General features: G+C 40.1%; 2 protein-coding genes across 4 annotated transcripts; one reads left to right on the top strand and one right to left on the bottom strand.

The window, feature by feature from the left end:
* The first annotated feature begins 28,600 nt into the window (after positions 1 to 28,600).
* LOC110620829 (mitochondrial Rho GTPase 1) lies at positions 28,601 to 35,946 on the top strand. Of its 3 annotated transcripts, none has more exons than XM_021764733.2 (15): positions 28,601 to 28,750; positions 29,054 to 29,294; positions 29,669 to 29,801; positions 30,122 to 30,271; positions 30,480 to 30,656; positions 31,014 to 31,280; positions 31,662 to 31,730; positions 31,820 to 31,875; positions 32,443 to 32,524; positions 32,941 to 33,152; positions 33,276 to 33,345; positions 33,610 to 33,722; positions 34,384 to 34,534; positions 34,862 to 35,048; positions 35,595 to 35,946. In XM_021764733.2, exons 2-15 carry the CDS (start codon positions 29,077 to 29,079, stop codon positions 35,666 to 35,668), a joined length of 1,959 nt encoding a protein of 652 aa, XP_021620425.1. In that variant the 5' UTR covers positions 28,601 to 28,750; positions 29,054 to 29,076; the 3' UTR covers positions 35,669 to 35,946. The 3 variants fall into 3 exon arrangements, with proteins under 3 accessions (XP_021620425.1, XP_043815011.1, XP_021620427.1); XM_043959076.1 differs by lacking the exon at positions 28,601 to 28,750 and adding an exon at positions 28,937 to 28,955; XM_021764735.2 differs by lacking the exons at positions 28,601 to 28,750; positions 29,669 to 29,801 and having other exon boundaries at positions 29,158 to 29,294.
* A 16,238-nt stretch (positions 35,947 to 52,184) lies between these two features.
* On the bottom strand, positions 52,185 to 53,704 carry LOC110620489 (cyclin-P3-1). The gene is made up of 2 exons (XM_021764249.2): positions 53,235 to 53,704; positions 52,185 to 52,780 (listed from the first exon to the last, which is right to left on the bottom strand). Exons 1-2 carry the CDS (start codon positions 53,606 to 53,608, stop codon positions 52,507 to 52,509), a joined length of 648 nt encoding a protein of 215 aa, XP_021619941.1. The 5' UTR covers positions 53,609 to 53,704; the 3' UTR covers positions 52,185 to 52,506.
* Positions 53,705 to 72,089: the final 18,385 nt, after the last annotated feature.

Below are 72,089 nucleotides of genomic sequence, written 5' to 3'. Positions count from 1 at the left end.
TACCTGTTAAGCCTGGTTTTCACATACAGGAAAACATATATACATATACAGATCATGTACAACACATACATCACTAGGTCAAGCAACAACTATTACATCTCTTTAAATACATGTCCACTCTAAGCTATTACAGATCTCTTTACTTTTCCTGTACTCTGCTGGACTGTCCCTGTACACTGTACACTGAACCTGCAAAACTGGGGTTAAGGGAGTGGGATGAGCTCTATAGCCCAGTGAGTAGAACAGTAAAACATCTCAGTAAAATATGATCTCATGAAATGCACCATATCACAGACAAGCCACATCAAGAGTAAACCTGTCACCACATAGTCCCAGTAACTCTGTGCCAGGGCGTAGAATCGAGCACCTGGTCTTCCTGTCATATATGTATACGTGTATATAACACCTGTAAACTTACCATTGCCAGGGCGTAGTCAAAGGCTCCTGGACTTTGCTATATACCTGCCAGGGCGTAGTCAAAGGCTCCTGGTCTTTGCTATACGTGCCAGGGCGTAGTCAAAGGCTCCTGGTCTTCCTGTCTGTGACTATTGGATCATTCAGCATTTACTCACATCATCAAATAACAATGCAATGCAACATATTCGTGACTACTAATGCAATCAACCTATGGCATAAACATGATGCATGAGATATGCTAAAAGCAGTTTATGGTTCAATTAAAAGTCATAAGTTTAGTTCCACTCACCTCTGGCTATCTGGACTGACTGACTCTGCAGGTTCTGAATCTCTGGAGCAGTACTCACTGCTGCTCTCTCTGGTTCCTCTGGTCTGTACCTATACAGATAGACTCAAATGAGGGACCAAACTAACGTCTCAATACCTCTATTAACCTCTCCAAGAATCCCCTGAAACTCACTTAACTAGCCATGCAAAGCATGCAAAAGAAAGCTGGACAGAACACTTTCGGCGGCAGGTTCGGCGGCCGAATGTCCTCTCCAGAGACGAAACTCAAGCACCTTCGGCGGCACCTTCGGCGGCCGAATCCCCCAAACAGAGCCGAACATGCAAAACACTCGGGGGCAAGCTGTGGCAGCCTAAGCTACCATGCAAGAGGTTCGGCGGCCGAATGAACCTTCGGCTGCCGAACCTGAGTTCATCCAGAACTCAGTTTCAACGGCAAACCACCTTCTTCTTTCCTTCAACTTCTCAAACCATGCAAACTTTACCTCCTCCTCACCATACATATACTCATGTATATGATCACAGGGGTCCAAAACTAGCTAATAACCCCAAACAACAAAATAAACATAACACATAAATATATATACATGCATAATTCTTTAAAACTACCCTTAATACCCTAAACATGCATCTCCTTCCTTTATCCCCATAAACTCAGAAACATATACACATGTTCAAAAGCATCACTTACCTCCTGTAGCAAGAAGCTAAACACGCTGAACAAGGGAAAACGGATCACCTCTTCTCACACTCTCAAGCTCTCTCGTTTTGCTTCAACCCCTTCAGCACTTGGTGAATGAGCAAACTCCTGCATGAGCTGCTCAAAACACTTGCAGATGAGTCATTGAAGACGTGGCTAATTCATGGCAAGAATCTGAGGCCAACATCTGTCAAAAGCCATGACTCAGCTTGGCTGGCCAACTCATCGTCGGCTGCCCAATGACATGCAAGACCATGCAACATTCGGGGGCCGAACTTCCCTTCGGAAGCCATACACTTTCGGCGGCCGAACTTACTTTCGGCGGCCGAACTTGGCTCAACTGCCTTTGGTCAATTCGACTCAAAACTCACTTCCCTTAACCGTAAAACATGTAAACACATCATAACCCTTAGTAACACAGAACTCCTACCCTTAGATCGAATCCCAACACCCCGGATTCCGCCAGATAATAGGAATTCCGGTGCCGGATTTTAGCCGGGTATTACACACATTGCCCCCCTCAGACGAGCTCTCTTTACCTTTTCCTTTACTCGCTTTGTCTAAGAAAGGCTTTCTCAGAGGAAAGAAAGACGAAGTTCCCTTTTGAGAGGGGACCAACTCAGATTCCTTTATCAGCCTCCTCTTTTTGTTAGTCATCCTTATAGCAATGGTGGCCTTCTCCTGATTCAACTGAGAGTTTTTTTCATTTCAAGCTCTCACCGACCTCCTCAACTAAAGAAAACCAGTCTGGGCTGACCACTGCTCTTACTATATCAACTTCCATGCTACCTCCAAAAGCAGGAGCACCCCTAGCTATGGCAGACACGACCTCAGTCTGGTAGGAGCTAACTAAGGCCAACTCCATGTTAGTCTCAGTAGAAGATGAAGGAGGTATGGCTTGGGCTGAAGCAAGCTCCACCCCCAGCATCTCCACCACCACATCCATGGTCTTCCTAGTCTTAAAAGCTTTGACAGCATCCCGAATAGCATCCCAATTGAGGGAGAAGTTATAAGGTGTTGAGATTTTCTCCATAGGAACTATGGAAGCTGCAAAAAGCACAAAAAACAAATAAAAACATAGAATGACAAAGCTAATGAAGAAGCAACAATAAAAAGAATGATCAATACCAGCGGAATAACAATCCTCCTCCAGGTGGATATCTAAACACTTGAAAACATCATATTTGAAAGGTAGAGAAGAGATTTGAGTAAAATATAACTGCTCTCACTCAGAGAGAAAAGGGAAAGAGTTACAGAAAGGGCAGCCGAAGGCTGCCTCCACAAGCACGTTCGGCCGCCGAAGGTGCCGCCGTACATGCATGAGTTTCGCCTCTGTCTGGGAGTTTCGGCCGCCGAAGGTGCCGCCGAACCTGCCTGACTTTCGGCTCTGGAGGGACTTTCGGCCGCCGAACCTGCCACCGAAAGTGCCCTGTTCAGCCATTTCTTGCATGTTTTTCTATGATTGTTTCATGATGTTTTAGGGGGGTTTTTGGAGAATAGTTTAGAGTTATGTTCATGTATGTTTGGTCCCTCATTTGAGTTCACCTGTGTAGGTTCGGACCCGAGGAACCGAGGACCCCAGCAGTGAGTCTGTTGCCCTAGTGTCTGGTCAGAGCTATCCAGAGGTGAGTGGAATAACCCTTTATGTTTTTAAGCAAATCAATTGCAAGGATTGAGCATGATCATGCATCATGAATGCCATGTGATGAATTAGGTTGCTTGCATTAGAATTCACGAATATGTTGCATTGCATATTTTAAATGTTGATGCGGATGAATGTTGGATGATCCATAGCCCTTGATCTATGATATGACGATGTGATATGTACGGTACGGAATGTAAGACCAGTGGGACCCATTCTACGTTCGCTGGCACTATGTAAGGGAAAGACCAGGACCCATTCTACGTTCTGGCACAGTTGGACATTGTTATGTTATGATATGTAAGGGAAAGACCAGGACCCATTCTACGTTCTGGCACAGTTGGACCATGTAGAGGGCTATTGGTGACAGGTTCATCCTTGATGTGATTAGTTGTGATGTGATGCATTCCATGTTATCATATGTTTTTAAATGTTTTATTATTCTGCTCACTGGGCTCTAGTAGCTCACCCCTCTCCCAATTTCCCCAGGATTGCAGGTACAGGGTAGACCAGGAGGTTTACAAGAGTAATGAAGTCACGTGTATGTAATAGTTAGGGTGGACATGATAAATGTATTAATGTTATGTAAAGATACAGTTTCAGTCATGTGATGACATTGAGGATTAGATATTGTGCTTGACATTGTGTATGAGGTATCCCTTTTATTACATGATCAAAAATGTTTTATTATCTTCACGAAAGCCAACTCATCTTATGATGTATTGCCCATTGGGGCATTGATGAGATCCCACAGAGGGATCATGATTATGATTATGGCTATGTGCAGTGCATGTTCAGGTTGAGTTGGATGTATGAAAGTAAAGTTTTAAATTTTTATGTATGTTGTTGATCATGTATGGGATTAAACAGGTTTTCAGGTTGCAAGTCAGGCTTGCTACGGGTCTTGGCGGCCTTAAGCCGACCCGGGTCCTAGCGCCGGTAGCGGTCCGATTTTCGGGTCGTTACAGAAAGTGTCAACAACTCCCCATCCTAGCTCTAAGCCACAATCGAAGCTTCCCTTTGCTCCAACTATAGCAAAATGCTCCACCCAGTGCTCGATAGAGTCTTTGTGACCGGTGAAAATAGCCAAGCCATTCCTACCGCAGAAGCTCAAGAAATCATTGTTGGCCTTTAAAATCTTAAAGAAAGCCCGGAATAGAAGTAAGGAAGGAGCAAAATCCCAACCCTGGCACATTGCCTCTAAAGCGCTCATGAATAGAATTGAATTTGGGGTCAGCATTCAAGGCGTGACTTAGAAAAACCTAAAGATGGAATGATTGAACTTAGGAAAGGGGAAAGAAAATTCATAGTCAATCTATTTCAAATAGAAGACAAGCCTTCTCTCGGACTGAGCGTCCACTAGGTCAAGAGGAGGAGGGAAGGAGAATAAGGCAATTTGCTCATTGGGATTTGAAGCCCGAATGTAATGGGTCTCCGTAGAAAGGAAAGATAGGAGAAAAGTTTCCAAAAGAGAGGTAGATGTGACCCTAGAAACCACTTTCTCAACTCGAGGGTACGGCAAAGGAGCCATTAGAGGAGGAATGCATACCTTTAAATCGAAAAGCTTAGAGGAAGAGAAAGAAATGAGAGTGACTCAAGAATGGTTAGCAAGTGCGATAGTGTAACGACCCGGAAACCGGACCGCTACCGGCGCTAGGATCTAGATCGGCTTAAGGCCGCCGGGACCCGTAGCAAGCCTAACATACATCCTGTACAACTGGTATAATCCCATACATAATCAAACATAAACATAAAAACTTTAAAACCTTTCATATACCAAGCTTGATTCGTATGCTACATAACTGTAAACATAAAAACCCCCATGCTAGAGCCCTCATCAAATGCTCTAGCTGGGTCAACATTACATATATCAAGCCTGGTTCACATCTCAACAATAAAAACATAACATACATCATGTACAAAAAGGGATTAACCAGACCTTAGGGCCAAGCACAATACTAAACCATAAAACCTTACTCTACTTTACATTCCATTACATTACACTACATTATCTTACAATGCATTATATCAATTTACATTACATGTCCACGCTAACATGCTAATCTATTACAAAGCCATAACCTTTACCCTTGACGTCTTCCTGGACTATCTCTGACCTGCAAACCTGGGGGTTAGGGAAAAGAGGTGAGCTAAAAAGCCCAGTGAGCATAACAGGGAAAACAATAATAATAAAACATGCTTTCATGGAATGCGTCACAGCACAAACATTTCACATCACGGATGGACATGACCTCCAAAACTCCCTCTGTCTGTACCCGGCCCTCGAAGGAGCTCCTCAGGAATTCTATAACATAACATGGTGCCCAGCCCTCGAAGGGGCTCCTCAGGACTTCATTAGTGCCCGGCCCTCGGTGGGGCTCCTCAGGACTTCATTAGCATATCATATCTAGGGCTATTGGGGTCGCCTTGGTCCATCCATATCAACAGCAAATTATACAATGCAACATCTTCGTGAATCTAATGCAACAGCCTAATACATATACATGGTAATCATGATGCGTGAACATGCTTAAAACATTTAAGTTAGTTCTACTCACCTCTGGCAGATGCTGGACTGACTCTGCAACAGCTAACACTGCTGACCTCCTCGGTTTCTCGGGTCCGATCCTACACAGGTGGACTCGAATGAGGTGCCAAACACACTCTAAACAACTCATAAACAACTCCCCAAAAATCTCCTAAAACATCATAGAAATCATGCAAAGGAAGACTGGACAGGGCACTTTCGGTGGCAGGTTCGGCGGCCGAAAGTCCCTCAAGAGCCGAAACTCAGCCACTTTCGGCGGCACCTTCGGCGGCCGAAAGTCCCTTCTAGAGACGAAACTCATGCATGTTCGGCGGCCGAAACTCCCCTCCAGAGTCGAAAGTCCAACTTTCGGGGGCAGGGTTCGACAGCCAAAAGCTTGTCTCCATAGGCAGGTTCGGCAGCCGAAAGTCCGTTCGGCGGCCGAAAGTCCCTTCGGCTGCCGAACCTGAGTTCTTCCAGAATGGCAGAACTCAGCTTCCACATGCACAAACAGCCTCCCAAACCTTCCAAAGCAACCCAAAACCTCACATGCTCTCTCCCAAACATCCATACACCCTCCCACATGCATATAGGGCATAAACTAGCTTAAACTCCCAACATAACATCGCATAAACAAACATTGGGCATAAAATCCACATAAACCTTAACATGCACATCTACCCTCACACAAGCATCAAAACTTCTTAAAACTTCATTAAAACATAAAGGAAGGCAAAGATACACACTTACCTCTTGAAGATCGAAGGTTGGTGCGATCCCTAACTTGGAGATAGGAGGAAACAACTCATTGGGTCTCCAAGCTCTAAAACTTGATCTTAAACTCACAACTTCAAAACCCAAGCTAAAACTTGTTAAAACTTGAAAGATTTGAAGAAAGAACATAAAAGCAACCAAAGGAGGACATGAACTCACCTTAGCTCGAGAATGGAGAGAAAACTCACCCATTTTCGGTCTGAGGGCCTTTTATAGATGGCCAGTCAACCACCTTCGGCGGCCTAAGCTGTCTCCACAGCTCCACCACCTTCGGCAGCCTAACGTGCTCCCTAAACTATCCCATGTTCGGCAGCCGAACTTGAGGTTCGGCGGCCCAACTTGAGGTTCGGCGGCCCAACTTGAGGTTCGGCGGCCGAACCTGGGTTCTATCTCCATGGTCTTTTCTTTTCAAAACTCAATTTCTTTTGCATTAAAATAATAAAATCATGTGAAAACATTTTAGAAAACACATTTTACCCTTCTAGAAGGCTCCGGCATCCTTGAATTCCAGATTCCGACAGAGATTCCGCCAAAAAGTCGGGATTCCGATGCCAGGATCTAGCCGGGTATTACAAATAGAAGCAGTGAAAGTGGAAAAGTAAAGGCAAAGCCCTATTTTTATACTAGAAATCAAGCATTAGTGAGCATTTAAGGCACCACACTTTGGTAACCCAAACGACGATAGCCGTCAAAACACATCTGGGACGTCGTGCATACGTGTCATGCATACATATAATGACTTATCATAACTCGAAGAGGATTAATGGGCTCATAGTTGGCACGATTCGCTCCTCCAACCATCATAAATAACCCTCAGAGAAGTGAATGGGCATCCGATAACATATGAAAAATAGAGCCTGTAACAGCCCGGAAACCGGTACCCTCTTTGTAACGGCCCAAACTGCTCGGCGCTAGGACTCAGGTCGGCTTAAGGCCGCCAGAACCCGTAGCAAGCCTAAACTAAACTCCAAATATCCCATACATGATCCGACTGGACTACCAGCTGTCAAAACTTTTCCGAAAAACTACCAGACTTAACCTTAAAACCACTCAGATATACCGATCTGAAATAGCCCCCAGGGCTACTACACCAGTAATCCTGTCCGTTGAGTCACAGGAATCAAACCTGGTCTTCCCTCACGGTCTGATCTTGGGTCACAGGAATCAAACCTGATCTTCCCTCACAGTCTGATCTTGGGTCACGGGAATCAAACCCGGTCTTCCCTCACAGTTATACATTATACTGGAGTTTTCGAAACACAACATGTATTAAGCCTGGTTTGACTCATTTCGCATCAAGAAATGGAAAACAGGATACATGCAGATACAAGGGATGAAACATACTATAGGCAAAGCACATACTAAACCATAAGCACATTAACGGACTATCTATACATTTGTAACAAACATCTCTTTAATTTACATCATGTCCACACTAATCTATTACACAAGCATATTGGCGCCAACACTCTGATGCTTCTGACTTCCCAGCTCACCCTGTACCTGCAAAACTGGGATTAAGGGAAAGGGATGAACTTCTAAAGCCCAGTGAGTAGAAACACTGAAAAACAGTTCATTAAATACACTCTGTCATGAAATGCGTCACAACACAACTAGTCCATATCTTGGATTAGACATGACCTCAAAACTCCCTCGACGGGCTATTGATGTCGCCTTGGTCCAATCCCTATTAACAGTGATAATGCAATGCACCATATTCGTGATTCTAATGCAATCACCCTATTACAAACCATGGCATCCATGATGCATGAACCATATGAAAAGCATTCTATTTTCTCAGTCGAAAAGATTAAGTTTAGTTCTACTCACCTCTGCTCCTCAAGCAGAAACCTGACTGACTCTGCAACTGCTAATCCTGACTACCTCCCTGAACTGTCGGGTCCAATCCTACACAAATGGACTCAAATGAGGTGTCAAACATACTCTTATTAACTTACAAACAACTTCCCAAAAGCCCTCTAAAAGCTCCTGAAACAAGCACCTCAAGCATGCAAAAGAAAAGCTAGACAGAACACATTCGGCGGCAGGTTCGGCGGCCGAATGCCCTGTCCAGAGACGAAACTCAAGCACCTTCGGCGGCCGAATCTCCACTTTCGGTGGCCGAACCCTTTCGGGGGCAAGGTTTGGGGGCCAAAATACACTCCAGAGACGAAAGTCTCTAACCTTCGGCGGCACCTTCGGCGGCCGAACCTTCCCTCCAGAGACGAAAGTCCAATCCTTCGGGGGCAAGTTTAGGCAGCCGAAACCACCTCCTCAACACGTTCGGCGGCCGAACCCTCTTTCGGCGGCCGAAGCTGGGTTCTCCAGTTAGGCAGAACCTCGCTCACCTCATACTCAACTTCCCCCAAACCTCACTCAACATGCATCTCAACACTCATAACAAGCATATACTCAACTATATGCACAAAGGGGTCCAAAACTACCTAAAAACCCCAACAAACAACACCCATAACACATAAACATACTCATGCATAAAAACCCTCAAAAACCTCCTTTTACACCTCACCATACAACTCTTCCCTTTCCCTCCATAAAACTTGCTGAAAACACTATAAAACATAAGGATCAACACTTACCTCTTGGCTGGTGTGATCCTAGCTTCAAAACATGGAGAAACCAAGCTCCTCAAGCTTCAAGCTCCTCAAGCTTCAAGCTCCACAACTTCCTCTTTTTACTCAAAACCTTCAAACCCAAGGGAAAACTCATGAAAACCTTACAAGATTTGAGGAAAATACCATGAAAACCTCCCAAGGAGAGCATAACCTCACCTTTGACTACCAAGAGAGCTTCCAACACCCTCCATGGCCGGTCAAAGGGGCTTAAATAGGTGGCCAACCGCCTTTCCTTTGGATGCCGAAACTGCATGCAAAACCATGCAACATTCGGCGGCCTAACGTGACGTTTCGAAAGCCGAACCTATAGCACTTTCGGCTGCCGAACATTACCTTCGACGGCCGAACCTGCATTCTGCCTCCTTGGTCTTTTCTCTTCAAAACTCATTCCCTTTCCTTTCAAAACCATAAATCACTTAAAACATGGTAGAAAACCTTGCTAAAACCTTGTAAAAACTTCAGTGTCCCGTGCAATGCCCCGCAAAACGAATTCGACATCCGAGATTCCACCGGACGGGAGGAATTTCGATGCCTGAACGAGCCGGGTATTACAATCTACCCCCCTTATAACAACATTCGTCCCCGAATGTTCAAAACAAATAAACAAGCAAGATCTTAACTTGATCCTAAACTCCACAGCTTATGCTGCGCTCCTCTGATCCTTACTCCTCTTTCTCTTTATCTTTTTCTACCTTTTACTTTCTACGTCTCACCTCAACAGGTGATACTCAAAATCTTGCTCACACCAAAACCATAAGCAACTCTTTCACTGTTCTATTAGATCAATCCTAACTAGGAATACCTACTAACCACGTAGCATCAAAATACACTCTTACGGATCTATCCTTCGTTTTCCACACTAACACTGGAACCAGTCCAGGGTGAGGTACTAAGTCGGATCAAACCTTATCTACCAAACTTCTCCACTACTCTGCCTACTCTCTCAGCTCTGCAGGTGCCATCCTGTAGGGTAAAGGGAAAGAACTGGTTCCGCGTCCAGATACCATTCTCCAACTTTAACTTCCTGACAGATGGTAACCTGACAACTTGCCTGGGAAAAAGCTAGTCCTTCCTAGGAAAGGGCACTGAGGTTGATTTCCTCTCCTGACAAACTTGCTCACAAGAGCTAAAACAACCCTCTGATAACCTTTCCCAAATAACTATGAGCCTATAGGGCTGACATCAACTTCTAGGCATCTCTATACTCTGTCCTTCTACAGGATTACCACTGATCCATCCTATACTCTTAAACTCTCCTACCTTGTCGCTACTGACACAGGTAGTACTGTGAGTAGCGAGTCAATCCGCCCTAGAATGACATCACACAGTCAAATCTAGAACCATAAGGTCAGCTGGATTGCGCCTACTCACCACAAACTCTGAACTGAACTGACTGACTCTGCTTCAGATGGATCACACTCAGGTCCACTGACCCAGAGAAAACACTCTAAGCCTAGAAGTCATCAAACCCATCCTATCAACAGCTCACAACAATAGGGAAAGCGAAACACTAGGGTCCAACACAAACAGCATACACATCCGAATACTTACAAACGAACGTACCTAACGTCGCCGTATTCGATGTGTTCGCCTCCTATTACGTCAGGGTAAAGATCCAGGCTAAAGCTAATGATACTTGCCTCGGAAATCATCAAGAAAAGGCTAACCCTTTTCTCTTCCTCAACTACCACCCAAACCCAGACTGACTCTACCCTCTTTCTGAGCTCACTTTTACTCATATCGTACTATGGTTCACACAAACACATCTCAGATCATGCAAACATGAGCATACCTGGCACAGAGGTGTCAGATGTGTCCGCCTCTCCTCCTTGCCTAGCAGCCTGTGCTGCTCTACCTGTATCTGCCCCCTGAGACTGAACCAACTGGGGTGCAAAAGGACACTCACGCATCATATGTCCCTCCTGTCCACACCTATAACATCCTGTCGTGCCAACAAGACAAACTCCCTTATGCGACCTTCCACACCTCAAACATTTTGTTCTGCCTCTACCAGAACTTACACCACCCTCATAACCTAGCCTCGCCTTTTTCCTATGCCAGCACTCTCGCTTCTTTGACCCCTTAAGGCCTCTCACTTTTTTCTTGCTAGTGTTCCCCCATTTCACTCCTTTCCAGGTAGCTGTACTCCAAGTGGAGGGTTCAGTCTCTCCTATCCTAGAATCCTTGGTCTGAGCATCCTCTAAAACCTCTTCATTCCAATTCACCTGTATACCTACATCCTTTCTTTGCACATCTCCTCCTGTCTCTCTCCTATTTCCTGACATTGTTCCTAGCTCTATTCCTTCTCTCTTTTCCTCGAACGACTCTTCAGACGGATCTGATTCCACAAGGTAACCAGCATCACTCATCTTAGCTCTCCTGAAGAACAATACACCAGAAACAAGCATTAGCACATATATAGTTCATATGAAAACACATGAACCTACAAAATGTATACATGCATACACAGTACAACACTTATGCACATGCATATATTCATGGCATATCACATCATCCTCAAAATAAAACGTAACCTCCTTAGCCTAGTGGACATGAGTTTACTTATTGTGCTTGCCTTCCTATGACTGACTCAACCTCTTTCCGATGTGGGATCTCAAATCCTTGAACAAAAATGCTCACACATCGTACTTTGAGGAAACCTATGCTCTGATACCATCTGTAACAGCCCAGAAACCGGTACCCTCTTTGTAACGGCCCAAACTGCTCGGCGCTAGGACTCAGGTCGGCTTAAGGCCGCCAGAACCCGTAGCAAGCCTAAACTAAACTCCAAATATCCCATACATGATCCGACTGGACTACCAGCTGTCAAAACTTTTTCAAAAAACTACCAGACTTAACCTTAAAACCACTCAGATATACCGATCTGAAATAGCCCCCAGGGCTACTACACCAGTAATCCTGTCCGTTGAGTCACAGGAATCAAACCTGGTCTTCCCTCACGGTCTGATCTTGGGTCACAGGAATCAAACCTGATCTTCCCTCACAGTCTGATCTTGGGTCACGGGAATCAAACCCGGTCTTCCCTCACAGTTATACATTATACTGGAGTTTTCGAAACACAACATGTATTAAGCCTGGTTTGACTCATTTCGCATCAAGAAATGGAAAACAGGATACATGCAGATACAAGGGATGAAACATACTATAGGCAAAGCACATACTAAACCATAAGCACATTAACAGACTATCTATACATTTGTAACAAACATCTCTTTAATTTACATCATGTCCACACTAATCTATTACACAAGCATATTGGCGCCAACACTCTGATGCTTCTGACTTCCCAGCTCACCCTGTACCTGCAAAACTGGGATTAAGGGAAAGGGATGAACTTCTAAAGCCCAGTGAGTAGAAACACTGAAAAACAGTTCATTAAATACACTCTGTCATGAAATGCGTCACAACACAACTAGTCCATATCTTGGATTAGACATGACCTCAAAACTCCCTCGACGGGCTATTGATGTCGCCTTGGTCCAATCCCTATTAACAGTGATAATGCAATGCACCATATTCGTGATTCTAATGCAATCACCCTATTACAAACCATGGCATCCATGATGCATGAACCATATGAAAAGCATTCCATTTTCTCAGTCGAAAAGATTAAGTTTAGTTCTACTCACCTCTGCTCCTCAAGCAGAAACCTGACTGACTCTGCAACTGCTAATCCTGACTACCTCCCTGAACTGTCGGGTCCAATCCTACACAAATGGACTCGAATGAGGTGTCAAACATACTCTTATTAACTTACAAACAACTTCCCAAAAGCCCTCTAAAAGCTCCTGAAACAAGCACCTCAAGCATGCAAAAGAAAAGCTAGACAGAACACATTCGGCGGCAGGTTCGGCGGCCGAATGCCCTGTCCAAAGACGAAACTCAAGCACCTTCGGCGGCCGAATCTCCACTTTCGGCGGCCGAACCCTTTCGGGGGCAAGGTTCGGGGGCCAAAATACACTCCAGAGACGAAAGTCTCTAACCTTCGGCGGCACCTTCGGCGGCCGAACCTTCCCTCCAGAGACGAAAGTCCAATCCTTCGGGGGCAGGTTTAGGCAGCCGAAACCACCTCCTCAACACGTTCGGCGGCCGAACCCTCTTTCGGCGGCCGAAGCTGGGTTCTCCAGTTAGGCAGAACCTCGCTCACCTCATACTCAACTTCCCCCAAACCTCACTCAACATGCATCTCAACACTCATAACAAGCATATACTCAACTATATGCACAAAGGGGTCCAAAACTACCTAAAAACCCCAACAAACAACACCCATAACACATAAACATACTCATGCATAAAAACCCTCAAAAACCTCCTTTTACACCTCACCATGCAACTCTTCCCTTTCCCTCCATAAAACTTGCTGAAAACACTATAAAACATAAGGATCAACACTTACCTCTTGGCTGGTGTGATCCTAGCTTCAAAACATGGAGAAACCAAGCTCCTCAAGCTTCAAGCTCCACAACTTCCTCTTTTTACTCAAAACCTTCAAACCCAAGGGAAAACTCATGAAAACCTTACAAGATTTGAGGAAAACACCATGAAAACCTCCCAAGGAGAGCATAACCTCACCTTTGACTACCAAGAGAGCTTCCAACACCCTCCATGGCCGGTCAAAGGGGCTTAAATAGGTGGCCAACCGCCTTTCCTTCGGCTGCCGAAACTGCATGCAAAACCATGCAACATTCGGCGGCCTAACGTGACGTTTCGGAAGCCGAACCTATAGCACTTTCGGCGGCCGAACATTACCTTCGGCGGCCGAACCTGCATTCTGCCTCCTTGGTCTTTTCTCTTCAAAACTCATTCCCTTTCCTTTCAAAACCGTAAATCACTTAAAACATGGTAGAAAACCTTACTAAAACCTTGTAAAAACTTCAGTGTCCCGTGCAATGCCCCGCAAAACGAATCCGACATCCGAGATTCCACCGGACGGGAGGAATTCCGATGCCTGAACGAGCCGGGTATTACAGAGCCCCTTAAGATCATGATACGTGTATACGAGATTTGGAAGGGATGTGTGAACTTTTTCATCCGGTCCGATCGAACAACAGAATGCCTGGGTCTCAGGAGTATGAAGATTAGACCAACAACACCCCTAACTTCACCAATGCCCAGAACGAACAAGCCAACCACTTCAAGACCTGTGCCAAAAATAAAAATTAAATATGGAGACTATCGACCTCAGCAAAGGCCGAGCACGACTTGATACAGTTTGAAAACAAATACAAACCTTGACCAACCTCTTCAAAGCCCGGAGCAGACAGGCAGATCTCTTCAAAGCTCATACTATAATGAGGCATTGAATACAAGCGTGCCGACCTCGATGACCAGAAGGAACTGACCTTTATATAGGTCGGTTGAGCCGGGATGACCTAGTGAAACTAGGGTAAGGCGTCGACCTCCAACACGATGGTCGACTCCTCTAGTCCCCTTCAAAGTATTAAATATGCGTGTGGAGAAACTTACTAACGTTATGTATACGATAGATAAGGTATGGGCTAAATCTGCCAGTCATTTATGAGCTACCTAACACACTTGCCAAAGACTGTCTGTGTTCGATTTGATGGGACTTGACGCTGGATACCATCAGAATGACTATCCGATATATATATCACTGATCTAGCAGCAAAAAGGGGATTCTCTCTTAAGTAATCTCTCTCTCTCACACATACATTCACGGGAGAGCCACTCTCTTAGAGGCTCTCCCTCCTCTCACTCTAGGAACTTTCACTTTTCTTTTCAATGCTTTATTATTATTTACTTTCTCTCCATATTAATGAATCTCATATAATTTTAGATTTAATTTGAGTGTCGGAGAATTTCTATTGGAAGCCTCTCTAATAGACCCCTGACCATTTTATCATATTTTGTAAATCCCCTTTCTTAATATCAAGTATGGAGATGTAATACCCGGCTAGATTCCGGCATCGAAATCCCTACCTTCCGGTGGAATCTCCGTTGGAATATGGAATTTTGATGATGCCAGAGTCTTCTAGAGGGGAAAAATGTGGTTTCTAAAATGGTTTTTATTGATTTCATGGTTTTAAGTGGAAAAGCATTTGAGTTTTGAAAAAGAAAGAACCAAGGAGGCGTTTGCTAGGTTCGGCCGCCGAAAGTGAAGTTCGGCCGCCGAACATGGAAAGGCTTCGGGAGCGCCTTTGGCCTCCGAAGGCCTTGTTTGAACAAACCAGGTTCGGCCGCCGAACCTCAAGTTCGGCCGCCGAACATGGGGGTGTTTTGCATGCACGTTAGGCTGCCGAAGGAGGTTTGGCTGGCCACCTATAAAAGCCCCTCAGACCGAAAATGGGTGAGTTTTCTCCCCATTCTCGAGCTCAGGTGATTTTTGGTCCTCCTTTGGTCGTTTTCATATTTTTCTCTACCCATCCTCCAAGTTTTCATGAGATCTACCATTTGTTTTGAAGTTTTGAAGTTTTGATCAAGGTTGTGAGAGCTTGGAGACTTGTAGAGCTTGGGTCCTCCATATCTCAAGCTTTGGGTCACACCAACCCTCGATCTTCAAGAGGTGAGTGTAGATCCTTGCTTCTCTACTGTTTTAATGAAGTTTTAAGTGAGTTTATGGGAGTTTTATGGGTAGATATGCATGTTAGGGTTTATGTGGGTTTTATGCCCAATGTATGATAATGTATGTTCTTGTGATGTTTGTGTTGGGGTTTAAGTTAGTTTCCAAGCCCCTTGATCATGGGGGAGAGACTATGCATGATTGGGAGAGAGTATGTGAGGTTTGGTTTGTTTTGATGGTTTTGGCCCATGTGGGTCATAAACTATCTATGTATGCTTTAGATGTTGTTTTTGGGAGTTTAAGTTTGTTTGAGCTCCTTTGTGCATGGTTAAGGATGTATGCATGTGTTTGAGAAGTTAGGTGCTTGTTTTGGGGTGTATGGAAGGTTTGGGAGGCTTGAAATGCACAAAGGCTGAGTTCTGGATGAACTCAGGTTCGGCCGCCGAAGGTGGTTTCGGCCGCCGATGTAATACCCGGCTCGAGTCCGGCATCGGCATTCCTGTAGTCCGGTGGAATCTCGGGTGTCGGAACCCTCGAGAAGGGTAATACATATGTTTTCCAAGGTATTTTCACTTGTTTTCATGTTTTGAAGTGTTAAAAGACTTGAGTTTTGAAAGAAAAGCAACAAGGGAGAAATGCAAAGGTTCGGCCGCCGAACATTGCATGGTTGCGGCTTCACGTTCGGCTGCCGAAGGTGGTCTGGCCAGCCACCTATAAAAGGGCCAAGGGTCGGTGGAAGGAGGTTATTTCTCCTCCACTTGCAGCCAGAGGTGAGTTCCAGCCTCTCCTACGTTGACTTTCATGTTTTCCATGATTTTCATCAAATCTTTCAAGAGTTTTAAGAGTTTTGGTGATTTATGAAGGTTTTGAGCAAAAGAACCAAGTTTTGAAGCTTGGAGCTTTGGAAGAGCTTTTCTTCATATCTCCACGTTAGGATCCTTCATCCTCAAGTTGTGTACGAGGTACGGACCAGAGGAATCAGGGAAGTCAGCAGTGAGTCCAGTGTCAGAACCTGCAGAGTCAGTTCAGAGATAACTAAAGGTGAGTGGAATTTAACTTAATGTTTTAATATGAGAACTAACTATTTTATCATGCTTCATGCATCATGAATATGCTATAGGGTGAGTGCATTAGTGTACACAAAGATGCTGCATTGCATTTATCCTTGTACTTGGCACTGCTCCTTGTACATTGTTTATGTGAGACGGCACGGACTTCGTGAGGATTCATTAGCCCTCAGAGGAAAGACCTGGAACAGCCTTACGAGGACCAGGCATAAAGACCTGGAACAGCCCTACGGGGACCAGGCACATGGTACTTCGGTACCCCAGATGAGATAGAGGGAGTTTTGATCCGTCCGGCCGAGGTGATGTGATTATGTGTTGCATTCCATGAGAGCATGTTTTATCACCTGTTATTTTATTACGATTCTACTCACTGGGCTATCGTAGCTCATCCCTCTCCCCTAACTCCAGTTGTGCAGGTTCAGAGGTCAGAGAGAACTCAGCAGGGTACAGGAAGAGTACAGAGTGGTGTAATAGCTAGTGTGGACATGTAAATGTATAGAGATAGTGTATATGTATAGTGTATAGACTGGTGCTTGATTTATAAGACTTGTAATCCCTTTGTGGAGTCACATGATCAGTTTATATATGTTTCTTTAATGTTGTATGTTTATGAGCAAAACCAGGCTTAACATTATGAGATTGATCCGCCTAGAGCCATGAGGAGCTCTAGTAGGGATTGGTAGAGCACAGAGAGAGTGCATGCACAGATTAAGCCTTGGAATAAAGAAAAGTTTTATGTTTTTACAGAAAATGTATGATCATGTATGGGATTTCACAGGTAGACAGACAGGATAGCAGGCTTACTACGGGTCCCGGCGACCTTAAGTCGATCTGGATCCTAGTGCCGGTGGCAGTTCGGTTTCCGGGCTGTTACAGATTGGTATCAGAGCCCTAGGTTCACATGGTCGGACCTATAGAGAGAGAGTTGGGCTCATAGAGAGGTTTATCAGGTCAAGCACTATAGGAAAAACATGTCCACTAGGATAGGATGTCAGTCCTGTCGCTATATGCTGATGTGCAATGTCATGAGTTCTGCATGTGCATGTGTTTGATGTGTTGCTGATGTGTTATGTGATGTTGTTTTCCAGAGAGTGACGATGCGAGGAACTCGTCGATCCGCGAGATTGACTGGAGTCCCACCTGTAAGTGAGGGTACAGCTGCTCGTCCACCTGCCTTGCCAAGGGCAAGATCTCACAGGTCAAGCAGGGAAGGAACGTCACGAGATCCTAGAAGATCTTCTGACGAGAGCAGGAGAGGAGTAAGCAGAGGGGGAAGGTCAGTAGAAGAAAGAGGTGTGATGGAAGAGGATCAGAGTAGAGATGTAAATATGGGTGTAGGAAGGTCAGAAGAAGGTATGGGGGAGTCCCAGGGAGGCGTGCAGGCCTCGGGGTTTGGCTATCCACCCTTTCCTCAGGGCCCAGAGTATCCGATGGGAGGCACGTCGGATTACTCCAGCTTTGCCCCATATCCACCCTACATGCCATATATGCCCTATCCTTCCTTTTATCCACCATATCACATGTATCCACCCCCACCTGTTCATTCAAGTCCAGTACAGCCTGAAGTGAGGGAACCAGTTCCTCCACCACCACCACCTGAACCAGTAGCCCCTGTTGTGGAAGCACAGCAACCCAGTTCTTCAGGGGGAAGTAAGGTGAAGATGACCGAGTACTTAAAGTTGGATGCTCCGAAATTCAATACAGGAGATGATCCCTTTGAGTATCTCAGTGCAGTTAGAATGATAACAAGTGAGTTGGGAGCTGATGACGGTAGAGCCATTGAGATGGCAGGGTTCACTTTAAAGTGTAAGAAAGCTAGAGAATGGTTCAAGAACTATGTGGACCCGAGACTTGAGAGTATGACATGGGAAGAGTTCACCAACGAATTTGCTGGATGGGCTTTTCCTGACAGTTCCAGGGAACTAAAGGTTGTGGAGTTTGAGCAGTTGCGACAGACGGAGGAGATGAGCGTTGATGCATATACAGATAAGTTCCTGGAATTGTTGCCATATGTCGGTCAGGCATATGATACAGATCAGAAGAAGGCAAAGAGATATGCCACAAGGCTTCATCCCAGGTATTTCTCTTTGATTCTTCATGCGGAGAAGGAAAGTTTCCACTCTATTGTGGATGCTGCTAGAAAGATGGAGGCCAGTGCTATAAGTCAAGGTGTAGTCAAGGCACAGTCTTCTGGTGTTAAACCAGGTTCCTCCTCACAGAGTACAGCAAGTGCAAGTAAGAAGAGATGGGAGAAATTCAGAGGAAAGAAAGGCAAGTTCTGGAACAGGCTTAAGTCGGGTCTGGGAATGAGTAGTGGCTCCAGTACTGGCGCAGAGTTTCCAGTGTGCAAGAGGTGTGGCAAACAGCATAGAGGAGCTTGTCAGTTGGGATCCACAGCCTGCTATAGATGTGGGCAGGAGGGACATTATGCACGAGAATGTCCTCAGGCGACTTTAGTTGCACCATCCCAGCAGATGAGTACGGGCAGTGTAGTACAGCCAGTAGCTTCAGCCATTCCACCAAGTAGTGGCAGAGGAAGAGGAAGAGGGGCAGCCTCTTCATCAGGGATGGGTTCCCGAGGTGCAGGTCCGTCAGCCCCAGCACGGATTTTCACCCTGACTCAGCAGGAGGCAGACACGTCGAACACGGTGGTGTCAGGTAATCTCATCATTGGGTGTTCAGAGGTGTATGCTTTAATGGACCCCGGTGCTTCTCACTCTTTCATTTCTTCTAGAGCTGCAGAGAGGTTGGGTCTGATGGTGTCTGAGTTAGAGTGTCCTCTATGGGTCAGTGGACCCAAATGTGATCCATCTTTGGCAGAGTCAGTCTGTCGGTTCAGTCCAGTGTGCATAGAGGGTAGATACCTTCCAGCTGACCTGGTGGTTCTAGAGTTGACAGATTTTGATGTCATTCTAGGGATGGACTGGTTATCTACGTATGATGCTACCCTGAACTGTAGAGACAAGGTAGTCAGTGTCAGAGACCAGGATGGGTCAGAGTGTGTCTTCAGAGGAGACAGGAGAGGGACACCTAGGGGTTTGATATCAGCCCTCCAAGCTCGTAGGATGTTAAGGAAGGGGTGTCAGGGGTTCCTAGCTTATGTGAGAGAGCTAGACAGTCAGGTTAGGGAACCATCCTCAGTACCAGTTGTTAGAGACTTCCCAGATTTGTTTCCTGAAGAGCTTCCAGGACTGCCACCGGATAGGGAAATAGAGTTCGAGATTGAGTTGATGCCCAATGCCAGACCGATCTCTATTCCTCCCTACAGGATGGCACCAGCAGAGTTGCGAGAGTTGAAAGAGCAGTTACAGGATTTGGTAGCTAAGGGTTTCATCCGCCCGAGTACCTCACCCTGGGGTGCTCCAGTATTATTTGTCAGAAAGAAGGATGGACCTCTTAGACTTTGTGTCGACTACAGACAGTTGAACAAAGTCACTATCAAAAACAAGTATCCGTTACCCAGGATCGAGGATCTCTTCGACCAGCTGGCAGGAGCAGGTTGTTTTTCTAAAATAGATCTGAGATCCGGATACCACCAGTTGAAAATCAGGGAAGGAGATGTATCCAAGACTGCTTTCAGAACCAGATATGGGCATTATGAGTTCCTTGTGATGCCGTTCGGGTTGACTAACGCCCCTGCAGCATTCATGGATCTCATGAACAGGGTTTTCAGGGAGTACTTGGATCGTTTTGTGATCGTCTTTATTGATGATATCTTGGTGTACTCCAGGAATGCAGAGGACCATGCCCAGCATCTGCGGATAGTGCTGCAAACCTTGAGAGAGCATGGCTTGTATGCCAAGTTCTCTAAGTGCGAGTTCTGGCTAAGGAGCATTTCCTTTTTGGGACATGTTGTATCAGAGGACGGTATAGCAGTAGATCCCAAAAAGGTAGAGGCAGTAGCCAACTGGCCTACACCCACTACAGTGACAGAGATCAAAAGTTTTCTGGGTTTGGCAGGCTACTATCGGAGGTTTGTTCAGGATTTCTCGAAGATAGCTGCTCCTATGACCAGACTGACCAGAAAGAGTCAGAAGTTTGTGTGGTCAGAGGAATGTGAGGAAAGTTTTGCAGAGTTGAAGAGACGGTTAACTTCAGCACCGGTGTTAGCTCTGCCGATCAGTGATGAAGATTTCACAGTGTTCTGTGATGCATCCCGAGTGGGATTAGGTTGTGTGTTGATGCAGAATGACAGAGTGATAGCTTATGCTTCTAGACAGCTGAAGAAGCACGAGCTAAATTACCCGACACACGATCTGGAGATGGCAGCTGTTATCTTTGCACTTAAGATGTGGAGGCATTACCTCTATGGGGTAAAATGTGAGATCTATACGGATCATAAGAGCCTGCAGCACATCTTAAGTCAGAGAGAGTTAAACTTGAGGCAGAGACGGTGGGTAGAATTGCTCAGTGATTACGATTGTAAGATCCAGTATCATCCAGGCAAGGCTAATGTTGTAGCTGATGCCTTAAGCCGAAAGTCACTTGGCAGTTTATCCCACATTGCAGTAGAGAGAAGACCGGTGGTGAAGGATTTCTACAAGCTTGTGGAAGAAGGGTTACAGTTGCAGTTATCTGGTACAGGTGCTTTGCTCGCACAGATGAGAGTGACACCAGTGTTTCTAGAGCAAGTGGCTCTGAAACAGCACGAAGATCCCGAGTTAGTGAAGATTGCCAGGACTGTTCAGTCTGGCAACAGTGCAGCGTTCAGATTTGACGGTGAGGGGATTCTTCGGCACGGTAAGAGGTTATGTGTACCAGATGATAGCAGTTTGAAGGCAGACATTATGAGGGAAGCTCATAATACGCGGTATAACATTCACCCGGGAGCCACCAAGATGTATCAAGATCTGAGAAGGGTGTATTGGTGGCCAGCAATGAAGAGAGAAGTGGCACAGTTCGTGTCAGCCTGCGAGACATGTCAAAGGGTGAAGCTAGAGCACCAGAAGCCGGCTGGAATGCTTAACCCACTTCCGATTCCAGAGTGGAAATGGGAGAACATAGCTATGGATTTTGTAGTGGGGTTACCGGCGACGTCTAACAGACTAGACTCCATATGGGTGATTGTGGATAGACTCACTAAATCTGCTCACTTCATTCCAGTCAGGAGTAACTACTCTGTGGACAAGTTGGCGCAGGTGTATGTAGATGAGATCGTAAGGTTGCATGGAGTTCCAGTGTCGATCGTATCAGATCGAGGACCTCAGTTCACCTCCAGGTTTTGGTGGAGTCTGCAAACGGAAATGGGCACAAGGTTGGATTTCAGCACTGCTTTCCATCCACAGACAGACGGTCAGTCCGAGAGGACCATCCAGACCATTGAAGATATGCTGAGAATGTGTGTGTTAGACTTTGGCGGTTCTTGGAGGCAGCATCTACCTCTGGTGGAGTTTGCCTACAACAACAGCCATCATGCTAGCATAGGGATGGCCCCTTATGAAGCTTTGTATGGGAGGAAGTGCCGAACACCTGTTTGCTGGGAAGAGGTAGGAGAGAAAACTCTTGCAGGGCCAGAGTTAGTTGAGATAACCAGCAAGTTAGTGCCTATCATCAGAGAGAGGATCAGAACAGCTGTAAGCAGACAGAAAAGCTATGCAGACATCCGTAGGAAGCAGATAGAGTTCCAGGAGGGGGATATGGTATTGCTCAAGGTGTCTCCGATGAAGGGAGTGGTTCGGTTTGGAAAGAAGGGTAAACTGGCCCCACGGTACATTGGTCCCTTTGAGATCTTGCAGAAGATCGGGCTTGTATCGTATAAGCTAGATTTACCGGCTTCTATGGAAAGAATTCACCCGGTATTCCATGTTTCTCTGTTGAGAAAGTTTGTGTCAGATCCAGAGAAGGTTCTTAGTGAACCTGAGGTGGAAATCTTAAGTGATCTCACCTATGTAGAGCAGCAGTGCGGATCCTTGACACCCAGATCAGAAAGCTGAGAAACAAGGAGATACCAATGGTGAAAGTTCTGTGGAACCACCACAACCTAGAAGAGTGCACTTGGGAGACTCGGGAGTCCATGCTCCAGCAATACCCATATCTGTTTTAGGTTAGTTTTTCCCCTTTCTATGTGTTTATGTTGTGTTAGGGACATTCGGGGACGAATGTTCTTAAGGGGGGGAGAATGTAATACCCGGCTCGAGTCCGGCATCGACATTCCTGTAGTCCGGTGGAATCTCGGGTGTCGGAACCCTCGAGAAGGGTAATACATATGTTTTCCAAGGTATTTTCACTTGTTTTCATGTTTTGAAGTGTTAAAAGACTTGAGTTTTGAAAGAAAAGCAACAAGGGAGAAATGCAAAGGTTCGGCCGCCGAAGGTTACTTTCGGCCGCCGAACATTGCATGGTTGCGGCTTCACGTTCGGCTGCCGAAGGTGGTCTGGCCAGCCACCTATAAAAGGGCCAAGGGTCGGTGGAAGGAGGTTATTTCTCCTCCACTTGCAGCCAGAGGTGAGTTCCAGCCTCTCCTACGTTGACTTTCATGTTTTCCATGATTTTCATCAAATCTTTCAAGAGTTTTAAGAGTTTTGGTGATTTATGAAGGTTTTGAGCAAAAGAACCAAGTTTTGAAGCTTGGAGCTTTGGAAGAGCTTTTCTTCATATCTCCACGTTAGGATCCTTCATCCTCAAGTTGTGTACGAGGTACGGACCAGAGGAATCAGGGAAGTCAGCAGTGAGTCCAGTGTCAGAACCTGCAGAGTCAGTTCAGAGATAACTAAAGGTGAGTGGAATTTAACTTAATGTTTTAATATGAGAACTAACTATTTTATCATGCTTCATGCATCATGAATATGCTATAGGGTGAGTGCATTAGTGTACACAAAGATGCTGCATTGCATTTATCCTTGTACTTGGCACTGCTCCTTGTACATTGTTTATGTGAGACGGCACGGACTTCGTGAGGATTCATTAGCCCTCAGAGGAAAGACCTGGAACAGCCTTACGAGGACCAGGCATAAAGACCTGGAACAGCCCTACGGGGACCAGGCACATGGTACTTCGGTACCCCAGATGAGATAGAGGGAGTTTTGATCCGTCCGGCCGAGGTGATGTGATTATGTGTTGCATTCCATGAGAGCATGTTTTATCACCTGTTATTTTATTACGATTCTACTCACTGGGCTATCGTAGCTCATCCCTCTCCCCTAACTCCAGTTGTGCAGGTTCAGAGGTCAGAGAGAACTCAGCAGGGTACAGGAAGAGTACAGAGTGGTGTAATAGCTAGTGTGGACATGTAAATGTATAGAGATAGTGTATATGTATAGTGTATAGACTGGTGCTTGATTTATAAGACTTGTAATCCCTTTGTGGAGTCACATGATCAGTTTATATATGTTTCTTTAATGTTGTATGTTTATGAGCAAAACCAGGCTTAACATTATGAGATTGATCCGCCTAGAGCCATGAGGAGCTCTAGTAGGGATTGGTAGAGCACAGAGAGAGTGCATGCACAGATTAAGCCTTGGAATAAAGAAAAGTTTTATGTTTTTACAGAAAATGTATGATCATGTATGGGATTTCACAGGTAGACAGACAGGATAGCAGGCTTACTACGGGTCCCGGCGACCTTAAGTCGATCTGGATCCTAGTGCCGGTGGCAGTTCGGTTTCCGGGCTGTTACAGCCGAACCTGCCTGATGATGCAGAGATTGGCCGCCTAACCTTGCCCCCGAAAGTCGAGTTTTGGCTTGAAAGCAGACTTTCGGCCGCCGAAGGAAATGTTCGGCCGCCGAAAGTGCCTGACTTTCGTCTCTGGAGAGAGGATTCGGCCGCCGAAGGTGCCGCCGAACCTGCCTGACTTTCGTCTCTGTCTGGGACTTTCGGTCGCCAAAGGTGCCGCCGAAAGTGCCCTGCCCAGCCTTTTCTTGAGTGTTTTCTATGCATGTTTAAGTGATGTTTTAGGGGGTTTTTGGGGAGTTGTTTATGAGTTGTTTAGAGTGTGTTTGACACCTCACTAGAGTCCACCTGTGTAGGATCGAACCCGAGGAACCAAGGTGTTTAGCAGTGTCAGCCGTTTCAGAGTCGGCCCAGAGCTAGTCAGAGGTGAGTGGAACTAAACCTTATGTTTTAAAATAAATCAAATGTTAAGCATGTTCATGCATCATAAAATGCCATGATATGTAATAGGTTGTATTGCACTAGTATTCACGAATATGATGCATTGCATAATATGTTGTTAATGTGGATGGATGTTGGATGATCCTTAGCCCTCAGTACGATATGAAATGATATGTTATGCCATGGTATGATATGAGATAGAAAGACCAGGTCGCCCCTGGTACTATGTTATATGTAAGCGAACACTAGGTGAGGCCTAATCGCCCCTGGTGTAGTTGGACATGTTATGATATGAGTTATGTAAGCGAATACTAGGTGTGGCCTCATCGCCCCTGGTATAGTTGGACATATTTCGATATGTAGAGGGCTAATGGTGACAAGTTCATCCTTGATGTGATATGTTTGTGTTGTGATGCACTCCATGATAGCATACTTTAAAATGAACTGTCTTTCTTGTATGTTTTTCCGCTCACTGGGCTTTATAGCTCACCCCTCTCCCCTAACCCCAGGTATGCAGGGCCAGAGATAGTTCAGGAAGTCGTCAAGATATGGCTATGGTTATGGTCTTGATATGTAATAGAATAGTAGTGGACATGATGTAATGTAAAGTTATGTAAGGATGTAAACGAGTTATGTTGTAAAATGATATTATGTAATATGTTCAGAGTTATAGTATTGTGCTTGGCCCGAGTTGGATAATCCCTTGAACATGAGTTTTAATTTTTATGTTGATGTATATGTTGGACCGGGTTTGACATATAGTATGCTGACCCTAGGGGTTCTATGAATTCAGTCATAGTGCATACACAGATCAAACTGGTTAAAGGTAAAGTATTAAATGTTTTATGGATATGTTTGATCATGTTTGGGATTATTCCAGCTGTACAGGATGCATAGTAGGCTTGCTACGGGTCCCGGCGGCCTTATGCCGATCTGGATCTTAGCGCCGGTAGCGGTCCGATTTTCGGGTCGTTACAGGAGAGATCTACATGAAACCAATTACTGATCAATGATTAACCTATTGAATCGAATCTTTGTCTAAGTATACGCATACACTTTATTTGAATATGTGAAAAATAAAAGAGAAAAGAAAATAAGTATAAAAAATAAATAAATAAAAGATTTCAATCTATCACTTCTTTGGATAGAAAGAAAATAAGAATGAGAGGAAAATAAATTGAAAAGGTAAGTTGTGGGATCCATGAAAATTAGAGGAAGTGAATAGTGAATAATTAATTTATTCTTGTAATAATTAATTTTAATTGTTAAAATAAATAGCAAAATAGGTATTTAAAAGGTAACTTTCTACTTTTATTTTCATTTCTATCATCTAAACAAAAGATGAAAAATAAATTTTTATTTTTCCTCCTTATTTTCGTATCTTTATTTTACTTTTCCCTTAAAAAATCTTTCCAAACATAAGCCTAAAGCTCACATTCGATTAGTTTGCTGCAAAATAAAACTAAATTGAAAGTTGAAATGTTAGTATTTTTAAAAATCAAATCGATTTTGAATAGAAATCAATTTGAATTAAATCGATCTGATCTAATTTGATTCGATTCGATTTGATCAGTTAAACTTTTTAATAATTTTTTTTATTTTTTACACCTTATTTTAATATTCTAAAATTTAATTAAAATATTTCAATTTTGATTATGATCTAATATCTCTATATTATCAAAATAATATATTATTGTCACTAATCGATTCGATTCAATTTTATCGATTTTTTTATGATCAAAATTGAATCAAACCAAAATAATTAAAATTTTTAAAAATAAAAATCAAACCAAATTAAAATAATCAAAATTTTTAAAAATAAAAATCGAACCAAAAAATAAAAAACGAATTGAAAAAATAAAAAATCAAATTAAAATTTTGAATTAATTCGGTTCAGTCAATTTTTTCAATTTGAACTGAATAATGCTCACTTCTAAATTCAACAATAAAAATAGAAGAGCTCATTGCCCTCGTTGGGCAACTAGTATCTACTAAAGTGATTGGTTTTTAAGGCTGCGACATTGTTGAGGATGGGCAGATTTTTTATTGGGGTTGTTTATCATTAGAGTTTCAATTTAAAGACTCCCTTTCCAGTTTCAAAAGAAACTATATGGTCTTCTTGCTTGACCATGGCAATCAAAGCTTCTCAATCAATCAACCGATCCCTCTTAATTTTTTTTTAACTGTAATTATATTGCATTGTAAATTTACCTATAAAAGAAAACAACGGATAAAGCAAATAGTGCTAATGAAGTATGTGTATACCAGTCTAGACAAAACAAATCCTAAATGTATAATTCGATGACAATATTAGCAAAAACATTAGCTACACAAAGCACTTGATACACTCGGGATACAAGACTTAATTGCTTGTGTATCTGCTAAAGTCGTACAAAGGTACCAAGATGATGAGATGTAGCATATTGAAGAGTTTACTAAAGAAAAATATAATTCATGTTTCAGTGAAAACCAAAATTTATTACTAGTTAAAGATAGCACTGTCGAAATGAATTGTCTACTAGTTAAAGATACTATCTCCATCTCCATTTCCATTCCCTGGAATCTATCACCTCACTTCATTATTGTTATTCTGTCGAAAGATATGAATATTGAAAAAATTTAAAGATCAAGTATCTCCCTCGCTCAAAGTTTGGTAATTTGCACCATGTATGCGTGTTGTTGGTCAATCTTCACTTTCTATGGTTTTTCCCTTCTTCCTTCCTAAAAGTGGCAAGTGACTCCCTCTCTGACACTTCTTGGTATTGGTTGAAAAGAAGAAGAATTTGTATTAGAGTCTTATGGAAGTCTAATCGTTTATATTCCTAGAATTTTATTGCAATTTTTTTATAATATGTAGTATTGAAATTTGCATATAATTTTATGATGAGATTTGCTTGATGTTAATCTGTATACCTTGAGTTTTGCAATGATTATAAGATGAATCTGCACGAGTGTTAAAATTTTTTTGAAAATTAATATAAATTATAATGAGATTTAGTAATTATCAAAATTTATATGTTTTTTGATGAGATTTGCATTAATCTCAAAAACTTTGAGTTTGAGGGCTGAACTTTTACTTTGAAATTGAGAATTGAGGAGGAAAACACTGTCTTTTTATGCTCTGTTATTGATTTTTAAAAAATAATCAAACTCAATTAATTTAGTTTAATTCGATTTTTATTAAAATCAATTTCAATTTAATTTTATATTTTAAAAAGTTTGATTTATTCGGTTTGATCAAATTAATTATATTTTAAATTAAACCAATTGAATGCTCACTTTACTTGTAAATAACAATACATGTTAGTGACATTAAAATTTCATTACTGATTTAGTGATACTATCATTAGTGACAAACACAAATTTGGTCATAAAAAATTTACAACGAGAATATAAACACATGATTAATCGCAAATTTATCACATAATTTTTTTTCGATGGAATACAGTCTTTCATTCATCACAAGAATTCAAAATTTTAATTGTTTGATCACAATTCTATTTAAATAATAATAATAAAAGTGTAAAGAAAGATATATAGTTTTTTGCATCGATTAATTCATAAAACACCAATAATTTTATTCACATTATAATTATTTAAAAATGGACTCTGAAAATTAAAGAAAACATTAAGTGAATTGCTCAAACGAAAACACCGAATGAATTATTTTGGTAATCATCAAAATATACTATGACTAAAAATATAGTGTATCTGATTATACAGATAGTAAGCTCTTACAGTATTATAATATAATATGAAATTCTAAATAAAAATCATATCATATTAATATTCTAATAAAATAATATACTACTGTAATTAGGATACTGTACTGCTGTAGTAGAATTCTAACACAAGAGTTGATATTTGAATTATTGAAATTTATATTTAATATTTTTTAATATTTTTATCTATTATTATATATATATATTTTTTTAGAGGGAAAAAAAAAAGAAAGGAGGGAAAAAACCATCTGTGTACCTGCATTTTTAACTTTCTCCTGAGCCTTCATAGCTGCTTGGGTTCTTCTTGTTGAAGGCGCCATAGCCACCCCATAAACTAGGGTTTCTGGTGGCCTCTCTAAATCCTTATCAACAACTACTATCTGAATTCAAGGTACAAATCTCCACATTCACAATTTATTTTTTTCTTCTTCCCTCTTGAGTTTATTTTCTCATTGCCTCAATGGCCACAATCTAGAAACTTCTACTGGAGACATGTAACCAATAATTTACACTTTTGCCACTGTAATAATCCCTAATGTCAACCTACCTCATCATCTAATTAGGACCTTTTTCCCAATTCTGACCCCTCTCCCCAGGTTATTTACGCTTTTTGCCACTCTTATCAGCAACTATTCGTGTGTTTTTGTTTATATATTGGTTTCGATCGGTAAAGTTTGCTGATTTCGTTTTGCAGTGTTCTATTTTGTCTACATATATATGGCGAAAGCTGCAAGTGGAACTACTAATCCCGGCGGTAAGAGTGGAGTCCGTATCGTGGTAGCTGGAGACCGTGGCACTGGAAAGTCGAGCTTGATAGTCACCGCCGCAGCTGACACTTTCCCCGCGAATGTCCCGCCGGTTCTGCCGCCCACGAGGTTGCCTGAGGATTTCTACCCTGACCGTGTACCCGTTACTATCATCGATACTTCCTCTAGGTATTTAGTCTCTCTCTCTCTCTCTCTCTCTCTCCCCCCCCTCCGCACAACAGAAAACTGAGATGGAAAAGTATATATATATGTACAGTGGACCGGCAAAGCTCAAAGTCTACTATTTATGATCGATTTTTGTGTTTGAACACATCGTGATTCTGGGATATAGAAGAAAAAGTAATAAAAAATGTTTGTTGCGCGGTAAAAGAAGTATGCTCAATGTAATTTAGCATATCTATTTCGATTGGATGAATTGAGGTGTGAAATTCATTTTGAAGTGAAAAGTTGTTTCTTATAAGATTTGACATGCAGTTTGCCTCTTTTTTGATCGAGTAATTATCTCAAGTAATGAAGTTTTCATTAATTTGTACGTGATTTAGGGTGGAGGATTCTGGTAAAGTAGCTGAAGAGCTAAAGCGAGCTGATGCGGTTGTTCTTACTTATGCATGTGATAAGCCAGAGACTCTTGATCGATTGAGTACCTTCTGGCTTCCAGAGCTTCGTCGATTAGAGGTTTTTTAAATGAACATATCCACTAGAAATATATGAATGATTAGTGCAGGAAGAAATTATCCAAATGTATGATAGTGAATCGACACATGTTGTTAAACTGACTAAAGTAGTCTATGACTCTAAATTTCTCTCTGATAAGCATTCACTAATAACCAAAAAAAAAATGTGGCAAATGGAATTTTCTGGACTTTTCTCCTGGAATTGTTTCTTGAAACTGCATCCTATCTTGTCAGAACACATGGAGTCCCAAAATATGCATGTGCGCACACACGCATAGGGGTGCTATTTCTATGTATTTCTAATGTGTAAACTTTGAGCAGGTAAAGGTGCCAGTCATAGTGGTGGGTTGCAAGCTGGATTTAAGGGATGAGAACCAGCAGATGAGTTTGGAGCAAGTGATGTCACCAATAATGCAACAGTTTCGAGAAATTGAGACTTGCATTGAGTGTTCAGCATTTAAACATATTCAGGTACTTGTTGATGTGTTCTTGTGGCTTCTGTTTATCTTGAATTTCTTTGTAGGATACTGATGCTTGAATCTTTAGAGTAATTTAAGCTTGCATATGGTGTGATATGCTGTAGCAGCCCCTTTCCAATGCACTCTTCTTTGGGGCTCTTTACAGTGCTTTGGGTTCTGTGACTAATGATCTAATTGCCAGTTGGCTTCCATCTTTGCAGATCCCTGAGGTTTTCTACTATGCACAAAAAGCAGTGCTTCATCCAACTGGTCCACTGTTTGATCAAGAATCACAAACTTTGAAGCCTAGGTGCGTGAGAGCCTTGAAGCGTATTTTTATTCTGTGTGATCATGATAGAGATGGTGCCCTCAGTGATGCAGAATTAAATGATTTTCAGGTAGGTGCATCTATTTTTCCTTTGATCATTTTTTCCCGGTTGGCCATCTTTTTTATGGTTGGGGGATTAATGTGAATTCATTATGTATGATGTTTATCAACTGCCCCCATGTTATTGTTGGGCATAGCAAAATCAAACTTCATATGCCTGAAAACAGTCTTCAGAGTTTTGTGAGGTTAAATTTTTTCCACTGGTCTTGTGGACTAATGATATCCTCCTTGCATTGGCAGGGAGTAAAATAAAGCCTTGGCTTGGGCACCTAGCAATGGATTATGGTTGAATATTCATACAGTTAACACTCTTAAAGTGTTTTGTTTCTGAAGTTTGTCAAGAATCTAATGTTATACTTGTCGTCAGGTCAAATGTTTCAATGCTCCATTACAACCTTCTGAAATCATAGATGTTAAGAGGGTTGTAGAAGAAAAGTTACCTGGCGGAGGCGGCACTGATAGAGGAGTCAATGAAAGAGGCCTTACTCTCACAGGATTCTTGTTTCTCCATGCATTGTTCATAGAAAAAGGACGACTTGAGACAACCTGGACTGTACTCAGGAAATTTGGATACAACAATGATATCAAACTTGCTGATGAGCTAATTCCAACATTCAAACGAGCTCCTGATCAGGTAACATTTCACTAAGGTAAACTGTGATTGTTGTATTCGCCATGTTTTAACTCAGAGTTCACATCCATCCAAATGACACATGCTAATGATTTTCCTTCTAACCTTGATCATACTTGTGCTTCAATACATTAGATTGTCTGAATTCTTGAATTGAATGGGAGCAGGAGAAGTCCTTCATGGCAGAATTTCCAACTTTGACAAACTAAAGTAGTTGGGATCATGGTTCATTCGCATGGGATTGTGTGTGTATCTTTCTGCTTGCTCTTGTTTGGAGACTTTGGACATGCTCTGTGCTTTCATACAGTTGTCTTTCTTTCTTTTCTTATTTCCTCCATGATGTGCTTGTTTAAATTGCTTACATTTACTTTTCATTTTTTGTAGAGTGTGGAGCTCACAAATGAAACTATTGAGTTTTTGAAGGGTATCTACGAGTTGTTCGATAGTGATTATGTATGTATCTATCTGTTCTTTGATTAGTAGTAACTACTTAAACAGTTAAACTGCTTTGTTAATTTTGTGCCTGTGCTTTGTTTTAACAGGATAATAACCTGCGACCTGTAGAGCTTGAGGATATCTTTTCTACTGCACCAGAAAGGTAAACTGGCTTTCTGTCAAGTCCGATTCATTATTATTTTAATTCTTTTTATTAGGTTGAAATGTGAATTTTTTTTATTTTATTTTTTATTTTGTGGAATTCTGTCATTCTAGTGTGATGGTTTTGCATGTTTTCTTTCTTTGTTGTTGGACTTCTTTGATTATGGTGGTGATCTCCTTGAGTTATTTCATGAAAATCTTTCATCCACATTGATTTTTGTGGACATGGTGAAGCTGCCTCTATATGTAATCATTGATTTATGTTATTGAATCTCTAATGTCTACTATGATAAGATGGCTTAGTCAAGGGTTTTGCCACCTAAGTGCCTGATATATCTCCTGATAAGAACATATATGTTTGGGTGCATCTATATGTCCACATTTATGTATAACTAATTAAAGTATATGTAATAAAAGCAGAAATGCAGATGCATATGTTTAATCTAGTGGTTGTCCAACGCATAATCATATGAGCTTGAGCTCTCCCTGGCTTTACCCTTTATGTTCTGATTTATTTTAAGTGGCATTGTTGGTGTGTTATCTTTGACACTTGTCTTTTCAACCTCAGCCCCTGGGATGAAGCTCCGTATAAGGATGCTGCAGAGAAAACTGCATTGGGTGGACTATCAGTTAATGCATTTTTGTCAGAGGTATTAATATAATTTACAATCGCTCTGTCTCCCCGCCTGTTCCATGGTGCTTGCTTGTGCTAATTTACTGACTTGCCTTCCCTTTTGTCTGGTACAATATTCCCTTTCTAATGTCTTTTTTTTTTTAACAAAAAAAAAGATTTTCTTTATATGTACAGTCAGTACACTTGTTATGAAGTTTTATTTTGAACATAAGATGCTTGTGTTCCAATTTAAATATACATTAGGCTGCATCAGTACATCCTGATTTGTTAAAACACCTGCTTGATTTGTTGCTTTTTTTTTCCTGGGAGGAAGCATTGATGGTTAGCTGATCAGTTCAACATTTTGTGAAGAATAGCATCATTACAGCTGTTAGAAATTAGAATACTTTCATGCTATGACTTTGTATGTTTAACAAAATAAATGCATGCCAGTGGGCCCTTATGACACTTCTAGATCCATCACGTGCTGTGGAGAATTTGATCTACATTGGATATCCTGGTGACCCTTCTGCTGCTGTCTGCATAACAAGGAGACGGCGTCTGGATCGCAAGAAACAACAATCAGACAGAAATGTTTTACAGTGTTTTGTCCTTGGACCTAAGAATGCTGGGAAGTCTGCATTATTAAATTCTTTTATTGGAAGGTTTGTTTTCCGAATTCATATCTCAAAACTCAGAAAAGAGGGTCAATCAGTGAACATTCTTTCTGATAATTTGCATTCATTAATAAAATTTGATACCTTTGTAGTTCATTATTGTGGATACAGGCCATTTTCTGATGCAGCTTCTTCAACCACTGAGGATCGTTATGCAGTGAATGTTGTTGACCTACCTGGTGTAAGTTCTTTTGCATTCTGCATTATGCTTTGTAACTTATTCTCCCTCTCCCTAGTTTGGGGTTTCATCTAGGGGTTGAATGTGGGACAAATACTATACTTTGTGGGTGTGGCTGTGGCTGGATGCTATGCAAGTCACCAGAGATTAGAACATCTTTAAGTGTTATGGTTCTCGACTGAGTCCTCGGCATAACATGCCATCCAAGTTTTACCATGATAATCATTTTGTGGTTGTACTGAAGTTTTATGATTTTTGGGTCTGTAGGGAATTAAGAAAACCCTTGTTTTGAGAGAAATTCCTGAGGACGAAGTTAAGAAACTGCTATCTAATAAGGAGTCTCTGGCATCATGCGACGTAGCAGTTTTTGTTCATGACAGGTAAATATTAGGCACCGGTTGAATTTAGCCATCTAATCAGTAGTGGTTGTAGTCAGAACATTTACTTATTACCTTACAACTCTCTGGATTCATGTGATTTAACCTTGTGTTTTAAGAGAGGCCTTGAGGTTCACCCTGAGGTACCCACAAGGTGAAGCATAGTGATTTCTCTGTGAAGAGGCAATAATTGAATGGCTTTTTCTCTGTAAGCATGTGAGCACATGTTGTGACATGGACACCACAAGGGGTGTTTAGGTAATGAGGGATGGGGAGAAAGTGAGAGAGATAAGGAAAGAGATGGAAAGATAACAGAAACAGAGGATGGAAGATTGAGAGATCAGAAGAAAGAGGGAAGTTTCCAATTCTGTTATATGATAAATATCTCTCCTTGTACATGTTTGCTACTTATATCAACCAGAATAGAACTGGTAACCTACTTCGCCTAGCCCATTAACATCTCATTGCCTGTTAACTATAGCACTCTAAATGTGCTTACATAGAAGAGGAGAGAGATGCCTATAGCTGGATGTGTGATCGTTTTTTACCGTAGCCTTAGAACTATTATTACTCTTAAATGTTGATACTAATTTTGCTGCTGCAGCCTTAGCAGTGTTTTTAAGTATAACTTCAACCTGTGTTAAAGATAAGAGTACTGTTGCAGCTCTGATGAGTTCTCATGGAGGAGAGCAACTGAATTGCTTGTTGAAGTTGCTGGTCATGGTGAAGATACTGGCTATGAGGTGCCTTGCCTAGTTGTTGCAGCTAAAGATGATCTGAATTCTTTTCCAATGGCAATTCAAGAATCTGCAAGGGTATACTTTCCAAACCGACTAGTATTGCATGTCTCAAGTTGACTAATTTGGTTTCTGTTACCTATGTTTTTTGGTTTGAAAATTTTTTTGCTATTAATTTCTTGACTATATGGTTTCTTGAAATAATTGGCTGGTGTAAGAAGTGTATCTTTTTGTGTTCTCAATTCTACGGAGTTGTCTAGATTGTTTGATTGCCTACTCGAATCATGTCTATCTTTGTCTTGATAGTGTGAACCTTCTTTATTAGTTTTCTCAAACCTAAGTGAGCTGGCTTGGATCAGGCATTGTAGTAACCATCTTCAATACAATATTATTTGGTTTTTGCAGGTTAGTCAGGATATGGGAATTGAGGCGCCTATTCCCATCAGTTCTAAGATGGGTGATACCAATAATATCTTCCGCAGGATTGTAAATGCAGCAGAACATCCTCATTTGAGCATTCCTGAAACAGAAGCAGGGAGAAGTCGCAAGCAATACCATAGACTCATCAATCGTTCTCTTATGCTTGTTTCAGGTACGTCTAAAGTACTTCAATTTTGGAATTTCACTGGGCTTTGGAAGATTTGCTCTCTGGGAATTGGAAAATTTCAATTTCTATTCTCCTATTAGTTGTTATTGATCGTGGAACTATACTTGTATTTGCATGTCACTCAGGTGTTATATTATCTGTCCCTGTACATGATTTGAAGTTTTTTACCTGTTTATTGTAGTACTGCTGAAAATTTTGTTACAGATTTTGTCTGGTTGAAGCTAGCCATTGTGTTCTTGCAAAAGTGCAATGGCCATATTATTGATATCGCGTAATTCTATAATCGGATCAAGTCTGTTAAACAAATTAAACCTTGTGAAGGATTAGAGTACAACTGGTTTGGAAGTCATATTCATTGCATTAGCAATCCATTTTGCTGGTTGACATTTCTACTGTTGCACATTAAATTACTTTCAACTAAATTTCAGGGTCTTCTCTTTGGTCAATTCTTGTTTGAATGAATAATTAATATATTAGGGTTATGCCTACGCACATATCTACCATGTTAATTTTTATGCTTCGTTGTCGTAGTTGGAGCTGCAGTGACTATCGTTGGGCTGGCAGCATACCGAGTCTATGCTGCAAGGAAAAATACATCTGGCTGAAGGATGAAAATTTACCCATGGATCAAGGGAATGTTGCATTTGCTCCTGATGCCCGTTAGTTTTAACTGTACAATTTTTTGACATCAGGATTTAACAGTTTGAATGGGAGAGTTCACCAGTTGAATGTGCTTTCGACACATGTACCATGAAATTAGTTATCGTCCAGGGCTTATGCAATAATAAAATTTTGCTCCGGACCTCTCCTGTTAGCCATTTTGATAGTGTAGTGCACTTTGCACCGTGTAAGTATATTTTCGTCGCGTCTTCTTTTGTTGGCATCCTTTTTTTTCTTTCCCTTTAATTTATTTCAGAATGTATAGGGTCATTGATTAAACAGAGCCTTAGGCTAAATGCAATAGGATCAAAACGACAGATAAATATAACCTAACCCAAAAACAAACTGGAGCCCCAAAACACGGTCCTAAGCAATACAGGTCAAACCGGAACGCTTATACAGCCCGGCACTAACATTGCCGTCCAACAGATCTAACAGGGCAAGGTCCAACACAGAGAGGGTGAACTTCTACAGGATCTCCTCGACTTCAAGTCTTCAACTCTTATTCAAAATTCCAAACTTCTAATAAACATGAACACCAACCGAAGGGCTAAGAAAGTCAAAGCTCAAAAACACAACGGGAGAGTTCATCAATTTTTATCTTTAGCCTTGGGGGTCATTCTTTAAGAACAAGGACAGCTAAAACGACTTAGTTATCCATTTCAAACTGAAATGAAGAATCCTCTCCAAATCTGAAAAATTAAGTTCGAATGAGTTATTTGTGCAGCTTCAAATGTTATCATACATGATTCCACGTGAACAAAGGAAGCACAAACAAAGAGAAAAAAAAAATAAAAGATCAGCCAAATTGTATATTCATTTTGATATGCACCAATTTATCTTAGTTTAACTAAAAGAAAAGTATTTACTATTAAGAATCAAACAATCACACAATCCAAAAATAAGTAGAAACATAATAAGTATAAACAGAATTAAATAATCATACAATCTAAAAATAAACACGAAAAGAAATTAACACGTAGATTCAACGTAGTTCACCAATTTGGCTACGCTACATCAGTTAACATTTTCTTATTTCTCTATGAGTTTTTGAATGGAATAGACTAGAAGAATATTACATATCTATATGCTTGATAAAAATACAAAAAGATAAAATAGCTCTAAAAAAAATTCACCTCGGGGGTGAGGCCAGCTTAGCGCGGAGTTGAATTAATGACCATGGAGTATGGTGTACAGTTCATAATATATTAATAGACTCCATATCTTAACAATTCTCCCACTTAAAGAATAATTTAGTCAATCCAATTATTTTCATTCTCCATGCCAATGTATTCAACAAAAAATAACTAGCCGTAAACATCTTTCATACTATTGTATAAAACCAACTAAAGCCTTGCACAACTCCAACTTCCCAGCATCAACATCTTTAGTCAACATGTTTGCTGAATTCTTAGTACCTTCAATTTTCTTCAAACACATCTAACATTTTTTCACCAAATTGCGAGTGAAATAGTACCCACGTCGGATGTATTTTATTTTGAAGTGATACACTAGGTTATTCACCAACTGTATGGTACTCTGACTATCAGTGAAAATAACTTCATCAAGCTGCTTCTTGCCCAACTCTTCCAAGTAATTAGTCAACCATATTATCTCCTTATCAGTTTCAGCAATTGCAACATATTCAGTCTCTGTAGATAACATAGAGATACACTTTTGAAGTTTAGACATCCAGCTCATTGCTGTTCCATCTATAATGTAGACATACCTGGATGTGCTTTTGCTAGTATTCATATCTCCACTAAGATCAGCATCAACAAAACCTTCTAATACTACCTTGCCATTCCCATAACAAAGTGATGTACTAGCTATTCCTTTCAAGTATCTCAAAAGTCACTTCACAGCTTCCCAATGTTTTTTTCCTGGATCTGACATATATCTGCTCACAGCTCCCACTGTATGTGCTATATCAGGTCTAGTACAAACCATAACATACATCAAACTCCCAACTGTAGAAGTATAGGGTACTTTTGCCATGTGATCACACTCCATAGTTGTATTGGCTAATTGATCCTTTGACAATTTGAGATGGTTAGCTAAAGGCGTGCTCCTGGACTTAGCATCATCAACTCTGAACCTGAATAACACCTTCTCAATGTATTGCTCTTGGGACAAATTTATAATTCTAGCAGACTTGTCCCGGAAAATCTTCATCCCCAGAATCTATTTTGCTGCATCCAAATCTTTCATCCCAAATTTTAATGACAGCCTCCTCTTCAGATTATTGATCTCCTCCATACTTAACTCTGCAATTAACATATCATCCACATACAAGAGTAAAATAACAAAAAGTCAGTAGACTTCTTAATATAACAACATTGATCCTTTTTATTCCTGTGAAAACTGTTTCTGCACATGAAAGAGTTAAACTTCTTATACTCCTGTCTTGGAGCCTGCTTCAACCCATACAAACTCCTCTTGAGCTTGCACACCATGTGTTCCTTACCAGGAATCTCATATCCTTGTGGTTGCTGCATGTAAATCTCTTCCTCCAGATCTCCATATAAAAATGTTGTTTTTACATCCATCTGCTCAAGGTGCAAGTTCTCTGCTGCAATAATATTTAGCAAAATTCTAATTGTGGTTAGCTTCACAACAGGAAAGAATATTTCAGTATAATCAATATATTTTCTTTGTGAATATCCCTTAACCACCAATCGAGCCTTAACCTAATTTTACCATCAGTTTCATTCTTCATCTTATAAACCCACTTGTTTAATAAAACTTTCTTCCTTACAGGTAACTCAGTTAATTTCCAAATCATTCTTCTCAAGTGACCATATCTCATCATCCATGACTTCCTCCCACTTGATTGAATCCTTCACCTACAAAGCCTCATCAAAGGATTTTGGTTCCCCTCCATCAATCAACAGCAAATAATACAAAGAAGGTGAATACCTTTTGTTGTCCCTTGAGGCAACCCAAGAGGGGGGGTGAATTGGGTTTATAAAAATTTAATGGCAAAGACAAGAAATTAGAAGAGAATAGGGAAGAGAAAAATCAACACAAGGATTTATAGAGGTTCAGCTATCCAAGCCTACGTCCTCTCCTCAAGCTCCACTTGAGAGTTCAACTCCACTATCAAATCTTCTTTGGGTGAAGATCAAAACCCTTACAATCTTAGAGCAAGCCTTTGCTCTTTACAAATCTCTTTTTCCACTCAAGAGCAATTCTTTGCTCAATGCCACACTCACAACAACAGAATCTCTCAATCAACCTTTACTTACTCAGAAAAGCCAATCAATTACAACTCAAAACAAGCTTTCAAGAAATCAATGCTTTGGCTCAAGGTTTTGAGAGAGAGAGAATGAAAAATGCTGTAATCTTAATAAATATTTGCTTAGATGGTTGTTGTAACCTCACAACAACAAAAACAAGTTGTATTTATAGTTCATTCATAAATATGGCCGTTGGGGGTGCATTAAATGCAAATAGAGCCGTTTATGTTCAGAAATAACCGTTACACCGCGTTCAGAAAAACTCAGGTTCGGCGGCCTAAGCTTAGAGTTCGGCGGCCGAACCATTTGGGGCGAAGAAACTATTCCTTTAAAACTGAACTTTCGGCGGCCTAAACTCAATGTTCGGCGGCCGAACATAGTGGACTTTCATTTCTGTTCCTCACTTTCGGAAGCCAAACTTCAGGCTTCGGAGGCAGACCCAAAACACACTTTCGGCGGCCGAAGGTTAAATGTTCGGCGGCCGAAAGTGTGGGACTTTCGTCTCTGTCCCTCACTTTCGGAAGCCGAAGGTTACACTTTGGGGGCTGGTTGAAAAACCACTTTCGGCGGCCGAAAGTCAATGTTCGGCGGCTGAACATAGGGGACTTTCGTTTCTGTCCCTGACTTTCGGAAGCCGAAAGATGACTTTAGGGGGGGCAAAAAATAATTCTTTAAATCTTTGAAAAATCATAACTTAGGCTGTAAAAATCCTTTTTTCAAACCGTTTGAACTTTTGCAACCTATATTTTTAGATCTTTCATTTTGATGAAAAATAATTTCAAAATCACTTCTTTTGGAAAATTTCATTTTGGTCCCTGAAAGTCAAGTACTTCAAAAAAATGGCCATATCTAAAAGAACTTTTAGAAATGAAAGAACCCTTGAGCCATCACAATTAATTACTTGAAATTCACAATGAATAAAATGACAATCATGCTAAATGAAAATACTTTATGATCCCTTCCTTGTAGTATGCTTCCAAAATTGGCACTTTTCACTTTTGCGATTGAAGCAATATCATTTGTTTCAATAAGGGACCTGCAAGCTCAATACAAACACTCTTGGAAATAATTAGTAGCACACCAATTGTTTATTAATCATCAAAACAAGGATTAGGACATTTAGGTCCAACAATCTCCCCCTTTTTGATGATGACAAACAATTGGTAAACAGTAGGATAATAATCATAAGTGTAGTGTGTGTATTTGAAAAATTTCTCCCCCTTAATGTGCTCCCCCTGTCAAAAATACTTTATGCCATATTTAAAAAGTGAGAAGGCACATAAGGGAGGTTTTGACTCAATGCAATGCCATGAGATGTGATGGATCCTATATGAATGAATGAGTCCCAATAAAAATGCATCTCAAATGAAGGAGCTGTAAATACACACAATATTCACAATCCAAGAGAGAAAAAAAATTAATCCAAAAGAGTCAAACAAAAATAGTCAAACAAAAATCAAGGTAATAACCAAATATAGTCAATATCCATAAAAGTTATCAAATGTATACATAAGTAATACCATCTCTCCCCCTTTTGACATCATCAAAAAAAATACCACAATATCAGAAGGGAAAGAACAACAGCAACTATATAAACAACAAAAAATATCACTGAGGCGGTTGAGGAGGTGGCACTCCAGATGACTGCTGAATGAAGTGCAAAATCTGTCTCTGCTGCTCGATCAAGATCTGCTGCTGGTCTGTAAGGCGTGCTAACTGCTGCTCCATCTGAGTCTGGCGATCAGACATCTGAGTCTGGCGATCAGACATCTGAGCAACCTGCAACTCCAGACGACCCATGGCATCATACATATCAGATGCAGTCTGAGAAGATGTACCTTGCTCGGTGGACCGCCCGGTACTAGTATCGCCTCTGGGAGCTCGCTCTGTCTCAAGGTCAGCAGGAGAAACATCATCTGACTCCTCATCAGAACTATCATGTGGCTGTGCTGCCTCGTGGGCTGTCCTGCGGGCTGCAAAATCTCTCCTAGAATTATAAAATTCATTGCCTCTTCTAACCAGACACATATGGTGGAGGGTAGCCTCAGTGTAGGGGATGTACTCACTAGACAATGGTAAGGCAGACTCGGTACCGGGGTCAACACCTAGGGCTCGGAGAAGAAGAGTAAGATGACGACCAAAGGGGAGACAGCCTCGACTCAGCCTAAGGGAGTCTGCTATAGAGTGAATCATAATATGTGGCAGGTTAAGGGCTCGACCCTCTAGCAGACAAGACACTACAAACATGTCAGAGTACGAGAGTGCAGTCCTATGACCCGATCTAGGGAGAATCTCATAGGTGACTATGTGGTGAACAACTTTAGGGAGAGTGTTGAGATCACAGGCCTTAAGTCTAGAGGGCTCCTCACGATCTACATCTCCTGAAATGACCCTAGTCTGGTGAAGGGAAGAGACCTCACCAGTGATCCACTTATGAGTGGTGGAGACAACAGCCCCAGAGTTGGGGATACCTAGGTGACGAGCAATGATGTCAAGAGTGAGGTAAACTCTCTGACCATTTACAAAACTGACTAGGTGAGGGGGAGTGTGACGGGTGAAGGTGTGTAGGTTTGCGTAGAACTCCCTAACAATCCTAGGATGGGTGTCTGCTGGAGTGATAAGAAGGTGGTCCCATCCCTGAACAATGAAGGGCTGTAGGAAACCCTGAGTGCGAAAAAGCTGAACACTATTATCATGGATTGTTCTCCCAGGATGAACAAACCTGAGAGAAAAAGGCTCAAAAGCTGGATCCTGCTCTCTAACTACAGGAAACTCAAAGGGTGGTGAGGCAGGACGGTCTGGGGAGGGAGACCCGGGAGCTCTACTGGATTGACCTCTAAAATATGGATGTCTACGGGCTGTGGTTTTTCTACCCATTTTAACTAAACAAAAGCTACAGAGGCATATGAAGAAAAAAAGAAGAAAAAATAAGCAACATTGCCAAAAAAAAATTCAGCCCATAAGCACACAAAAGCCAACCAATAAGCATCACAGTCTTATATATAAAACTTGATATATAAATTCCCAGCTAACAAGATAGCACAGCTAAATAACAACCCAGCTAATCAGTATGTGCATTTTAACAAAAAAAAACAGTTTTATAAATATACAACAAAATAACCCAGCTAACAAATTAACAAAAAAATGCCTACATTCAAAAACAAAAAAAAATAAACCAAAACAAACCAAATAACCCAACCCAGCTAACAACAGCATATATATATATATAAAATATACTCAGCAGATTCTAAATCAACAAAACATAATAAAATCACAACCCTAAAGATCAAATCAACAGAAAAAAAATAAACAAAAATAAAGAAAAATAGAGAGAGAAAAACAAAACTCACCCAAATGAAAAAGTTCGAAATGGGTTCCGTGGGAAGAGACGAAGCTGATTTTTGGTGTTGCAGAGAGGAAAACAGAGTAAAAAAGGAAGTTTTTGAAGAAAATGGGGCTCAAAACGGGCGATTTGGGACAGGGAGAGGAGGAGAGCTACGGGGAAGAGAGGGAAAGCTTCGGGGAGAGAGAGAGTCGCACGAGGAAGATGATGAGCTGTCGCGGGGGGTTTTTAAGGAACGCGCAGTTTCGGCGGCCGAACTAATCTTCGGCGGCCGAACCTGGGCAATTTTAGGGGGCCGAACTTAAATTTCGGCAGCCGAACTTCACAATGTTCGGCGGCCGAATAGAATGTTAGGCGGCCGAAAAATAAAAAGAAAAAAGACAGAAAAACATAAAATTTCCCACTTTTCATATTGCCCTTGAAATTGAAGGTTAGGGGGCCGAAAGTGCCTCCGAACCTGGAATTTTTGGGCTTCCTCCCCCTTTTTTTTTTTTTTTTTTTTTTAATTTTAAAAAAAATTAAAACTATATCAAACAACCTAACAAACTTTCAAAGAGATAATAACAGAATAATAATAAAATAAAAACACTCAACAAACAACACCATCTAGCATTCCCAATTCCCTTTTAATGAAGTTAAATCTTTCTTCATTTAGGGGTTTAGTGAAAATATCAGCTAATTGGTTGTTTGTATCCACAAATTCAAGAACAACATCACCATTTAACACATGATCACGAATGAAATGATGTCTAATGTCAATATGCTTAGTTCTAGAATGTTGAATGGGGTTCTTGGTTAAATTGATTGCACTTGTATTATCACATTTAATAGGAATGTGATCAAGAGACACTTCAAAGTCTCTTAATTGTTGCTTAATCCAAAGGATTTGATTACAACAAAGACCCGCCGCCACATATTCGGCTTCGGCGGTTGAAAGTGCAACCGAATTTTGTTTCTTGCTACACCAAGAAACAAGAGATTGTCCTAGAAGTTGACAAGTACCCGAGGTACTCTTCCTATCAAGAATGCTTCCGGCAAAGTCGGCATCCGAGTAGGAACATAAAGTAAAGGATGAACTTCTAGGATACCATAACCCCAAATGCAATGTGCCATGTAAATATCTAAGAATGCGTTTAACGGCATGCAAATGAGACTCTTTAGGACATGATTGAAAACGTGCACATAAACATACGGAAAACATGATATCCGGTCTAGATGCGGTAAGATATAAAAGGCTTCCGATCATACCTCTATAGAGCTTTTCATCAATAGGCTTACCCTTTTCATCCTTGTCAAGCTTGGTGTTTGTGCTCATTGGAGTTCTACTTGGCTTGCTACTCTCCATTCCAAACCTTTTGATTAGCTCCTTTGTGTATTTGGCTTGGTTGATGAAGATGCCATCCTTAGCTTGTTTGATTTGAAGCCCAAGGAAGAATTTGAGTTCTCCCATCATGCTCATCTCAAACTCACTTTTCATAACTTTTGAAAACTCTTCACACAAACACACATTAGTAGCACCAAATATAATATCATCAACATATATTTGCACTACAAGGATGTCATTTCCATGATTTTTGACAAAAAGAGTTGTATCCACTTTGCCTTTTGAAAAACCATTTTGCAAAAGAAAATTACTTAATCTTTCATACCAAGCTCTAGGAGCTTGTTTTAAACCATATAAAGCTTTAGACAATTTAAAAACATGATTTGGAAACTCATGATTTTCAAACCCCGGAGGTTGCTCAACATAAACCTCCTCCTCAATAAACCATTTAAAAAGGCACTTTTTACATCCATTTGAAAGAGATTAAAATTCATGTATGATGCATATGCAAGCAAGATTCTAATGGCTTCTAATCTAGCTACGGGGGCAAAAGTTTCATCATAGTCTATGCCCTCCTCTTGGTTATAGCCTTTAGCTACCAACCTAGCTTTGTTCCTTATGATATTGCCATCTTCATCAAGCTTGTTTCTAAACACCCATTTGGTGCCTATGGTGGGGTGATGTTTTGGTCTAGACACTAAGGTCCAAACCTTGTTCCTTTCAAATTGGTTGAGTTCTTCTTGCATAGCAAGAACCCAACTCTCATCACCAATAGCCTCATCTATAGATTTAGGTTCTATATGAGATATGAATGCAATATTATTACATACATGTCTAAGAGAGGATCTAGTAGTTACCCCTTGTGATGTATCACCAATTATTTGATCCTTGGGGTGATCCTTCTTGTAGGCCCAATCCTTTGGCAAGTCATGTTGGACTCCTTGACTTTGTGTAATTTGCATTTGTTGCTCTTGAAGTCCAACTTCATCTTCCTTTCCTTCTATTGAATCCTCCTTGGGTTGACATTGATCTCCATGAGATTGAGGATCTTCAATGGTCAACTCATCAAGATTACCTACAAGATCATCATCACAAGATACCTCCTTTCTAGAAGCAAAGGGATTAGATTCATCAAAAACAACATGCATTGACTCTTCAACTATCAAGGTTCTTTTATTGAATACTCTATATGATTTACTAGAAATAGAGTATCCTAGGAAGATACCTTCATCGGTCTTGGAGTCAAATTTGCCTAGATTATCCTTATTGTTTAATATGAAGCATTTGCAACCAAAAACTCTAAGATAACTAACTCTAGGTTTCCTTCCATTCCAAAGCTCATAAGGAGTTTTATTTAGGAGAGGTCTAATTAAAACTCTATTTGAAACATAACAAGCCGTATTTATGGCTTCCGCCCAAAAATAAGTAGGTAAATTATACTCTCTTAACATAGTCCTCCCCATATCTAAAAGAGTTCTATTTTTTCTTTCAACAACACCATTTTGTTGGGGAGTCCTAGGAGATGAAAAATTATGAGTGATCCCTAACTTATTGCAAAAAGTTTCAAATTTTTCATTTTCAAATTCTCTACCATGATCACTCCTTATAGAAGAAATTTGAGAACCCTTTTCATTTTGAACTTTCTTTGTAAAACTTTTAAAAGCATCAAAACAATCATCCTTATGAGCAAGGAACACAACCCAAGTATACCTAGAGTAGTCATCAACTATAACAAACCCATAATGCATGCCACCAAGACTAGCTACTCTAGTTGGACCAAATAAATCCATATGCAAGAGTTGCAAAGGTCTAGAAGAGATTACCTTATTAATAGCTTTAAAGGAACTCTTAACTTGCTTACCCATTTGACATGCATCACATACTTTGTCCTTTTCATATTTGATCTTTGGAAGACCATCAACTAGCTCATCTTTGCTCAAATTTTTGAGGAGATCCATGCTAGCATGAGAAAGCCTTCTATGCCAAATCCAAGAGTTATCACTAATAGACACAAAGCACTTCATATCTTGGTTAGTCATAGCTTGTAAGTCAATAAGATAAATATTCTCAACTCTTTCACCAACAAACAATATTTTGTTATCCGACATTCTAGACACAAAATATGATTTTGGCTCAAAGATAACTCTACAACCTTTATCACATAATTGACTCACACTTAACAAATTATGCTTCAAACCATCAACTAATAGAACTTTATCAAGAATAGGAGAGTTTTCCTTACCGACTTTACCTATACCAACAATTTTACCTTTTCCATTGTCTCCAAAGGTTACTTGTCCACTTCCGTCTTTCTTTTCAAGAGAGATGAAGTGATTTGAGTTTTCGGTCATGTGCCTTGAACATCCACTATCTAGATACCATTTGCTTTCAATTTTGAGGATTTCAAGCACACCTAAAAGAAAGAATTCAAACACTTTTAGGTACCCAAATGTACTTGGGTCCTTGGGGGTTAGTCATTCCACTATCCAATTTCCATATGCTACCATAACCAAGATGCAATTTTCTAATAGAGCACTTATAGTTGGTGTGACCAAACTTGCCACAATAGTGACAATGACCATTGAACCTTCTTACTCTAGGTCCATAGGTGAGTGAGTGTGTTTGAGTTCTCATGTGGCCATTTCTCCTTTGCTTATTAAAAGCGTGTGAGCAAGAGATATGATTAGAGTGGTGATTTTGTGAACTTGAAGTGTGTGTTCTATAATGATCATTTCTCTTATATGCAAATTGCCTAGGTGTGTGTCTTATATGAGTGTTGTAACTAGTGGATTGGTGTACATGTGCATTCCTTGTAGGTGCATTCCTCATAGACATATTGCTACTAGAAACTTTAGGCACATTTCCATTTGAGCTAGAAACCTTAGGTTCATGTGAGTTGGTAGCTTTAACAAAAACGGTTTTAGAAAAATTTGCTTGAGTTGATTTATCATAGCCAAGGCCATACTTGATGCTTGGAGACCTTTGAGAGTCTAAAATCTCATCAAGTTTGTCCTTGCCTTTTAAAAATTTTGAAAGATAATTTTTCAACTCAAGGATTTCATTTTTCAAATTTTTATTTTCTAGTGAGAGCTCATCTAAGGATTTTTGTAAAGAATCATTTGAGGGTAAAGGTTCCTTAAGTGAGTTCTCACTTTCCTTTTTAAAGCTAGCTAACTCACATTTCAAAATTTTATTTTTCCTATGACTCTTTTCAAGCTCATCATTCGTTAATTTTAAAGCACCTACAAGTTCATCATATGAAAACTCAACATCATCATCATTTAAAGTAAAGTCATCAAGAGTAGTTACCTCATCGGAGCTTTCCTCTAGAGCCATGAAGCACATGTTGGCAATTTCATCACCAACCTCCTCTTCTTCGGAATCACTTGACTCATCCCATGTTGCTTTGAAGGCCTTCTTCTTGAACTTCTTGATAGGCTTCTTCAACTTGGGACAATCCACTTTGTAGTGACCCGGCTTATTACATTCATAGCAAATGACTACTTCCTTTTTGCTTGATTCACCCTTTTCCTTTCTAAAATTCTTCCTTGGGATGAACCTTTTATTTTGGAGAAGCAACTTCCTTATTCTCCTAGTTACCAAAGCCAATTCTTCCTCACTTATCTCTTCTTCTTCCTCACTAGTATCTTCGGAGGCTACCCTTAGAGCAATGTTCTTTTTCATCTTGCTAGGTTCCTCCACTTGCTCTCTCTTTAGAGTCATCTCATAGTCAATGAGATTTCCCAAGAGTTCATCCAATTGCACTTTGGTTAAGTCTTTGGCATCCTTTAAGGAAGTTACCTTTGGTAGCCATTCTTTAGGTAGACATCTAAGGATTTTCTTCACCAACTCTTCATTTGTGAATGTCTTCCCTAGAGATTTCATTCCTCCAATGATCTCAATGAACCTATCATACATTTGGCTAATAGTTTCATCGGATTTCATCTTGAACAACTCATATTGATAGATGAGGGATTCCATCTTGTTTTCCTTGACTTGATTGGTACCTTCATGAGTGACAACCAAAGCATCCCAAATTTCCTTGGCAGTGGACTTCATGCATACTTTGTTGTACTCACTTCTACTAAGGGCACAAAACAAGATGTGAATGGCTTTGTCATTGAGGGCTACCCTTCTCTTCTCTAGCTCGCTCCATTCACTCTTAGGTTTTTGCTCTTGGTTTCCATCAATAAATCTTGTGGGAAAGAAAGGCCCATTCTCTACAATGTCCCACAAATCAACTCCTTCCGATTTAAGGAAATAATACATTCTATTTTTCCAATATAGAAAGTCATTTCCATCAAAGAAAGGTGGTCTCACAACCGATTGACCTTCTTGAGAATTGAGGGCTGCCATTTGATCTTTACTCCAAGATAATTATATCTTCAATAAAGGGAGACTTAGCTCTGATACCACTTGTTGTCCCTTGAGGCAACCCAAGAGGGGGGGTGAATTGGGTTTATAAAAATTTAATGGCAAAGACAAGAAATTAGAAGAGAATAGGGAAGAGAAAAATCAACACAAGGATTTATAGAGGTTCAGCTATCCAAGCCTACGTCCTCTCCTCAAGCTCCACTTGAGAGTTTAACTCCACTATCAAATCTTCTTTGGGTGAAGATCAAAACCCTTACAATCTTAGAGCAAGCCTTTGCTCTTTACAAATCTCTTTTTCCACTCAAGAGCAATTCTTTGCTCAATGCCACACTCACAACAACAGAATCTCTCAATCAACCTTTACTTACTCAGAAAAGCCAATCAATTACAACTCAAAACAAGCTTTCAAGAAATCAATGCTTTGGCTCAAGGTTTTGAGAGAGAGAGAATGAAAAATGCTGTAATCTCAATAAATATTTGCTTAGATGGTTGTTGTAACCTCACAACAACAAAAACAAGTTGTATTTATAGTTCATTCATAAATATGGCCGTTGGGGGTGCATTAAATGCAAATAGAGCCGTTTATGTTCAGAAATAACCGTTACACCGCGTTCAGAAAAACTCAGGTTCGGCGGCCTAAGCTTAGAGTTCGGCGGCCGAACCATTTGGGGCGAAGAAACTATTCCTTTAAAACTGAACTTTCGGCGGCCTAAACTCAATGTTCGGCGGCCGAACATAGTGGACTTTCGTTTCTGTTCCTCACTTTCGGAAGCCAAACTTCAGGCTTCGGAGGCAGACCCAAAACACACTTTCGGCGGCCGAAGGTTAAATGTTCGGCGGCCGAAAGTGTGGGACTTTCGTCTCTGTCCCTCACTTTCGGAAGCCGAAGGTTACACTTTGGGGGCTGGTTGAAAAACCACTTTCGGCGGCCGAAAGTCAATGTTCGGCGGCTGAACATAGGGGACTTTCGTTTCTGTCCCTGACTTTCGGAAGCCGAAAGATGACTTTAGGGGGGGCAAAAAATAATTCTTTAAATCTTTGAAAAATCATAACTTAGGCTGTAAAAATCCTTTTTTCAAACCGTTTGAACTTTTGCAACCTATATTTTTAGATCTTTCATTTTGATGAAAAATAATTTCAAAATCACTTCTTTTGGAAAATTTCATTTTGGTCCCTGAAAGTCAAGTACTTCAAAAAAAATGACCATATCTAAAAGAACTTTTAGAAATGAAAGAACCCTTGAGCCATCACAATTAATTACTTGAAATTCACAATGAATAAAATGACAATCATGCTAAATGAAAATACTTTATGATCCCTTCCTTGTAGTATGCTTCCAAAATTGGCACTTTTCACTTTTGCGATTGAAGCAATATCATTTGTTTCAATAAGGGACCTGCAAGCTCAATACAAACACTCTTGGAAATAATTAGTAGCACACCAATTGTTTATTAATCATCAAAACAAGGATTAGGACATTTAGGTCCAACACCTTTTTGGTGACTTGGTAGCCCTGGTAGATCTCCTCAACATTGGTGCAGGTGTGACTGGCTGCTGTTCTGGTTCTACAACAGTGTTTTATGGATTCTCTTGTGGTCTTACTGTAACATCACTAGGTGAAATTTCCTGCAACTCAACCTTAGCTCCCACTTCTTTTGCATCTTCATTTTGCACCCTAGACTTGTCCTTATACAAGATATTCTCATCAAGTGTCACATCACAATGTCTCAAGATCTTTCTGTTCTTATTATTCCAAAATCTGTACCCAAACTGATCCTAACCATACCCAATGAAATAACACTTTAAAGCCTTTGTGTCAAGTTTGTCTCTCTTTTCTAGATCAATGTGAACATAGGCAGCACACCCAAAAGTCCGTAGGTGAGTAAACTTGACCTCCTTACCCAACTAAACTTCTTCTGGAATTTTGAAACCCAAAAGAATTGAAAGGCCTCTATTTATCAAATATGCTGCTGTGCTCAATGCATCTGCCCAAAACATGTTTGGCAGCCCAGCATGTAGCCTCATGGTTCTTGCTCGCTCATTCAACATTCTATCATCCTTTCAGCAATCCCATTCTATCTTGCGTTGCCAGGAACTATCTTGGTGCACCTGATTCCCTCATCAGCACAGAACTTATTGAATTCTATAGAATCATACTCTCCTCCATTATCAGACCTTAGGCATTTGATCTTCAACCCTGTCTAATTTTCAACTTCAGCCTTCCATCTCTTAAAAGTGGTAAACACATCTAATTTGTTTCAAGAAGTAAACCCAAATCCTCCTACTGAAGTCATCAATGAAGGTAACATAATATCTCGAACCACGAAGAGAGAAAACTGGGGATGGCCCCCATATGTCTGTATGTATTAGTTTTAACCGTTCTGCCTTTGGTTCTCTAATAGCCTTTGTGAAACTGACCTATTTCTGCTTTCTTAAAATACAACTCTCACATAGACCCATATCAACAGATTTTAACCCTTGTGGATACCCTTTCAAAACTAGCATCTTCATCCCTTTCTCGCTCATGTATCCAAGCTTGTTGTGCCACAGACTTGACCTCGATGTACTGTCAACCGCAGCAACCATGTCCGAACACCCTGCAGTAGTATATAAAGTTTCAGATTTTGTGTCCCGTGCTATCACCATAACTCCTTTTATAATTTTCCAGAAACATCCTGCAACTTCCACTTACCCCCACTTGAGGTTTGGATATATACATCCCCCTTTCCAGCAATCTCCAAGGCTTTATTATCAGTAAGATACATCTTCCCATAATTTCTGGACTTGAAATTATGGAATAATTGTCTGCTCGGAGAAGAATGGAATGATGCACCTTAATCAAGTATCCATGAGTTAATCAGACTATCCACACTAAGAATTAAAGCAAAGCATTACTAATGTCATCTGCACAATATACAGAATCATCATTTTCATGAGACTTGTTCTTTTGACCTTTCTTCTTCTTAGGTTTAAGACAATCCTTTTTAATGTATCTCTTTTTACAACAGCCGTAACAAACAACCTCGTTTCTGCCATGAGATTTCTTCCGCTCCTTTGACTTCGATAGACCATTTTTACTATGGTTTCCCTTCAACTTGTTCCTGCCCCTACCCTCGATACTAAGTGCATCACCAGATGAATCCCTGGTTTTCCTTTTATAAATGCTCTCGCTCATGACAACATCTCAAACTTTATCAAACTTTAACTTTTCAGACCCACGTGAACTGCTAATTGCAGAAATAATAATATTCCATGACTTAGGTAGAGAGGATAATAAAATTAGGGCTCTTATCTCATCATTAAAATTAATCTTGATAGAGCTTAATTGACTGATGATCACATTAAATTCATTAATATGACCTGTGACAGATCCACTTTCAGACATCTCCAAATTAAACAAACGACGCATCAGATATACCTTGTTAATGACCGACGGTTTCTCATACATGTTCACTAGAGCTGCCAGCAATCCTGCATTCGTTGTCTCCTTAATGATATTGAAGGCAACATTTCTCGCCAACGTCAAACGGATCAACCCTAGTGCCTCCCAATCCTTCAAATTTCAAAGCTCCTATTTCATAATTTCTGGCTTCTCCCTTGACAGGGGTTCATGGAGGTTTTTCTGATATAAATAATCTTCAATCTGCATCTTTCAGAAACCAAAATCGGTTCTCTCAAACTTCTAAATTCGAACCTTCGACCTTTCTATCATCTTTTCAGATTGTTATGATATGAACCAAAACTCTGATACCAGTCGTTAAGAATCGAATAATCACACAATTCAAAAAATAAGCATGAAAAGAAATAAACACACAGATTTAACATGGTTCACCAATTTGACCACGTCCACAGTGGCTAGAGTTTTCTTATTTTTATATGAGTTTTTGAATGGAATACACTAGGAGAATATTATATATATATATATATATATATATATATATATATATATATATATATATGTCCAGGAAAAATGCCTTACACCCTGCCAACTCAACGCGAAGTTGGATCCGCAACTGTGGAAAATGGGATACAATTCATAATATATTATTAGACTCCATATCTTAACATTCATATAGCTATGGAGACAGAACTCATATTTTTTAGTGGAAGGATGTGTTGTCCCCGGAAAGCATAGGAGACAATCTACATGTGGTGAAAACAAAAGAGGACAAAGCTCTTTCAGTAAATTTAAATTTGATTTAATTTATTAATTTAGAAACATTCAAGGTTTAATGCATAATAATTACAGTGATGATGATGAAGAAACTAGAAAAGGAACCCGGAATCTATATAGGAATCAAGAAATTTAATTCCCTTTGATTGGTTTGAAACTGCCAGTATCGTTAAAGTTGAATCACAGAGGGAGAGAGAATTTGCTCGTGAGAAATCAAATCGCTCACAGCTCAATTTGCTTGTACAATGAAATAATTTTTCCACTGCAACCCATTTTATCCTTCTCTTTCTCACTCTGAGCGCATGTAGCAAGAAGATATAGCTCTTCCATTAGATGGGCCTGTGCCTATAAGCAGCAAAGGTGGATGTATTTTGAGTATCACTTCTGTTTTGCCACTCTCCTTTGGGAACACTGGCAAGGATTGGCCTCTCAATCTGATACTCTCCACCACATTCCCTTTCTAGTTTCACACAATAATTCCTAAACCCTTCAACTGTTACTTGAACCCTAAAATCCAAATTAAACAGCAACTTCATCTCCATTCTGTTCATTTCTGCTGTGCTTACTCCTCCTATTTTTGCATAGTAAGCATTGTTGTAACACCTGCAATTCAAGATGAAAATCAAAATAACAAGTTATGTCAAACTTAACATCTTGTTTCCTTACAACTCCCGAATTTTCCTAATAATATATTCGTGTTTTGTTTCTGATCTTATATGGGATTTTGGTATTGAACATCCCACGAAGAAACTGAATCTGCTCTGTGATCTATCATTGAATAAGAAGTTGAAACAATGACTCAAGGAATCACAGGCTCATAATATAGGCTTACTCACTGTAAAAGGAAAGATTAAAGATAGAACCTGATTCATCATTCCCCATGAAAGTTCATCTATAAAGGTAAGCATAATTTTAAACACAGAAAAATAAGCAACTTCATACTCAAAAGCCCAACAAATTTCTTAAGATAATTGATGAAAGATCCGAACTTTTTAGCCAAATCTACTCTAGATTTAAGAATCCTTTCTGGGTTTAATCAAATGATGCAATAACTTACTCATCATCTAAAAATTTTGCAGCTACCATGATGCTGGTGATCAGAAGACGATGAACATTGAAAGAAGTGAGACATGCATCCATCTGATGTAGAAATCTTTCCATGTATATATACGCAACAACAAAGCAAGAATTGCTGCACTTTGAGTACTTAAAGATTCGTTCAATATAAAGCCTGATGCTCAAAGATGGTGATCTTGATCCATGGAAGACTGTAACAACATCTTTCTTTCTTGATCCATCTAAAAATCTTTCATTCTTTTGAATACATCTCTCAAGAACAGATGCAAGAAGCACCAACACCCGAGGAATTCCTGAAACTCTTCCCCTAGATTCATATAATCCTAAACTTGAATATATTTCTGATTCAGACATAGCTATGGAACAATTATTTGAAGTTACAAATCTGACAAGCTTTATAGCTATATATATAGGGCTTGTTTTTGGAGGTATAAATATCTGGAATTTTTCCTTTTCTTTCAGGGAAAGTTAGATTGGAACATAATTATGTGACCTTAGAAATTAAAGAACTCTATCCCCTTGTGGGCCAATTGGCAGAATAAATCAAACTTTATATTGCACTATAGAAAGTTCCTTGTAGACTATGAGCACCAAGGAATACTCAAATAGTATGTACTGTGGTATATGAGCCCATGTGTTCGTGTGTTCCTATCTTCAACAAAAAAAAAATAAAAAAATACATGTGCTGCACAAGGAGATAAAGAGGGAAAAGTTTTGAGTGTTGATTTAGGGTATTGCAGTTTGCAGGAATATTAGGTTTGATTTATGTCTTCCTTTCTCTCGTATGCATATAGGGATGAGTATTTATTCAATTCAGATTAAAATCGAATCGAGTTGAATAATCAAAACTAAAATTTAGAATTTTGTTGATACCGAACCAAATAGAACTAAAATAAAATTGATTTGAATCAAACCGTTCGAATTGGACTTTTTAATAAATTTTTACTTGTGTTTTAACATTTAAATGAAGTATAGAATTTTAGTTTTTGCTAATAATAACCATAAAACAAGAAAAACTAACAAACTTTAAATTTTATATATTCGTCCATATAAAATCATCTAAAAATAACTATTTAGTTTGGTTCAGTTTTGTAAAAAAAAATTTGTTCAAAACCAATCATAGAGAAATAACCAAAATTTTCTAAAAAATATTAAAATTGAATCGAAAATAAAATAAAAATAAAAATTTTAAATTAATTCAATTTAATAAGTCAGAATAATATATCTGGAGTATTCAATAATTAGCGTAACAAACAGGAAATGAAATTCCTTTATTGTTGGAAATTGTATAAAAAATTTTGATAGGGAGGTGAGATAATATTCTAGGTTGATAATTGAAGGCAAGAAAGAGATTTAGGTAGTAATGAAGATTTGGGTTGAACCTCATATTGTTGGAATCTATGTTGTTGGCCATATTCTTTTCACACCAATTTGGGCTTATAGTTGGATTAGAATCAGACTACTCACCAGATGTGGATGACATAATATGCCATTTTCAGTAGTGGTGGCAATGTCATTTTTTCTTATAATAAATAATTATGGACACACTAAATTAGTATTTTATATTAATAAATTATTAGTCAATTTCCAATTATTCTCCTTAACCTATCAATCAAATTTTATAATCCTTTTATTAATCATTTATCTTTGATTTGAGGTACTAAATGTCTGTTTAATATTGAATTTGGAGTTTAAAAAAGTATTTTTAGAAAAAAAAAACCACCATTTTGAATGCTATGGACAAAAATAGTTTAGGAAAAATTATTTTGAAATTATTTTTTTAATAATTTTTAAATAATATTTTTAAAAAATATTTTTTAATAGCAAATGATTAAATCTCTAAATATACAAGTGATAAAGAACAAGAAGAATACGCAGATTTCTAATATATTGAATCTCAAATTACTAATGCAAATAGATATGTAAATAATTGGCAAATACTTTGATGAAGATCGATTTTTAATATAATAAAAATTCAAGTCAAAGTTAAATTTTGGAGAAGAGTTGCGAACTCAATAAATCATTTTTTATTTAAAAAATAAGTTATATTCCCTCAAATTTATTAAACCTAAACAGTTAAATTAGACTTTAAATTTAGCCTTTCATCAAAATAAATAAGTCTAATATTTAAATAATACTAAAATAGACTAAAAATTATGCTATTTAAATAGGGATTTTTGTAGATTTAGATTTATAAAAATATTTATTATATTTACTTGTAAAATTGAGATCGGAAGAAGTGAAGTTGGATATTTAGAGTTGGATTCGAAAAGGCTGTTTAGCGCCTGTTTGCGGAGCATCAGACTTAAGGTCTGGTGCCTCTCTTAAATAATTTTTTTTTTTTTTTTTGAAATAGGGATTGGGGGAGTCAAATCTTAGACCTTTCAAGGCTACAGGATGCACTTCCCACCAGGTTAAGTCTTGGAGTGCTCTTAAATAATTTTTTTAACATTGTAATTTTTTATTTTGTTTAATATTTTGTTAATATTGAAATTTTTTATTTTTTTAATATTTTTTTAATATTGAAAATTTTTATTTTCAGTATTAAATTATTAAAATTCTTTTTAGTATTAATTTGTTTTTGGTATTAAATTATTTTTTTGCAGTCATCCAACATTAATTTTACAAATAAAATTAAAATATTTTATATATAATTATTATTTCAATATATTTAAATATTTTATATATAATTATTATTTCAATATATTTAATTGTTATTAAACATAAAATTTATTAAAATCTTACAAATTTTAATATAAATGACTCATCAATTCATATTATAAATTATTTATATGTATTAAAATTTATCAAATATTTCATAATTTTTTATTCACATAAAATATTAACGTTTAGATGAAGTTAATAATTTATAATAAATAATAATAGTGAAAATAATGATATGAATAAATTTAATTTAACAGATAAGAATGATATTAATAACAATTAAATTCAATTATATAAAATTCATAATAATAATAATGTTTTTGATGACATCGAACGATGACCATGTAAATGACCGCTCATGATGGCGCTTTGTTTAAATTATAAATAATTACTAAATACAATTTGAAATTAATAAGATTTCAAAAAAATATTAATATTTTTTAATTTAAGTTAACATGATACGCATTTTAAAATAAAATAAAATATTAGAAATTCAAAATATTAACAACTAATTACATACATTACAAATTAACTATTTTTTTACATCTCTCAAATTTGCGCCCTTTACTTGATCGTTTAGCAGATTTAAATATTTTTTTATATTTTTTGTTTCAAATAATTATATATATTCGCTTCATAATTTGTATATTCACCTCCTCTTAATATCAATATGTCGATCAGTACACTCTTAAAATTATACAATAAATAATTCAATTGTAACGATCCGGAAACCGGACCGCTACCGGCGCTAGGATTCAGATCGACTTAAGGTCGCCGGAACCCGTAGCAAGCCTAACATACAACCTGTCATATCTGATAAAATCCCATACATGATCATACATTTTCATAAAAATTTTAAACTTTTCATATACCAAGCTTGACCTGTGCATGCATCATAACTGTAAACATAAAAACCCCATACTGGAGCCCTCATCAAATGCTCCAGTTGGGTCAACATCTCATACATCAAGCTTGGTTCAACATAACTTATCATTAAAACATTTACATAAAGATTATGTACAAAAGAGATTAACCATACATTAGGGACAAGCACAATACTAATCCTCATTACATTACTGAACAATACCTTATATTACGTTACATGTCCACTACTAATCTATTACATAGACTATACCATAACCTTGCTGACTTTCCCATAGCTACCTGTGCTCCTGCAAACCTGGGGGTTAGGGGAGAGGGGTGAGCTACAAAAGCCCAGTGAGCAGAACAGTGAAAATAATTTAATAAACATATGCTTTCATGGAATGCATCACAAAACAAACAATTCACATCATGGATGGACTGACCCAAAAATCCCTCTACTCTGTGCCCGGCCCTCGGTGGAGCTCCTAACATAAGCTGTGTGCCAGGGGCGTAGTGCAAGCCACACCTGGTCTTTCCTGTACTCTGTGCCAGGAGCATAAAATGGCAACCCTGGTTTTTCATTACATAACATAATATCTAGAGGGCTAATGGGTCGTCCTGTTGTCCATCCACATCAACAACCAATTATGCAATGCGGCATATTCGTGAAATCTAATGCATCCAACCTATTTCATATACATGATGCATGAACATGCTTAAAACATTTGATTTCTTGAAATAAAAGATTAGCTTAGTTCTACTCACCTCTGGCTGACTCTGAACTAACTCTGAAGCAGCTATCTCACTGCTGATCACCTCGGTTTCTCAAGTCCGATCCTACACAGGTGGACTCAAATGAGGGACCAAACATATTCTAACATGACTCTAAACAACTCCCCAAAAACCCCCTAAAACATCATAAAACATGCATGCAAAACAAGCAAAGGAAGGTTGGGCAGGGGACTTGATAAGCGGTTGTCGAAGCCGTCAAAAATAAACCTATTATCAATCAACAAATAAATTTGCAGATAGTAGCAATAGGGTCGAACCACAGGGAATTGACACCAAGTATCTTCCTAATAATGACTAAGGCAAGTAATAACAAATAAGTAAAAGAGGGGGGTTTGTTTTGATGAGTTAAAAGCTAAAAGCACAAGAGAACAATAATTTAAATAAGTGAGAATATCAATGGGAAAGAGATTCTAGCTGAAGTGTGAGCTTAATTCAGTTTGTTCAGAATTGATCATTGATTATTAAAGACTCCTATTTGATTTCAATAAATCAGTTTTGGTTGTGGAAGACGCTTCTCACAATCCAAATTCCTCCTTAGTTCTAGTTTGATTAGGAAACGTTCGCTAATCAATCACTAATCAACAAGTCGCCAAGGAACGTCCTTGGGGCATTGTAGCATCGAACAACTGTTGATTGCATTAAGACTTAGAGAAACCCAATTCTATCCTTGCCAACCGCGTGGTCAAGTTTAGATCATACAACCTGATTAAATGTGTATTTGAACAATCTAAGCAATTACGGACCTAAATCATTCAAACAATATTACTAAGCAATTTAAAAGCAATGGGCCCTTATTGATTCTAAAAGCAAAGTAATATTTAAAGAAAAGGTCAGATTGCATAAATATTGAAACAAACAAGAGTTCAACAATGGAGTATTAAACCTCCCAATTCATCACAAATCTGAATATTCTCAACTTCAACTAGAAAATAATGAATTTAGCCACTCATGGTGACTAAAATACAAAAATAAAGAAGAAAAGAAAGAAAGAAAGTTTCTGCTGTGTTGCTGGAGAGTTTCCGATGATGGCAGATGCTGAAAGATGATGATTCTATGCTGGTTTGGATGTTGCCCTTATATAGCTGGAGAATCCCAATTCCAATTTGATTAGGGTTTTGGAATCTCAATTTGATTTGGTCTTCTTTGTAGTCTTTGATTCCTCTTTGGATTTTGTATTTGATTGAGAATGGAACTCTCTAAGTGAAGGGCGTGGCTCTTGGGACTGATCTTGTGGTGTTTGAAGTGGACTTGGACTTCTTTTCTTTGAATTTCTAATTTCTGCTCTTTTCCCGCCTCTTCTGTATTTTCTGCTATTAAAGTGACTTGGGCAAATCCTGCGAGTGACTTGGGCAAGTCACTTGCCCAATCTGCCCTAATCACTCTCTGGGATTCAGTCCAGTTTTTGCCTTTGACTCTGCGAATGACTTGGCCAGTTCCTGCGAGTGACTTGGGCAAGTCACTTTGACCCAATCACTTTTCCAGCTTTTTCTTCACTTTTTCTCCAACTTTTTAATTTCTTCCTTTTCTGTAAAAACATAACAAAAACACAAAATAAGCTAGAAAAATGTGTAAATAAACAGTAAGAGATATGATAAAAATGTGGCTAAATTATGCTTGATCAAATACCCCCACACCTAGCTTTTTGCTTGTCCTCAAGCAACAAACAACTTAGTCAATCAAGCTCCTTTTTCTTTTGAGCCTAAGTACCACTTAATCAGCCCCCCTAGACTCCTAAATTGAAACACTACAGTGTAGGATGCATGTACTAAGGTTGTCCCCTTCTTTCCTTGTTTCCTATCGCTCACCATGGCCAAGGGAAAGTTTTTTATTTGATCATGCTTATTAATTTATATTAGGTTTAATGCAATCCCTTAAGAGTGACTTGCCCTATCTTAAGTATTTTTAATTACCAGCACTTTTTATCCTTGCCTGAAAAAATCACCAACCTTTTTACGCGATGGTGCATATGGGTGATACACCCCCGGTTACTCAGTTGGTCACTTGTCCAAGTGGCTACTAGCTCTGTTCATAATCTTAGACCATCGAAACTTTATTTGCTTGAAAAAGTCACTGACCTTTTTACGCGATTGTGTACATGGGTGATACACCCCCGGTTACTCAGTCAGTCACTTCTCCAAGTGGCTTTTAGGCACAGTTCATAGTCTTAGATCATAGGAACAGGTTGTGCTTTTTGTGCTTTTTGATTTGCTGAGTTTTTCTTTTTTCTTTTTCCTTTTTTATAACAATTTGGGCAAATCAACTTAAGAGAATTACACTAACTTTTTATTGCATGTATTTTATTTTCCTTTCCTATTGGCCACAGCAGGTTCAAGGACTCAATTCAAGAAAAAGAACTTTCTAAGTAAAGGCTACACACTGTGCATGGTTCAATTTAGGTTTAAAGGGTTGGATAATTTAATGGGGTCATGAGGTAAGGAACTCTTTTGACTTAGTCATCTATGCTGAGTAAAGAAATACGCTAGAAAAACAAAGTTCTGTGTGTGTGTGCATATGTGTGGTAGAGAAGAAAAAATTTCTGGTGTGTGAAAGATGTAAGACCTAAGCAAAAATAAACAAAAAGGATGTAGAAGAAAACGCAAAAATAAACAAAAAGGATGTAGAAGAAAACTAAACATGTAAGCATGGTGAAGAAAAGAAATGTTCCCCAAACACCCCCACACCTATCCCAAACATTGCCCCCCAATGTTAAAACATGAATATGAAGAGAATTAATAAGGAGAAGGAAAGGGACTGCCTGGGATGTGGGTGATTTGGGCAAATCGCCCCAGTGATTTGGGCAAGTCACCCAGCCAAATCACTGTATTTGCTGTTCTGTGGGCAGGAAGTGATTCACCAGTATTTGAAGCAAGTGCTCCACATTGTTCATTCTGGTCTCAATTCTGTCAAGACGAGCCTGTATTGACTGGTTAGGGGCTACGTCTTCATGGACTTGATTCTGGTCCTGCTGTGGTGCTTCTGGAGGTGCTCTTTGTGCTGGTTCATTGACTCTCACTTCTGTTGTTGCTTCTTGAGGTGCAGGATGCTGAGAAGTGGATGGTTGACTGGCTTTCCTTTTCCTGAACACACGCTCATGGCGTGGTGTGAGTGGTCCTGCATGGGAAAGAGAAAAAATGCCCCCCACTTGGCGTAGCAACCCCATATCATCTAATGATCGAAGGTCCAGTGGAGTTTGCTTACCAGTGGGGGTGAGGTCAGTATGGGCAGGGTGTAACAGCTTCTGATTCACTGCTATGGCAGTGATCAGATGCCCAAAGATCAGTGGCCTATTGTATTGTATGATGCTTGAGATTTGTGTTGCTACCCAATATCCTAAGTGAATTTTCTGTTGTGTGTGCATACACCACAGAATGTAAAGTTCTGTTTTGGTTAGGACGTTAGGTGCATCCTTTCTCCCAGAAAAGGTATAGGCCAAGAATCTGTGCAGGTATTTGAGGCTGGGATTCCTCAGGTACAGGTCTTTGGACCTGGTAGGCAAGTAAGAATCTGGAGGGTTATCACATAACTCCAGATAGGCATTGCTGGGATTGAAGTCAGTAGGAAAATCCCAGGTGGATCCATGGCATTCAGAGCCCATGGCAACGCCAAACTCATGCATGGACAAGCGAAATCGCTGTCCCAAAAGTCTGAATCCAATTACATCATGTGTGTACAGATTGTGCATTGCATGCTTATCAAAGTAAAATGTAGTGTAGAACTCTTGCGTGAGTTCAGTGAAAGAAGGGAGGTGAAGGTAGAAGAACCTGTCCCAACCAATGGCAGTGATTAGAGAGCGTACCTGGGCATGGAGTCTCAGGGTGGCAAGAGTGTCATGATGAAGGCATTTACCTGGATGGTGTGGTAGGGACGAGATTCTGGCAAGCCTGGCCCTTTCTGAGGCTTTGTTGAATGTGAGTGCCTGGCTGATGTGATCAGGGCATGACGGCTTGGGCAAGTCACTGGGTAATTCGTCCCCTTCACTGATTGCGGGAGGTGTACCAATGTGGATGTCTGAATGTTGCTCGGTGTCAGGCGGGGGTGGTGACGGTGTCCTGGGTCTTTTCTGACCACTGGTGGTGGAGGGCGTGGTCTCTTGAGGCGTTTCGCCTTCTTGAATGTCCGTCGCGACTGATGGGGAAGGAGGTGGTGGTGGGGACTTCAATGGCGACCTAGTCCGGCGGCGGTAGGTCTGCGCCACTGGGCTTTCTGAGTTTCTTGCTTCGACTGTCACTCCGATGTTGACGTCGTCGTTGTTTGGCACTGATGGAGGGCTGTCCATTGCTTCCTCGTCGCTGTCAGTGGGGAGGCGGACGGGCCTAGGCATTCCGCGTCGCCTCCACATTCCGGGGCCGCCGGTGGCCATCATCTTGCTACGGGCCATGGTGCTTCTTGATGTCGCCGGTGGGTAGGATCTTGAAAGAGAAGGAGAAGAGGAAACAAAGATTGCGTAAGGAAAAAGAAATAATAAAAAAAATGAAAGAGAAATAACTTAAAGTGATTTGGGCGGTTGAACTGCCCTGATCATTAATTGCTGCTCTTCTGGATTCTTTGACAGGATGATTTGGGCTAGTGATTTGGGCAAATCACTTGGCCAAATCACTTTTCCTCATTGCAGTGCTATGTCGGTACTCCTTGTGATGATGTGCTGAATGGGTGTCTTGGCCTGGTGATCTGGTCAAATCACTTGGCCAAATCACTCATTGGGTTCGACCGACTTGTTTGAGCTTATTCTCCCTGTCGATGTGCCTGTCGATTTGGGCATATCACCTGCCCCAATCACTTTTAACTATGCTACAGTCAGATGATCTGCCCCAGTGATTTGGGCAAATTGCCACAGTGATTTGGGCAAATCACTTCATCTGGGCTGCCTCCCAGTAGCGCCCTGTTTTCTGTCTTAGGCTGGACAGCAGTATCTTACTCAGTAGTTTGGGAAAGGGGATCCAAGGGAACCTCTTCCACAAGATGGGCAGTGAATTCTTCATAAAATCTCTTCAAACGGTGCCCATTAACCTTAAAAACTTTGCTTGTTTGTGGGCTCCGTATGTCAATAGCTCCATGTGGATAGATGTGCTCAACCAAGAATGGCCCAATCCACCTAGACCGAAGCTTCCCAGGGAATAATTTGAACCTGGAATCAAAGAGCAAGACTTTATCTCCCACCTGGAAGTGTTTTCTGGAGATATTCTTGTCGTGGAAGGCTTTAGTCTTTGCTTTGTAATCCCCTGAAGCTTCATATGCATCACGTCTTATCTCCTCAAGCTCTTGAATTTGTAATTTTCTGTGGACTCCAGCTTCTTTTTCATCAAGATTACAGCTCTTTACAGCCCAATAGGCTTTGTGTTCAAGCTCCACAGGTAAATGGCAAGCTTTCCCATAAATCAGCCTATATGGAGACATCCCAATTGGGGTTTTATAGGCTGTTCTATATGCCCATAGAGCATCATTTAGGCGCACACTCCAGTCCTTGCGACTTGGGCAGACTATTTTCTCCAGAATTGATTTGATCTCCCTATTTGACACTTCGGCCAGCCCATTTGTTTGAGGATGATAGGCAGTAGAGGTTCTATGGATGACATGGTGCTTCTTAAGGAGATTTTCTACTACCTTGTTGCAAAAATGGGTGCCTCGATCACTGATAATGGCCTTGGGCATACCAAATCTTGAGAAGATATGGGATTTCACAAAGTCAACTACTGTTTTTGCATCATCAGCCCTTGTTGCCTTGGCTTCAATCCATTTGGACACATAGTCCACAGCAAGAAGAATGTAGGTGTTGCCAAAGGAAGGTGGGAATGGTCCCATGAAGTCAATGCCCCATATGTCAAAGATTTCACACACCATGATGGGTGCTTGTGGCATTTCACTTCGGTTGCCAAGATTGCCCGTTTGTTGGCATCTTGCACATGACCTACAAAATAAATAAGAATCTCTGAATATGTTAGGCCAAAATAACCCACTTTCAAGGATCTTCAAGGCTGTCTTGCGTGGCCCAAAGTGACCTCCACAGCTGTGAGAATGGCAGAAAGTTAGGACAGAAGAAATCTCATGATTTGGGATGCATCTCCTTATGACTTGGTCTGCACAATGCTTCCATAGGTAGGGCTCATCCCACACATAATACCTTGCATCTTTCTTGATCTTATCTCTCATGTACTTGGGCAAATCAGTAGGTACATTCCCTGTGACAAGGAAATTCACAATATCAGCATACCATGGTTCCTCTACTTGGACAGCAAAGAGGTGCTCATCAGGGAATTTTTCATTGATGGGGCAAGACTCCATCTCGGTCAGAATTCTGCTGAGGTGATCAGCTACTAGGTTCTCCTTTCCCTTCTTGTCTCGAATCTCTAAGTCGAACTCTTGCAAAAGCAATATCCATCGCACCAGCCTAGGTTTGGTCTCTTTTTTCTTGATTAAATACCTTAGTGCAGCATGATCTGAGTAGACAATCACCTTTGTCCCAAGTAGATAGGACCGAAACTTCTCTAATGCAAAGACCACAGCCAGCAACTCTTTTTCGGTGGTAGAATAATTGCATTGTGCAGCATCTAAGGTGCGTGAGGCATAGTGAATGACATGAGGAGAGTTTCCTACACGCTGTCCCAACACTGCTCCTACAGCAAAGTTGCTGGCGTCGCACATGATCTCAAATGGGAGAGTCCAATCAGGTGGTTGGATGACTGGGGCAGAAATCAGTAGTGACTTGACCAAATCAAAAGCTGTTTTGCAGCTGTCATCAAACTCGAATGGCACATCTTGCTGTAACAACCTGCACAAGGGCTGAGTTATCTTGGAGAAATCCTTGATAAACCTCCTGTAAAAACCAGCATGTCCAAGGAATGATCTAATCTCCCTAATGCTGGTTGGGTAGGGCAGATTTTTGATGGTGTCAACTTTAGCTTTATCCACCTCAATCCCTTTTGCTGAAACAATATGGCCTAAGATTAAGCCATGGCTGACCATAAAGTGGCATTTTTCATAGTTGAGGACAAGATTTGTCTCCAAACATCTTTGAAGTATTTTCTCCAAGTTGGCTAGGCATTCATGGAATGAGTTGCCATGCACCGTGAAATCATCCATAAAGACTTCAATAATCTTCTCCACATAGTCAGAAAAGATGCTCATCATGCACCTTTGGAAAGTGGCTGGTGCATTGCAAAGGCCAAAGGGCATCCTCCTAAATGCGAAGGTGCCAAATGGGCATGTGAAGGTGGTCTTCTCTTGATCTTCAGGTGCAACAGGGATTTGATAGAAGCCTGAATATCCATCAAGGAGGCAGTAATGGCTCTTTCCAGCAAGTCTCTCAAGCATTTGGTCCATGAAGGGCAAGGGAAAGTGGTCCTTCCTTGTGGCTGTGTTGAGTTTCCTATAATCCATGCAAACTCTCCACCCATTTTGTACTCGAGTGGGCACTAGCTCTCCTTCAGAATTAGGGACAATGGTAATCCCAGTCTTCTTTGGCACCACATGGATGGGACTCACCCATTTACTGTCAGAAATTGGGTAGATGACTCCAATGTCTAAGAGCTTCACTATTTCTTTCTTCACAACCTCCATCATGGGTGGATTCAGCCTCCTCTGTGCCTCACGAACAGGTTTGCACTCATCCTCCATAAGTATTCGATGCATGCATGTTGAGGGTGATATGCCCTTGATGTCCTCCAAGGTCCACCCAATTGCCTTCTTGTGCTTTTTCAACAAATCAAGGAGCTTTTCCTCTTCTTCTTGGCTGAGCTGGCTGGAAATGATTATTGGGAGTTTATTTCCAGCCCCCAAGTAGGCATATTTGAGATGATCTGGCAGGGGCTTCAGATCTGGTGCACTTTCTGTCTTTATCTCAGCCTGCTGTCCGTTTGTTGATTGGGGCAGATTTCCTGTTGATTTGGGCAAATCATCTGGTGAACTGGGCAAATCACTTTCTGTCAGGTCTGTCTGCTCACTGATTTGGGCAGATTGCCTGGGTGATTTGGGCAAGTCACCTGCAGAATCTGCCCACATCACTATCTGGTCTGTCTCTGAGCAGTTTCTGTCCATCTCTTCATATCTGCACAAATCAGCATGGAGTGTTTCCTCTAGATCAAAATCAAAGATTTCTTGGCTCAAGTCATCAATGACATCAAGGCCATAAATAGGAGAAACATCATTGGGGAATTTCATGGCGTCATAAACATTGAATTTGATAATCTCCCCTTCAAACTCCATGGTTAATGTGCCATCATGCACATCAATTTTGGTTCTTGCTGTGCTCAAGAATGGCCTTCCAAGTAGGATGTCAGAGGTGGTGTTGCTCTTGTCTTCCTCCATGTCAATGACGTAAAAATCAGCTGGGAAGACTAGTTGGTCCACTTGCACCAACACATCTTCAAGTACTCCCTTGGGATAGACAACCGATCGGTCAGCCAATTGAATTACAATGCTGGTACCTTTGAGTGTACCTGCATTCAATAGATTAAATATAGAGAGAGGCATGACATTGATTGAAGCTCCAAGGTCACACATGGCCTTCTTGATCCCCACGTTGCCTATCTTACATGAAACAGCGAACATCCCTCTATCCTTGCATTTGACTGGAATTTTTCTTTGAATAACAGCTGAGACACACTCCCCCACGCTCACCTTTTCACGTTCAGCAAGTTTCCTTCGGTTGGTGCATAGCTCTTTGAGGAACTTAGCATACCTTGGAATTTGCTTTACAGCATCAAGAAGGGGAATGTTGATTTCCACCTTGCGAAATGTCTCAAGTATTTCTTTCTCCTCTTTTTCTTTCTGAGACCTTGCAAATCTTTTGGGGAAGGGAGGAGGTACCTTAAATTTTTCTGCTGGTGGCTATTTCTGCTTTTTACTGGATTCTGCCTCATCTGTTGACTTGGGCAGATCGACTTCTGCCTGCTCTGGTGATTGGGGCAGATTACCGCCGGTGACTTGGGCAGATCGATCGCAGAAATTGCCCTGATCACTTTCTGGCAGATTTTCCTTCATAGCCTGTTTTTGCAAGTTTTCAGACCTACTGTCTTGCAACTCCCTTCCACTCCTCAATGTGATGGCACTAGCGTTTTGCCTTGGGTTTATCTCAGTTTGAGAGGGTAGCTTCCCTTGAGACTCATATTTGCTCATTGAGGAGGCCATTTGACTCACCTGCTTCTCAAGACTTTGCACAGTATTTGCTAAGTTTTGCACAATCTCTTCAAGAGGTACTTTGGAGTTCTGAGGTGCAGCTTGAGCTTGATTCCTTTGCTGATAGCTTGGATATTGATTTCCCTTTGCATAGCTAAAATTTGGATGGTCCCTCCAACCTGGATTATAAGTATTTGCATAGGGATCATACCTCCTTTGCCCATTGAAGCCTCCAACAGCATTGACTTGCTGGTCCTCCTCTTGAAGGGAAGGACATAGATCAGTTGGGTGGTTGTTGGCACATATTCCACATGTCTTGGGCTGCTGAATCTGCTGGACTTGTTGGGCTTGACTCACAACAAGGCTACGGACAGCATTGGTGAGTTCAGAAAGTTGGGATGATAAAGTGGAATTACTCACCTCATTTACATTCCTTGTTGGCAGCTCTTGATCTCCAAATTGCTGAGAAGCTGCGGCCATGGTGGAAATTAAGTCCCTCATCTCTCGAGGTGATTTTCTCTCAGTTGATCCTCCACAGGCTGCATCAATAAACTTTCTTTCTGAGGGTAGTAGACCTCCATAGAAGTACTCAATGAGAGATTGGTCAGAAATATCATGTTGAGGGCAGCTTGTGCATAACTTTTTGAACCTCTCCCAATACTCATACAAGCCTTCAGAGTGCTTTTGCCTTATGCCACTTATCTCTCGACGGATGCCAATGGCTTTTGAGGTAGGGAAGAATTTTTTCAAGAATGCTCTCACCATATCAGTCCATGATGTGATGGTTCCGGGTGGTAAGTAGAATAGCCATTCTTTGGCATAGTCGTCAAGGGAAAAAGGGAAGGCTCTAAGTTTGATATCCTCTTCTGGAATACCTTGGGGTCTCAAGGTTGAGCACACAACGTGGAATGCCTTCAAATGCTTGTGAGGATCTTCATTTTCAAGGCCTCTGAATTTGGGAAGGAGATGGATCAGACCTGTTTTTAGCTCAAAAGGTGCTGTCAATGGGGGATATGCAATGCATAAGGGTGCTAGATCTCCTGCTGGTTCAGCTAACTCTCCAAGAGTTCTTTCCCGTGGCTGGGGTGCTTGGATGGGTATGTTTCTTGCTTGATTCTCAGCTTCTACATGTGCAGCAGGTGGTGCCGCCATTGCTGGATTTTCTGCCATAACCAGAATTTCAGTTTCTGGTGCAAAATCAGCAGGTGCGGTGGTGGAAGTTTCTGCTGGTGCAGAAATTTCTTCAACAGGGGCAGTAGGTGGTCTGTGAGGTGGAGTTGTTGATGAAGATGGTTTTGAGGCTTGGTTCCTCAAATTTGCTTGCTTCCTTAGGCTCTTGGCAGTCTTTTCAATCTCAGGGTCGTAAAGAAGAGTGTCTTTACGGCCAGACCTGGTCATAAAGGGAAAATACGTTAGTTTTAATCAATTCCCCGGCAACGGCGCCAATTTTTGATAAGCGGTTGTCGAAGCCGTCAAAAATAAACCTATTATCAATCAACAAATAAATTTGCAGATAGTAGCAATAGGGTCGAACCACAGGGAATTGACACCAAGTATCTTCCTAATAATGACTAAGGCAAGTAATAACAAATAAGTAAAAGAGGGGGGTTTGTTTTGATGAGTTAAAAGCTAAAAGCACAAGAGAACAATAATTTAAATAAGTGAGAATATCAATGGGAAAGAGATTCTAGCTGAAGTGTGAGCTTAATTCAGTTTGTTCAGAATTGATCATTGATTATTAAAGACTCCTATTTGATTTCAATAAATCAGTTTTGGTTGTGGAAGACGCTTCTCACAATCCAAATTCCTCCTTAGTTCTAGTTTGATTAGGAAACGTTCGCTAATCAATCACTAATCAACAAGTCGCCAAGGAACGTCCTTGGGGCATTGTAGCATCGAACAACTGTTGATTGCATTAAGACTTAGAGAAACCCAATTCTATCCTTGCCAACCGCGTGGTCAAGTTTAGATCATACAACCTGATTAAATGTGTATTTGAACAATCTAAGCAATTACGGACCTAAATCATTCAAACAATATTACTAAGCAATTTAAAAGCAATGGGCCCTTATTGATTCTAAAAGCAAAGTAATATTTAAAGAAAAGGTCAGATTGCATAAATATTGAAACAAACAAGAGTTCAACAATGGAGTATTAAACCTCCCAATTCATCACAAATCTGAATATTCTCAACTTCAACTAGAAAATAATGAATTTAGCCACTCATGGTGACTAAAATACAAAAATAAAGAAGAAAAGAAAGAAAGAAAGTTTCTGCTGTGTTGCTGGAGAGTTTCCGATGATGGCAGATGCTGAAAGATGATGATTCTATGCTGGTTTGGATGTTGCCCTTATATAGCTGGAGAATCCCAATTCCAATTTGATTAGGGTTTTGGAATCTCAATTTGATTTGGTCTTCTTTGTAGTCTTTGATTCCTCTTTGGATTTTGTATTTGATTGAGAATGGAACTCTCTAAGTGAAGGGCGTGGCTCTTGGGACTGATCTTGTGGTGTTTGAAGTGGACTTGGACTTCTTTTCTTTGAATTTCTAATTTCTGCTCTTTTCCCGCCTCTTCTGTATTTTCTGCTATTAAAGTGACTTGGGCAAATCCTGCGAGTGACTTGGGCAAGTCACTTGCCCAATCTGCCCTAATCACTCTCTGGGATTCAGTCCAGTTTTTGCCTTTGACTCTGCGAATGACTTGGCCAGTTCCTGCGAGTGACTTGGGCAAGTCACTTTGACCCAATCACTTTTCCAGCTTTTTCTTCACTTTTTCTCCAACTTTTTAATTTCTTCCTTTTCTGTAAAAACATAACAAAAACACAAAATAAGCTAGAAAAATGTGTAAATAAACAGTAAGAGATATGATAAAAATGTGGCTAAATTATGCTTGATCAGGACTTTCAGCGGCAGGTTTGGCGGCCGAAGGTCCCTCCAGATCCGAAAGTCAGGCACTTTCAGGGGCAAGGTTCGGCGGCCGAAAGTCCTCCACAGATCCGAAAGTCAAGCACTTTCGGGGGCAAGTTCGGCGATCGAAACTCCCCTCCAGAGCCGAAAGTCCAAACTTTCGGGGGCGAGTTTAGGCGGCCAAAGCTGCCTCCATAGGCAGGTTCAGCGGCCGAACATGGCTTCGGCAGCCGAACCTGGGTTCTCCAGAATGGCAGAACCTGATGCCTCTCTCATCTAGCCTCCCAAAACCATCCAAACTCATACTCAACACTCAAAAGCATGCATAAACACATCATCATGTATATAGGGGCATAAAACTAGCCTATACCCCAATAAACATCACATTTAACATCACATTTCTCATTAAACTAACATAAACCCTAACATTCTAGATCTACTCTAGTCATGCATTAAACACCCTTAAAACCCCTTAAAACTCACTTAAAACCTAAAAGAAGAGGAGGATCTACACTTACCTCTTGAAGATCGAGAGGAGATGCGATCCCAAACTTGGAGATATGGAGGAACGAGCTCCGGGGGTCTCCAAACTTCAAAACTTTGATCTTAGCTTAAAATCTTCAAAACAAAGGTAAAAACTCATCAAAACAAAAGTAAAAACTCATCAAAACTTGAAGGATTTGAAGGAAAACATAAAATCAACCAAAGGAGGGTGAAATCTCACCTATGCCCGAAAATAGAGAGAGAAAACTCGCCTATTTTCGAACAAGGGGCCTTTTATAGGTGGCTGGCCAGACCACCTTCGGGGGCCAAAAGAGCTTCCACAAGCTCCCCATGTTCGACGGCCGAACTTGAGGTTTGGCGGCCGAACCTGGGTTCTTCCTCCATGGCTTTTTCTTTCAAAATTCAATTTTCTTTCTTCATTAAAACTATGAAAAAATATGTAAAAATATTTTATAAAAACATATTTTACCCTTTTAGAGGGTTCTGACATCTGAGATTCCGCCGAAAAGTGGGAATTCTGATGCCGGGGTCTAGCCAGGTATTACATCAATATTAAATTAAAGTACCTCTTAATTTTATATTTTCTTTCTTATAGTATTCTTTTTGCGAAATGGGAAGACTATTTTGCAGGTGCATTCAAGGTGCAGGATCCAATTTTTCATAAATACAAAATTAAAAATTTACTAAATTAAAAATAATTTTCTGCTTTGCGTTTTGTCCAAATAGTAACTAAAATTTTAAAATAACACAATGGAACCGTTTCAATTAAAATATCAACCATTTCTATGTCCCGCATGTTATAACTAGAACAAATTATTTCTTGCAAACAATAGTTGAGCCATACAATGTGTTGGAATAAATTGCTCCAACAATTCATTCTTAATTTATAGATTTCTTCCCATATTTTCTTCCCTCTATCTTTAGCTAACTTACATCGTAAAACTTTTGGAACAATATAAATATGTGCTATGAATGAAAAATAATTTGAATAGATTTTTTAAGAAGAAGAGAGAAGAGTATTAGATGAAAATAAAGAGGATGGGATGGAGAAGAAATATGGTGGGAGAGAAGGAACTGCCCAGAGTTTAAATAGCCAAGCCTGGCGCCTGACGCCTCTTTGATAGGTGCCAGGACTGAGGCCTGGCGCCTCTTTGAGAGTTCAGGCGCCAGACAGCCTTTCCGGCTACCACCTGACACCCCGATCTCAAATACCCAATTTTTTTTCTCCCGACCCCAACTTTACAAATAAATATTTTTATAAATCTAAATCTATATAAAAAAAAAAAAACAATTTAACTATGTCAATACAAATAGTCTATATGTAAAATTATACTTAGTGAGTTGTCCAAAAGTTTACTCTTTTAACTTAAAATAATTGATTAAATATGGATTGGATCCTTCATTCATATTCATCCCAATTTGATTAGATAAAACTCCATTGACCTTTAATACATCTTGAGCTTTCATAACTTCTAACATTCTGTCAATATAAATTTGAAGTGATTTCTTGAACTTTTTGGCTCTAATTGGTTCTTGAAGTAATGCTAGCTCTTCCTCCTCTTCTATTATCATCCATGTTTATACTCACATAATTTCCTCTCTCCTCAAAAGGATTCGTCCTCGAATCTTCTTAATAGTGCATCAGTAATAATATTATATTTTCCTTATTTGTACTTGATTACATAGGAATATTTCAAAATACTCCACGCAATTTGTTTGCCTCTTGCTCAATTTTCCTTGCCCTTTCGAGTACTTAAGAGATTGATAATCACTATATATGATAAACTCCTTTAGCAGCAAATAATATTTTCAAACTTCAAGAGCTCTCACCAAAAACTATAACTCCTTGTCATAAGTGTGGAGTAATTTAGAATTGGTCCATTCAACTTTTCACTGAAATATCCTATGGATCGATTTTCCTACATCAAATAGCAATACCAAATAAACTCTAGATAAATAGAGCGCAAAGTTGAATAGAAAAGCTTTCTTACC

The sequence above is a fragment of the Manihot esculenta genome, chromosome 8, assembly GCF_001659605.2.
Source record: "Manihot esculenta cultivar AM560-2 chromosome 8, M.esculenta_v8, whole genome shotgun sequence".
NCBI lineage: Eukaryota > Viridiplantae > Streptophyta > Magnoliopsida > Malpighiales > Euphorbiaceae > Manihot > Manihot esculenta.
The sequence above is the reverse complement of the archived record's forward strand: the minus strand, read 5'-3'. Positions and strand labels throughout refer to the sequence as shown.

Excerpts from the sequence above, each read along its gene's own strand:
- LOC110620829 (XM_021764733.2), top strand. The coding sequence starts at position 29,077 with ATGGCGAAAGCTGCAAGTGGAACTACTAATCCCGGCGGTAAGAGTGGA. Across the intron at positions 29,802-30,121 it reads CAGAGCTTCGTCGATTAGAG|GTAAAGGTGCCAGTCATAGT; the intron begins GTTTTTTAAATG and ends AACTTTGAGCAG. Across the intron at positions 32,525-32,940 it reads TTAATGCATTTTTGTCAGAG|TGGGCCCTTATGACACTTCT; the intron begins GTATTAATATAA and ends AATGCATGCCAG.
- LOC110620489 (XM_021764249.2), bottom strand. The coding sequence starts at position 53,608 with ATGTCTGAATCAGAAATATATTCAAGTTTAGGATTATATGAATCTAGG. Across the intron at positions 52,781-53,234 it reads GCAAAATTTTTAGATGATGA|GTGTTACAACAATGCTTACT; the intron begins GTAAGTTATTGC and ends CTTGAATTGCAG.